The 72,089-nt window shown below is 38.7% G+C and overlaps 4 protein-coding genes and 1 pseudogene across 7 annotated transcripts in view; 3 read left to right on the plus strand and 2 right to left on the minus strand.

The window, feature by feature from the left end:
- Positions 1 to 5,626: 5,626 nt before the first annotated feature.
- On the plus strand, positions 5,627 to 47,666 carry LOC122613882 (zinc finger protein 845). Its single transcript, XM_043788297.1, has 4 exons — positions 5,627 to 5,811; positions 34,399 to 36,839; positions 43,492 to 43,689; positions 46,987 to 47,666. Exons 2-4 carry the CDS (start codon positions 34,405 to 34,407, stop codon positions 47,306 to 47,308), a joined length of 2,955 nt encoding a protein of 984 aa, XP_043644232.1. The 5' UTR covers positions 5,627 to 5,811; positions 34,399 to 34,404; the 3' UTR covers positions 47,309 to 47,666.
- Positions 17,447 to 19,503, plus strand: LOC122613883. Its single transcript, XM_043788298.1, has one exon. The coding sequence runs from the start codon at positions 17,551 to 17,553 to the stop codon at positions 19,444 to 19,446; it is 1,896 nt and encodes a 631-aa protein (XP_043644233.1). The 5' UTR covers positions 17,447 to 17,550; the 3' UTR covers positions 19,447 to 19,503.
- Positions 47,667 to 48,115: 449 nt separating the features above from the next.
- On the minus strand, positions 48,116 to 54,637 carry LOC122612709 (activator of 90 kDa heat shock protein ATPase homolog 1). The gene is made up of 4 exons (XM_043786490.1): positions 54,244 to 54,637; positions 53,531 to 54,167; positions 52,885 to 53,020; positions 48,116 to 48,549 (listed from the first exon to the last, which is right to left on the minus strand). Exons 1-4 carry the CDS (start codon positions 54,389 to 54,391, stop codon positions 48,406 to 48,408), a joined length of 1,065 nt encoding a protein of 354 aa, XP_043642425.1. The 5' UTR covers positions 54,392 to 54,637; the 3' UTR covers positions 48,116 to 48,405.
- Positions 54,638 to 55,368: 731 nt separating this feature from the next.
- The window catches only part of LOC122612582 (cytohesin-1), a 23,415-nt gene continuing 6,694 nt past the window's right edge, over positions 55,369 to 72,089 (plus strand). For 2 of the 4 annotated variants that reach the window (XR_006325638.1, XR_006325637.1), the window contains exons 1-2: positions 64,028 to 64,262; positions 70,824 to 71,932. Coding sequence is in view for 2 of the 4 variants with exons in the window: in XM_043786297.1 (XP_043642232.1) it covers positions 70,895 to 71,932 (1,038 nt within the window). In the remaining 2 variants the exon portion in view is untranslated. Of the gene's footprint in view, positions 55,631 to 56,101; positions 56,176 to 64,027; positions 64,263 to 70,823; positions 71,933 to 72,089 lie in introns of those variants that run through there. The other 2 variants (XM_043786298.1, XM_043786297.1) reach the window with 2 other exon arrangements.
- LOC122612585 lies at positions 60,952 to 62,072 on the minus strand (annotated as a pseudogene).

The raw sequence follows: 72,089 nt of genomic DNA on the forward strand, positions 1-72,089 counted from the left end.
TGTCTCAGGAGTCAGCATGCCTAGTCTCAACTTTCTAGCTTTCTGAAATTTTCCGTTCATACGGACGCACAACTGACATGGCCAGATCAACTCCGCTATTGATCCTGACCAAGAATATACATATATCAAAAATGTGATCAAAAATACCTTATAAAATGGCCTAAACGGTATGGACAAACTAAACGTGTATAGTTTAACAGAACTACACGAAAATAATCTTGTGCATGGATTAAAATTTAAGACAAATTTAAAATAAACAGACTGTAAAGTGTGGTTAAAAAGTAAAAGCTGACGCTACCATTTACGCATTCCGAAAATAAAGGCAACGAGCTTTTGGAAATCGTCCATAGTGACGTATGCGAACCTATTAATGTCCGTTCGATCGTTGGCTCAAAATATTTTGTGACGATGATAGACGACTTATCGCGTTTTGTGTATGTTTATTTCAGCAAACGTAAACCGGAAGTCATAAACATTTTTAATCGTTCAAGAAAATGGCTGAGTGCCAAACAGGAAAAATAATTTAAATTTTGCGAAGTGATAACGGAACTGAATATGTAAATAAAAGAATGTAAATTAAAGAAAATATAATTTTTCGGCAGTTGATTGTTCCACATACACCACAACAAAATCAAGAGAATGAACTTCACTTTAATTGAAATGGATCGCAGCATGATAGTAAATGCAGCATTGGATGAAAAGTTTTGGGTAGAAGCCGTGCATACTGCTGCTTACCTAGGGAACAGAAGACCAATTAAGGCATTGGTAAATATGACTCCATATGAAGCATGGGATGGAAGAAAACCTATCTTCAAACTTTCGGTTGTAGGGCAATTGCACTAAATAAAACCGAAAATAAGAAATTCCACTCAAGGGGAGAGCATTGATGATGGTTGGATACTCTGGCATATCCGAAGCTAATCGCCTATACGATAAAGTCGCCAATAATCTGATTGTGAGCAGACCCGTTCGTCTTATTGACCATATGGAAGAAGCTTCTCATGAAATTGAATTTGTTTCAAAGCAGATAACTAATTTTAGATTAAGGTGAAATTCAAGACGACAGCAACAAAAAAGAAGAAGACGTCAAAGATGACAACGATGCCGCAGCACGTACTGAGCAGCGTGACAGAGGAAGACCAAGATTGATCCAGCCTGGACCCAAAGGGAGACCAGCGATACAGTACAATTCAGTCAATATGTTAACAAATTAACAACGAGTACCTTAAACTGTTAAAGACGCTTTGGCCAGCGACAACCCTGATGAGTGGCGGGCGGCAATGCAAGAGGAGTCCAACGCGCTGATAAAGAATGAGACTTGGGAGATAGCAGACTTGCCCCCAGTACAAAAATCTATTGGATGCCGGTTTGCGATAAAAAGAGACTCAACTGGCGAAATCGAGCGTTACAGGTGGTAAAAGGTTGCGGGCAAACCTGCGGTGCAAACTACGAGGAGACATTTTTTCAAAAACATGATTAAAATAGTCTTAGCAAAGCGGCTGAGCTGGAACTGTATGTGCACAAGCTAGATGTGTCAACAGCATATCTATATGCAGACCTTACACTGAAGATATCTATATGAAGCAGCCAGAAAAATTTGAACCTTGCAATGATTGGATTTTGAAGCTCAAGAAATCCCTGTATGGACTCAGTATGGTCGAATATACAATTTTAAGCTAGACGAGATGCTACAACGAATAGGTTTTATAACGTGCGCAAGCGAACCGTGCTTGTATACACGGAATAAGGGCGCAATCACCAACATAATAGCCGTTTATGTTGACGACCTTGGTAGGTTAAGGGAGATAAAACAATTGGCTTCTAATAAATTTCAGATTTTCGATAAGGGGCCAATACCAGCAGTAACATATTTTGCAACTCTTGGAGCAGCACGGCATGCCCAATTGTCGTACCTCTTGAGTACCGTTGAATGCAGCTTTCAACTAGGGTTGTTGATAATATATCAAAATATCAATATATCGATATTTTTTCTGAAAATGATATATTTATATCGTGATATTTTTATTGAACAAATATCGATATTGCAATATTTTTTTTGTATATTTTTTTGATATTTTCCCTTCGTTCACTCTGATTTCCAAAGCGATACCGAGTAAAAGTGCACGTGTTAAAATGAACATGAAACTTTTCTTTGCACCTTAAAAACCGAATGACAGGCCCACATATAACACAAAGTGTCAGCCTTAAATCACTTAATTCTAAATACTGGTAGCTTTATAATATGAAATTTATATAAACACAACGTATTATTATCTGCATTATAAATAGAATATCCATGAATTCAAATAAGAAAAATAATGCTAATAAGAAACTTTTATATTTTTATCAAATAATATCAAATATATCGAAATTTTTTTATATATATTTTAAATATTATCATCATTATGTTTTGATAAAAAAAAATATGATCGATACGATTTTTTTTTTACGACATCCCTACTTTCAACCCATATGCGAAAGTCAATTCTTTTAGCTAGTGGACCAGATGGACTACCAATCTATTATACGGTCACTCTTTTTTAAAGCTATCTCAACGCGACCTGAAATATTGCACTCGGTGTGTAAGCTATCCCAACGAAACACCAACCCACATACTGAGCATTTAGCAACTGTAAAGCAGATACTACGATACTTAAAAACTACCCTGGATTTGAAGGTGAAATATCCGAATACTACACAAATGGTGGCTGGTTATTGGGGTGGAAACTCTATAGATCGCAAATCGTATAGTGGTCGTGTCTTCATCTTAAGAGGCAGCACTTTTGCATGGGAAAGCAAAAAGCAGACGTCAGTGGCACTGAGCAGAACCGAGGCTGAATATATGGCACTATCCCAGGCAGCAACAGAGGCAGAATATATACGATGTATAAATGAAATGAATTAGTATTTAAATAAGAAATCTATTACTATATATAAAAATAATTTAAGTGCTATGCATTTAGTTAAAAACTCTGTTTATCATGCAACATCAAAACATATATATTCGTTATCATTATGTACGAGATATTTATAGTGAGAATTGAATTGAACTTAAATATTGTCCAACTGAAGATATGGTTGCATAAAACATGAAAAATCTACACAATTGCTGGGTCTTCACACTTATGAAAATTAACTTAACTTAACTTTTTAAGGTTGTATTGTCTGTATTAAAAAGGAGTGTTAGAATATGCAATACATAAATACGAAACTACTTTAGTCAACCCTAATTAGTATGTACTAATAGTTTAATGACTTATTAGAGGATATAGATAGCTGTTGAAATAAAGCTTTTCCTTCTTCTATTCTTGGAGTCTAAACTGAAATGAAAATGGCGCACTTTGATCTATTTAATCTCAATAGTTTTATATTGATAGCTTTTAGTCTGAGAGACATCTTGCGTAGAAAGGGACGGACGAAAAAACAGACGGACATGGCTATATTGACTTGGCTGTTGATACTTACCAAAAATATATAGTATATATAAAAGTGTGGTCGTGATATTTCAACAATCTTTTTAATCAATTGGTCTTGTCTTGTAGTCTTCGGGTAATGAGTATGACCAGGATGTGAGACTGTTAACTGATTTCTTTAAATCGTTCCAAAGGAGACTTTTTGTTACCTCACATTTACTTTAAAAAAAATCGCGCCAATTTCTTTAATACAATTACTATTTGGCTGTTTATACCCGTTACTCGTAGAGTAAAAGGGTATACTAGATTCGTTGAAAACTATGTAACAGGCAGAAGGAAGCGTTTCCGACCATATAAAGTATATATATTCTTGATCAGGATCAGTAGCCGAGTCGATCTGGCCATGTCCGTCTGTCCGTCCGTCTGTCCGTATGAACGTCGAGATCTCAGGAACTACAAAAGCTAGAAAGTTGAGATTAAACATACGGACTCCAGAGACATAGACGCAGCGCAAGTTTGTTGATTCATGTTGCCACGCCCACTCTAACGCCCACAAACCGCATAAAACTGCCACGCCCACACTTTTGAAAAATGTTTTGATATTTTTTCATTTTTGTATTAGTCTTGTAAATTTCTATCGATTTTCCAAAAAACTTTTTGCCACGCCCACAAAACTGCCACGCCCACACTTTTGAAAAATGTTGTGATATTTTTTCTCATTTTTGTATTAGACTTGTAAATTTCTATCGATTTGCCAAAAAACTTTTTGCCACGCCCACTCTAACGCCCTCAAACCGAAAAAAACTGTCAGTGTTGCAGACTCGCCTTCGCACTTCCACTAGCTGAGTAACGCGTATCAGATAGTCGGGGAACTCGACTATAGCGTTCTCTCTTGTTTTTTAATATATTTTTCGTTGGTAAGTAAAATTTTGTATGCAAAATTAAAACTTCAAAGAATTATACAAAATAAATTACTTAAGCCCCGAAAAAAAATATGTCGGCTAAATCGGCCTCTAATATACGTTTACCGTTTAGTCTTATACATTCATTAATGAAACAGATCATGAAGTTGAATAAAAAAAACTTGTAAGTAAATAATACAAGAGAGAACGCTATAGTCGTGTTCCCCGACTACCTGATACCCGTTACTCATGTGGTGGAAGTGCAAAGGAGAAATTTCCACACTGACAGTTTTTGGCGGTTTGTGGGCGTTAGAGAGGGCGTGGCAACATGAGTCAACAAACTTGCGTTGCGTCTATCTCTCTGGAGTCTGCATGATTAATCTCAACATTCTAGCTTTTGTAATTCCTGAGATCTCGACGTTCATACGGACGGACAGACGGACATGGGCAGATCGACTCGGCTATTGATCCTAATCAAGAATATATATACTCTATATGGTCGGAAGCGCTTCCTTCTGCCTGTTACATACTTTTCAACGAATTTAGTATACTCTACTTTTACTCTACGAGTAACGGGTATAAACATTCAGCAGTACTTAAAAAATTTTGCAAATGTTTTCAATCAGTTGACTGAGATGGTCATAGTTTTGCTGAATACGACGGGACGGTACAAGAAATGGTTGCTCATTAGAACACCTATTTCGCGAAAAAGAGTTAGAGCTCTGAATTAAATAAGAAAAACGGTGAAAGGGTTTGAAAAATAAGCAACGGTCGCCCTGTAGTTTGAGCAATAACATTTTACTTAATCAAATCATATAGAGTGAAATAACCCCTTAAGATGTTCTCTATGTTCCACAATTGCAGTGTAATTTTATATCAGTTAGCAAAGCTGTAAATAGTGGCTATAAAGTGATATTTAAAAGCAACTGAGCGCTATTAAATAATAGAAACAAGAGAGAACGTTATAGTCGAGTTTCTCGACTATCAGATACCCGTTACCTGAGATCTCGACGTTCATACGAACGGACAGACGGACGGACAGACGGACATGGCCAGATCGACTCGGCTATTGATCCTGATCAAGAATATATTTACTTTATATGGTCGGAAACGCCTCCTTCTGCCTACTTACATACTTTTCAACGAATCTAGTATACCCTTTTACTCTACGAGTAACGGGTATAAAACCCAAGCAGCGTCTTAACTCAAACAAACTCTGGTCTGATACGAACTGAAAAACAACTCAACTATTCGAACTACTCAATTGTACAAGCGAGTTCGAATTTCGAATTTTCTGTGGGAGAAGCAACGCGTCGTGTGCGTCGTACGCTTGATGGTGAAAAGTGCGCTGTGAATTAAGTTTTATTATTTGATTGTACTGTTTGTTCTAACGAATTGAAATGAAAATACGTGTCAACCACAGTGTATAAGCTCGACCTTACCGGGAAAAGACTATTTGGATTAAACCCAACTTGCAATTTTAATCCGATCCCCAGGTTAGAAATATATAGCCCAAAATTACAAAAGAAATTGTATTTGTGTTTTGATTTAAACTAACAAACTTATTGAATTATTGTTTTATAAATTGATTTCGCAGCAATTGGCCATTAAATTGTAGGTAATTCAAAGTTTGCCTGCACGGCAAACAAAATCAGCTGATTTGGTTGTTTCCAAGGTCAGTGGCGTACAACTCAAGAGGGGTATCAAAACTTTTTCTTTTTGCCATAGCATTTGAAGGGTTCCTTAAGCAGTTTATTTTAATGGTATAGGAAATAAATATAAATAATAAATAAATATGTTGGTGGTTATTATCAGCAAAACTTCATCAAATATGTATGTATGTAATAATATTCTAATATCGAAGCCCCCATCCGAACGCCTCTGTCCACAGTCTATTTTCGAAAATTCGACAAACGAAAGAGCAAGAGCAGTTATTGTTTCATGAGTACGAGAGCGCAGACCGGTTTTCGCTCTCGCACGTTTGAGTGATTTCGAAAGCTGAATGAGTGAGACGTGACAGAATGGCTATGATGTTATACCTTCCTAAATTAATTCTATTGTATTTCTGAAAAGATTTTTTAAAAATTAAATCGGAAATGAAACCTTTAGGCTAAATCAACTATGCAACAAGGAATACAAAGGCACATAAATGGTACCCTTTATTTAAGATTTTCGTCTCCCTAAAATAAAAGGAAAATAAGATCAGAAAAAAAAATAATATGGCCCTAAAAATATTTAAAAAATATGTTCTAAAAAATTAATTTAAAATAATTTTAATACTTTTCGATTGCTAATTCAAATCATTTCCCATTTTAAGACGGTCTCTGTGAACTGTCATGTGCAGAGACACTGCCATATAGCTTTATTTACCCCAATGAATTCTAAATTGTACAATTTTTCACTGATTTATATTTGGGAGGAGCAGAAGTTGTATCGAGCTTCGGCGGAAGGCCGGTTTCCGACCGAAAGTGAATGCAACAGAGAACAAATGGCTATTCCCTGTCTTACTTACTCCCTGAGCTCCACTGGAATGTCAATCAATTCTTTGTCAGATTGGTCACGCTGACTGGTCATCGTTCCTCACAGACACGATAAGTGTTCTGGAAGCATCTAAAAGGTACATGAAAACTCACGGAACAGCAATGGCTGGTGCTTGTTTATTTAAAATGGTGGACCTTGACTCGAATAGGTTGGATTAGATGGCATGACTCGGACCGCGATCAACCGCGATCCATATTGCTAATTCTAGCTCGACAAATGTGCCTTTTACTGGGGGGTAGTTTTTGTTTTCTGCACCTCTTACAAGGCGAAGGTCTTTCACGCATCCTTCGTGGAAAAGAATAAACAATTTGCTTTTTTTTAAAGCTTGCTTTATTAAGCCGAGGAATTTTTGGTATCCCAAGAGGTTATCTTCTATGTATTTCTTTTCTATTTTCAAAATGTATCGTATGCCCAAGTCATTGGCAATATCAAGGGCGAAAAGCGGACAACTAAACGGAAGCGAATTACAAACAAAAATAATTTAGAATAGCAGGAGAGCTACAAATAAGAAAAATCATTCAAATTCCTACAAAATGGGTGATGTTTTTATACGGCTGGATGAGGGCGCCCGGCGGTAGAGAATTAAAAATATATTTAAACTGCCAGGGGTCTTGGGTTTATACTTACTGAGTGACTGACAAGTCTGTTGCCCCCGAGCCAAAGTAACTGCCCCTTGTAAAAAGAGGGCTGTTAAAAAAAGACAAGAGGAATTTTATGCATAATTCTGTCGCTTTTGTTTATTCTCCTAAACCCCCCCTCTTCCAACACCACCACCACCCAACTTTCCCAAACCGTAACAAAATCAGTTTGAGTTGTGTGATTGTGTACGTGGTCATAACGGTTAAGGTGGCCATGACTGAGTGCAGTCCAGTCCACCCCAATGGCCACCCCCTGTCAGAATTGATTGATTGAATTGCCACTTTATGAAATTTGTGAGCCTTCCGAGATGTGCGTGGAAATTCGTGTTCTCGTCTTTGCCTTTCCTCTGGGGGTGGCTCCGTCCGGAGGGCGTCTGGGTGAATTTTCTTTGGTTGTGTGGCTCTTCGAGGGTTGTTCCTTCTGATTTGTGTTTGTGTGCGCGCTGGCTAACAATTTGCAGCATAAAATACATAAAATTATGTGCAGCGCTGAGGCGGCCATTAAACTTGATAGATTTATGACAGACAGTAGCAAAGGCGCTGCACAAAAACAAAGCGTGAGTGTCTGAATGGGGTCTTCCATGTCATCCTCCGTAAAGAAATAAAGATTAAAATTGCAAAATTGTCCCAATGAGATTTGCGCTCCACCGGAGGGGATATTCTGTAAAATGTCAGCGATTAATAAAATTTGTGACTTTATACATTTTAATACTCTGATTTTTTACAATTAGCTTTAAGATACTAGCGTGCAGATACTAGTTATGCTACACCAATTCGAACGCTAACGAATTGACAATTGTGTTGAGAGCTAATTTTCTTCCGGACAACATTTGCCTAAGCCCCAAAACTTATTTAAGAAATACCTCAAAGTAACCTCTACTAACGAAATAAGGTAAAAGACAAAAGATAACTCTATATTTGGGTTCCTTAACTATCAGTTAGGGAGTCCGAGGGAGAAATTTATTAATTGGCTAACCACAAAAAAAAAGGACAACATACAAATGGCATAGATAGAAATCGACAACACATGAAAATCATGGCAAAACATAGAAAGATTTTACAGTGGGCGTGCCAGCCTTCTGAATCGAGCTTACGCAGCTTGCAATCTTAACTTTTAGCTTTAATAGTTACCGAAATCTCGACGTTCACACAGACGGGTTGGCTCGGCTAGTGATCCTGATCAATAATACATAATACATAATTCATACATAAGAAACGCTTTCGATGACTTCTTAAAAATCAATAAACTCGAATTTTCTTGGGCGAGTTCTGGAATAACCGTAATGAAAAACAAGAGAGAACGCTATAGTCGAGTTCCCCGACTATCTGATACCCGTTACTCAGCTATTCGAAGTGCGAAGGAGAGTCTTCAGCACATACAGTTTTTGGCGGTTTTGTGGGCGTTAGAGTGGGCGTGGCAAAAAGTTTTTTGGCAAATCGATAGAAATTTACAAGACTAATACAAAAATTAAAAAATATCACAACATTTTTCAAAAGTGTGGGCGTGGCAGCTTTGGGCGGTTTGTGGGCGTTAGAAAGGGCGTGGCAAAAAGTTTTTTTGCAAATCGTTAGAAATTTACAAGACTAATACAAAAATGAAAAAATATCGAAACATTTTTCAAAAGTGTGGACGTGGCAGTTTTGGGCGTTAGAGTGGGCGTGGCAACATGAATCGACAAACTTGCGCTGCGTCTATGTCCCTGGAGTCTGTATGCTTAATCTCAACTTTCTAGCTTTTCATACGTTCATACGGACGGACAGACGGACATGGCCAAATCGACTGTTTACTACTGATCCTGATCAAGAATATATATACTTTATATGGTCGGAAACGCTTCCTTCTGCCTGTTACATACTTTTCAACGAATCTAGTATACCCTTTTACTCTACGAGTAACGGGTATAAAGATTCAATTTAAATGCAAAATAAAATGGAATGAAAGGCTTATTAGAACAGATGGGCGTAATTAAGAACTGGCCCAAATTAATGAAGTAAGGTATTAACCACCTATTTTTTTTCCTTCCTAGAGCTGGAAATTACAAATTGATTGAATGGTAATTTCGGTGGAAAAGTTGGTTACTGCCTTTTGTGTTTAAGGTCTATGAGACTTCTCGAGTGCGTTTGTGTGAAACTGGCATACATTTCCATTATTTATGGGAGCTGCTGCTGTTTGTGATATTTTATTTCGCGCAAGGCAAGCGAAGGATTATTTGCGCCCAAAACAACAGCACAAAAAATTCCGAAACTTAACAAAGAAAAAGCGTCCAGAATGTTTGGAATTAATTGCCCAATCTCCTCCAATAACAAACAGAAAAAGAAGCTAAGAGAAAGGGAGAAAAAATGGTTTTAATTAATAAAATTGAATGTGTGCGAAAATTGAAAGGATTTTTCGGCCCCTTGATGTTGTTCTGCGGCATTCATCTTCGACGCTCATTTGCAGGCTTTCCTCATTGGTCTCATTTTGAATGCAAATGATTTATGCCAGAAAGTGTCCTGGCCGAAGAGTCGGGGCCAAAAACTGGATTAGAGAGTGCCAGCGTCGGCTCGTTTCGTTTCACACCCTCTAAACTTTTTCACCCATTGCAAAAGAGCGGACACAGCCGGCAAAGTTTTTGCCCCAAACTTTGGAGGTCGCCTACGATTCCTCAATTACCCGAGGGGTGTGTGCCGTTGGAGCCGAGTGGGCGAGGGGAGTTCTTAAATATTTACTCAACATCCCATTATCCCCATGCGGGCTGGGCTGGGATTAGGACAGGCAGCGGACTACGACCCGAGCTTGTATCAACATTTAAAACGATAAACTTACCACATACACAGACACCCGACAGAGAAAAATGCAAAAAGGACGAAGGACACGTCTTGTCTGTCACACCAAAATGTCACCGCGGGGTGAATTACTGAAAAACCAAGGGAGAAAAATGAACAAACAAAAATTCTTAGATAGCTGAAAAATTCAGTTGGACTAGTGAATGCCCTTAGGTATTTCTTAAATTTATATGTATATGTAATATGTATGAGATATATGATAAAATACTGTTTTAGCAGTGCCCTATACATTTGAGCAGTCATAATAATATCATATGACCTCTTCGAACTCTATTTGACTTTATTTTCAGTGCATTCAAGTTTTTATTTGCCGGAAAGAGTGCATAGAAAGATTCCCCTAAAACAAAGTCATTGCACTACGTCTATGTGTGAGCAAGACGACATCATAGTGAGGCACGCGCCTCACACATACAAGCGCAATACAAACAACAATGTGATAGACAGAACCAGCCAGAAAAAGACAGACGTAGCGGGTGAAAGGGACAGAACGTCGGGGGAAATGGGCCAAGCGTGTGAGTGATTTATGGCGCTGCAAGTGACGAGGACGAACCAGAATTCTTCAGGATAATGCCGACATAACGAGATTGTTTTATGTACACGTTTTCTCCTTGTTTGCGCCGTTGGTTCGTTGCCGTTGTTGGCTTTCGGATCCGGATGTTCTGGAAGGAGGAGTTTTTGTAGGTGGAGTGGTTTAACGTTGTGTGTACACATAATGACGCTTTTCGCTGAATATTCACGCTCTGTTGTTGGCGTTGCGCACTGCAAATAGGAACGAGATATATGTATGTACATAGATACACGCATATGTACATATGTATGAGTGTATCCAGCCTGTGGCGATGTGTATAAGATTATTTACCCTGACTGCATCTGTGGCCGTACTTTTGCCCAAAGGACCTTCAATCAAATCCGTAATTCTTACTCAGTACGTTAATGAGCTTCTCATTAATTTGTCACCCACAAAGGCTCACCTGATATTTTGTTTATATCTCCAAACCCGCAATCCAATCGTGCAACTGTTGTTTAAGCTGGGCGTACCTTTGCGCTATTGAATTCTTTCAATTGGGAGTAATTTAGTAGAGGATAAACTTACTTATCTCATTAAAGAGGTTAAACACTAGTGACGAACGCACACTTAACATACAAAAGTAATTATATAACTAGTCGAACTTGCACACTCTTCTGCTTTTAATATAATATGATTTTAATATATCCGTAGTGCAAAAGGGTATACTAGATTCTTTTAAAATTATGTAACATGCAGAAGGAAGCGTTTCCGACCATATAAAGAATATATGTACAGTTCTATTCCTATACCCGAGAGCAAGAAGGATCCATTTAAAGCTACTACCGAACTGAAAAAGGATCTCAACATATCCGCAACAGTGCAAACAGTTTACACATGTCTAAGGGAACATGGATTAAAAGGCTGTAGTCCAAGGAAAGCCCCTCTTTTAAATTTAAGACACATACCCAAGCGCATTAAGTTCGTCAAGGAACATTTAAATTGACCATTCGAAAAGTGGACGAACTTTTTATGGTCAGATGAGAGCAAAGTTGTTTTTTTTTTTTGGTGGCAATGGATCTTGATCGTATGTAAGGCGCCCTAGGAACACCAAATATAAGCCGAATTACACAGTAGAAGCAATTAAACACGAAGGATCCACTGTGATGGCATGGGCTTGTTTCTCGTACTATGTAGTTGGGGCTATACCATAATATACCATGGTTAAAAACCATCTAAAAAGTGAATTGTTTAACCTTTCTAAAAAGGTATTTCAGCTCCTTTTAAACCCTAAATTGTAGGTAGGAGACCTATTCAAAGTTTTACTGGGCAAGTGGTGCTATTTTTTTTCGCAGCTGTATATTCTTGATCAGGATCAATAGCCAAGTTGATCTAGATCTAGAAAGATTGAGCATGCAGACTTCAGAGACATAGACGCAGCCCAAGTTTGTTGACCCATGTTGCCACGCCAACAAACCGCCCTAAACTGCCACGTCCACACTTTTAAAATATGTTTTGATATTTTTAAATTTTTTTATTGGTCTTGTAAACTTCTATCGATTTGCAAAAAACATTTTGCAACAACCAATCTAACGCCTACAAACCGACCTAAGCTACCAAGCCCACACTTTTGAAAAATGTTTTGATATTTTTTAATTTTTTTAAATTTATATTGATTTGCCAAAAAAAACTTTTTGCCACGGCCATTCTAACGCCCGAGAGAAATTTACAAGACTAACAAAAATGTGAAAAAATATCAACATCAAAATGTGGGCGTGGCATTTTTGGGCGGTTTGTGGGCGTTAGAGTGGGCGTGGCAACATGAATCGAGAAACTTGCGCTGCGTCTATGTCTCTGGAGTCTGTATGCTTAGTCTCAACTTTCTAGCTTTTGTAGTTCCTGAGATCTCAGCGTTCATACTTTTTGCCACGCCCACATACCGCCCAAAGCTCCCACGGCCACACTTTTGAAAAATGGTTTGATATTTTTTCATATTTTTGCCTTGTAAATATCTCTCGATTTGCCAAAAATCTTGCCGATACCCTTGAAGAAATTATAAATTAAAAATAAACTGGTGTGTACTGAGAAAGAACCCTTTCAAATAAAAAACAAAAGTAAATGTGTTGACATTTTGTAATTTTATTAATTGTGTTTCAAATTTGTATCGATATATCAAACACATTTTGACCACGCCCACTCTTACACCCACAAACCGCCTAAAACTGCCACGCCAAATCTTTTCGAATATTTTTAAATATACCCGTTACTCGTCGAGTAACGCCCACAAACCACCAAAAACTGTCAGTGTTGAAATTTCTCCTTCGCACTTCCACTAGCTGAGTAACGGGTATCAGATTTTTAGATATCAGATATTTTTTGTGAAATAAAATGGTGCACTCACTAAATTCGATTAAAACCGGAAATTTAACGGAAAGCACAAAAGCGTCCGTCCTAATCAGAAGACCTATGAATGTGTATGTGTACGTAATAACAAAGTATAGATACATGACTTATTCCATTGTATATTAGTGTCCTTCTTGTCCTTCTATTTTTCATAATTCCTAATTTCCGTCTAAAAATAATTCTAATTTTAAACGTTAAGTAGAAATTATTTGCAAAACTTTTCGCTCTAACTGCTTGTTGTTGTAAATTTACAACTAAGCTGAGCAGGCGGGCCGTTGGAAAACCGAAGCAGCAAAGGAATCCCCTGACGACCATCACCTACCACCCCAACACCCTTAAGCCCCCTTCGACCACGTCGATACAAACAAATTCTCATTAATGGCCAGGGAAGCCTGCTGTAGATGAAAACTGAACTGAGGTCTGAGCTAACGCAAAATTATTGCACTGAAGCTCTTTAAATATGTTAAATCTCGAATAAAATGATTTAATAATTTAATTATTTAAGTTGCAATATAATATAAATTCAACTTGGCGAAATACATATATCTTACTGGGAAGCCATAACACCAATTTATATATCTATACTACTGCCCGCTCAAACTTATTTCTCTCAGTCTGCCCTCAGTGAATTTTTCGGTATGTAAATAAGTCGGGCTTGTGTTAGCAATAGAGAGTGGGGTTGGTGGTGAAGAAAATATGATTTTGACAGAAAACAACAAAACAAAATCCATAATTCAGGATAAAACATAATTCCACTCTGAAAGAGAAGGGGAAAGGAGACCTTGGGCGTGAGTGGGATGGTCATAGCCTACGCAAATGCACAAGAAAAGGGAAAAGTCTGCATGGAAAGCGTCGAAAAAACAACATTTTGAATTACGGTACAATGGCGAGAAAAGGCAAATGAGCATCAGCAGAAGGGGGTAGCGGGGTCGGGAGGCAAGGGCGGAGCAGTAACAGTTATTTATTAAATCCCTTTACGCGTTTTTATAACATTTCGAAAATATTTTAAATGTTTTGGCGACGTGGTCGGGGTTTTCCATTTTTATTGCAAGCTCCCCTCTCCAGGAAGCGATGTCTGCCTGCCATCGGTTGATTCATGTCGGTGCCCCAGTGTTTGTATCATTACATTTTTATGCAAGTAAGCAAGTTACTTCATAAGGATCAGCAGAAAACAACATTTATGATAAGGACGACAAACGAGTTAGAGCTTAATTTCAAAATTTTTTGTCATATCGATAAAAATTGGCACAAACAATAATAAAATTTAAAAAAATATATATACAATTTTCAAAACTGTTGCATATCCAGTATTCTCTATTTATCTAACCGTGGCTGGTTTGGGCGGTTTATGGGAGGGAGAGTCGTCGTGGCCAAAATGTTTACCAATGGAAAATTTTATAAAATCGGAAAATCTGCCTTTTAACCTTTTACATACTTTTCAACACCCGTTCAACCATCCTTTTAATCTAGGAGTATCGGGTATAAAAATTAAGTTGAGCCTGCTTCAGTGAATTATAGAACATATTGTATAATTTCGTTTTATCAATTTTTATCAAATTCTCTAGTAGGCAATCATTTTGGTTTTCGCGATACCTTTTGATTGGTGTATTAATCATTATGATCCTGATGCACTTCGGCACTATGTAGCTGCCGTCCATAGCGTTATACTTTTTATACCCGTTACTCGTAGAGTAAAAGGGTATACTAGATTCGTTAAAAAGTATGTAAGTAGGCAGAAGGAGGCGTTTCCGACCATATAAAGCATATATGTATGTACATATTTTCTAAATCAGGATCAATAGCCGAGTCGGACATACATATGTAAATATATATTTAAAATATAACGTAGCATATCTGGGTATAGGATTCAAAGAACAGGCTGGAGGTAATATATGTATATATATTTATTTTATATACATATACATACATATATATTAAAATATATATTTAAAATATATCGTAATATTAATTTTTACATATCTGGGTATAGGATTCAACAGTATTCAACTATAGCGTTTTTCCCAGATTTTAAAGCCTAATGAAACCTATTATGGGATCTCCGAGATGAAACGGGCAAAAGTTGGAGGAAAATGAAAATGACAGCACGAAAAATAATTCTAATCTGCTCATGAATATTCCGTTTACATTTTCATTTTCCAAAAAGGACCGACCAAAGCGTAAACCATCAACAAAGAGGACAACCCCAGGAGCGAAGTTGCAGAGACGGTGCTGATGCGAAAGCCAAAGAAATACGACGACGTCACTAATGGAGAAGCGGGCTCGGCTTGTAGGGTCGGAAAAACAGAAGCAGGGCGAAGCAGTCGGCTAAGTGTAAAATGGAAAAACACATATACATATATATCCCGGCAATCGTTTCATATTTTATTTTATTGGAGCTGGGACCACTACACTGCTTAATAAATCCTATTAAATTATACATTGCAGTCGACATAATTACATCTACCAATGAGCTACCTATATGAGCTCAATTTTATGGATTTTTTAAATCTGAAATACAAAATTATTCAAGCCGTTTGGTCTAGTTCGTCGGGCCACAAACTTGCATTGTCCTCCATGCAATCCTGTTTCTCCCAGTGTCCATCTCCATCTCCATGTCTTTTGTATTTTGTATTTCCTCCACCACAACTCCGGAATTTCGCTGATGGGCAGTCGTCGTTGAAGTGCCGCAGTTGCCAGCTTCATCGTCAGTCTCGCTTTGGTCGGCCCTGGTCGCCATCGAAATTATAAACTTGGCTGTTAAAGAAGGTTAAGTGATAAATTAACGCCACTGCCCCGGTCTCCGCCAGCAACGTTTTTTGCTTATAGCTAAGATTAGAGTGGACCGTAACTCAGAATCCGAATGGGAATGCCTTTTGCAGCAGCGGACTTTTAAGTTTATTGTTACATACTTAAATTGTTACATGTTAAAAAGGAACTAAAATGGAGCTCAGCTTGAATCGAATATTTACGAAAAGAAGCTGTGTCATAAATACTAGGGAAGGTATACGATTCTATTAATTGCTGTACTTATTGTCCGAGCGTACTTATTGACAAAAATTGACCTAACAACACAATGTTATTTTTCATATAATATGTACATATAACTAATGTACGCTTTTCGATATCAAATCAAGAACGAACCGCATCGAAAGTACGGTAAACTTGAATTTTTTGATTCAAGAACAACAATTTAAATTCAAGAACGATTAATTGGAGACCGAAAGTATGAATTTGAGAACGAACGTTCTGGCTCCAAGTTCTAACATTTGATGGGATTAAGTACGATAGAGTACTAATTTAAGAGCGATAAATGTACTACTTTAAGTATGGGAAATACTTAAATTAAATATTAAATATACTTGACCCAAACTCGTCAAATTTTAATATGTGCATTACAAATTTACGGTTTAAGTTGTACAAATTTAAAACTGAAGTATGAATATTTTTATTTTCAGAGCAAACACTTTTGTTTTAGGAACGAATCATATTTATTGTTTATTTACACGAATTTAATAATTTCGTTATTATATATAATATACATAAAAAATATACATAATAATATGCCCATTTCCTCTAATGCCGTTGTAAGCTATCTGATGTTTCCACATTTTCACTTTATTCTTCACTTACTTCACTTTGTACTTGTTACTCCAGGAACTTTTTGACACTAAATGAGCGCCGTGTTGAAATCGATTATCGACAACACAGAAATGTAATCGATATTAACAAGTGTAAGCTGTCGAATGGCTGGAGATTTTTTGATCGCATAAATTTTAGTTTAAACTTCTTATATTTTTGTGTATATTCTTTTAAAATTGGTCGCATAAAATGATCAAGGAATATATATAAATGGGAAAAGATCAACCTTTGTTTTCCATGAGTATCAATAATTTCGCTTTTAAATTGTGAAATTCGAGTACAACTAGTACAACTAGTACGTATTCTAAGTACTGTTGTCTTAAAAATTTTAAGTATGACAGATAACATTTTTAAGAACGTTCGTTCTCAAATTATTCGTTCTTCAGTTTTCTGAGTGTACTAGTATACCCTTTTAATCTACATGTAACGGGTATACGCCCCAATTGATATCGCCAAAAATAGAGAGATGTACTTTAAATATTGATGACGTTTCGCACAGACTAATCTAGGTCACGTAGGATTTTTCTTTTTGTTAGCTTCTAAAAATATTTCCTAAAATTTCAATTCACATGACAAAATTATGGCAATTCTGACGTAAATTGGCTTTTGTCATTATTTTTCTTTGTTTATCGATTTAAGATAGTATCCAATAGTTCGATGTCTGGTCGATAGAAATAAGCGAAATGTGCTCCTGCAGCATACGTTGCTGCTTCTTGTATAGTTTGATTATCTTCTCCTTTGTTTACTACTATAACGATGTGGTGGTCGACTACCTAGTCTTCGAGGAGCAGCATCTTGTGGAGAAATACTCTGTGGACACTAAGGGCTGTCGTATGCTGACTATGGCTCCCAATGAACGCGACGTAATGTTCCTGTGGCGCGGACTTCGTAGAGACTTTTGTGCCAGCAACCTGGACATGTCATCCTTCAGCAAATGCGAATACAACTACCTGAGAACGGATGTAAATATAGAGCTTGCTAAAGCAAGGTACGGCGTCGAGACTTTGGAGAGTTTCAAGTGCATTTATTATGCCATGGAGCGAAACACCGATTTCGACAATCGCTACTTGTATAGCAGAGAATTCGCGTTGCTCACGGATGGTAATAATACAATAGAGCCCCATGTGGATATCATAAGGGCTGAGTGCTTTATCAACGCTAAAAACATCTACAACGGAGTTCATTTTTACATTCATCCAACCGACAAATGGCTGCGTAACACCCAGGGTCTCCCTCCTCTGAAGTTAGCTTCCGACGTCGACAGTTTGTCTGTGTTGATCGTGGGCCTAGATTCCATTTCCCAAATGCATTTCCACAGAAGCATGACTCGCACAGCCAACTTTCTGCTATCTCTTCCGCACGTGGAACTTAAGGGGTTCAATCGGTTAGGTGATGACAGCTTCGATAGTCTGATGCCGTTGCTTAGCGGCCTAAGTGGGCAAGAAATGAAGGACATTTCGTCGAACCTCAGCAGCCTGGACAGCTGTCCTTTTATCTGGAAGGTTTTCCAAAGAGCCGGCTATCAAACGGGACTGGGCGAGGACAACATAGACAAGAGTCTGTTCGTGAAAGGGTTTCGGAAGCCGCCAACAGATTTTTACCTCCGGCCTGCCCTTCTTGAGATGTGGCTAAAAACGAGAACGGACGGATTATATGGTACCCACTGCAACGAAAAGGACAATTACGCAATGGTGCTTAGAGAGTTCCTATTTAAGATGCTTCCTCATTATAAAGAGCACAGGTTCTTTACGTTTCTTTGGTGGACCCAGGGCATTGATCACCTATTTAACTACGGCCGGAAGCTGGATCAACCGTTCCTGAAAATGTTTAAAGACTTGGCACAGAGTGGTATTCTTAAGAACACGGTGCTATTGGTGGTTTCTAATCATGGCTTAAATAAGGGCCGATTTTACAAAACCGTGCAGGGCAAAGTGGAAGAGAGTCAGCCCCTGGCCATGCTTTGCTATCCCAGGTGGCTGGAAGAACGATATCCGCAGGCCCTCGGCAACTTAAAGAGTAACAACCGTCGTTTGGTCAACGCCTTTGATTTACATGCCACTCTTCAGAGCTTCCCCAATCTGAAGTCCCTGGAGGATGAGACACTAAAGCAGCGCAGATCTGATTTATGGGCAATGGGCAATGACATTCCGCGAGGAATAAGCCTTTTCTTGCCTATTCCAGACCATAGAGACTGTTTCTTGGCCGCCATACCCACGGCTAACTGTCTGTGTCAGCAGCTTAGAAATGTCTCGACTTCAGATGGCTATGTTTTGAGGGCTGCACGCCTCATTATTCGAAACCTCAATAAGATGACCCGCACACATACTCCGCCTTGCAAGACTTTATACCTGGTACGGGTTTTGACTGCCGATAAGTGGAGACGCATCGCAGATGAGCATCAGTCGGAATTTAGGGTGCGAGTGTTAGCCACTCCTGGCGAGGGTCAGTTTGAAGGAAAAGTTAGGTATTCGGGATATACGCTAGCTGTAGACGGCCTTATAACACGCGTTAATGACCACAGAAATGGCTCTCAGTGCATTAGAAACTACTTGATTGACATGTATTGCTTTTGTCCTTAAGCCTAAACTTAAAACATTAAATATATCGAATGTTTAAGCTTTATTGATTCTAGGCGTTAAAGTCTGCGTGGTTAAAGTTCAATATAAATTTGCCGTTGCAGCAGTGGACGTGCACGTTAAATTCAAAATCACTTGGTCTTAGGGGTTAAAAAATCTCCCATCCGTCTGCTTCCCATTGGCTTATCCAACTGCTCCAGCTTGTGTCAAACTTACACGCAAACGCAACAATCACGGCTCTGTGGCAAAAGGTCGCAATTTCTAAAACTACAATTTGAAGAGGATCTGCGAGAAATAGAGACACTAAAACATTTAAACGTATACTTAACTTTTAAATGTCATGCGTTTCTATGTAATTTCGGCTCCAGTGTCTTAACCAAATCTTTATCTGCAGCTATGATGAATACAGGACACCAAAACGGTGCGCATATCAGATGCCTTTGTCGATGCCTTGTTAACCTGGCAACTCGATGGTATTGTGAGGGACGGGCATTACATTTTTCACCCATGAGTTAAATTTATCAGTCTTCAAAATGGGCTGGTGAAGAGGTGCGACATCTGCTGTGAAGTCACCGAAGTACGAAATGAATGCCACACCTCACATTATCAAACAGGTTGCGGTTTTTGCGTTAATGCGTGTACCGGGGGAATGGTGGGTGGCTGCCAAAGCTGAGGGAACTATATTGTGATTTTTGAATTTTCTGTTTTAGATCCAGCAAGATCCAGAAAGACGGCCGATAATGTCGGGCAGATGTTAAAGAACTATCTATCATTTATAGAAATTGTCACCTTTAGAATTGTCAGTTTTCGATGTCAATCAAGATAGAGAGATATTTAATAACGAAAATAAAAGTTTAAGTACGAATAATTCAAAACCAAAATTTTGATTTGAGAACGAACATTGTTAGTTCGAGCAGTAGAATGTGATGTAGACGAGGACGTAAAGTAATTATTTTAAAAACGAGAAATATACGCAAAAATTAATTTTTTAAAAACTATATTTGTATCATCGCGTGATCAGATTTTAAAATTGTATTATATTTATAAATTTTAATACAGATGTCGGAATGAAAATAATTAATTTTTGATTATGTCTACTTCGTGCATCGATTTAAAAAGGGACTTTATTTCTTGACTTTGGCAACTCTAAAAACGGAGAATTTTACAATACTATTTGAGAACGGCCATTACTACTTCCAAAATAAGATAACCTAATATGAAATTTAACATGCAAATTGTATTCGGAAAAACCTTGTCAATTTGTTAAAAATTCTTTCAACATAGATATAAGTTCTCTATTATTTAAATAATAACCGGAGAGTCAACTGGTTTGTGTGTAGAGTTTTGAATCACTCCCGTCGAATTCATAGTACCACTGCCGAACAGCTGACTGGAATTAGAAACAAGAGATAACGCTATAGTCGAATTCATCGACTATCTGATACCCGTTACTCAGCTGGTGGAAGTGCGCAGGAGAGTTTTTGGCGGTTTGTGGGCGTTAAAGTGGGCGTGGGAAAATTTTTTTTGGCAAATCGATAGAACTTTACAAGACAATTACTAAAATGAAAAAATATCAAAACAGTTTTCAAAAGTGTGGGCGTGGCAGTTTTAAGTGGTTTGTGGGCTGAATCTCAACTTTCTAGCTTTTATAGTTCCTGAGATCTCGACGTTCATACGGACGGACAGACGGACGGACAGACGGACATGATAAAGAATATATATCTATATATATAAAAATTGAGAACAAGTTTGGTGAATGATTATAACTCCAGAACGCATGAGCCGACTTCAACGGTTTTGCATTCGTTGGAAAGGTATCGGGCTCCGTTAGGACAAGAGCAAAAAAAATTCTGGAAGAAGTCAAAAGAAAAGCGGGAAAACCGTTTTTTACATGCAGCGCCATTTCTAAAACATAGGATGTCATTCTTCTCTGCTCATTTCGTTTTATTTAATTCATGAGACAAACTTTATTTGGTTCATAAATAAATTGTAACAGCAGGCATTTGTTTTTGAGGTGGTAAGTTGAACTGTGTTAATTATGTGTATCGTGCTTTTGAGGTTAAACTCACCACTTCCACCTTCTTCGACTTCCTCATCCTCCTTCTTCTTCATCAATTAGAAGATACACGAGCCGAACGCAATAAAGCAAGAAGACTAAGCATCAACAATCACGCAGGTTTTCAGAAAAAGGAGGAGGAGGAAGACGAAGAAGAAAAAGGTAGAGGAAGAAGAAAGAGGATGAAGAAGAAAAAAAGGATGAAGAAGAAGAAGGAAGGGGAGGAAGGCGAAGAAGGAAGAAGAAGGAGGAGGATTAAGAAGACGGAGGAGGAAGAAGAAGGATTAAGAAGATGGAGGAGAAAGAAGGAAGGAAAAAGAAGAAGGCAGAAGGAATACGGAGCATGAAGAAGTCAGAAGAAGAAGGAAGAGGAAGTAGAAGGAAGAGGTGGAAGAAGAAGGAGGAAGACGAAGAGGGATAAAACGGTGAATTTAACCTCAAATGCACGATCCACATCATTTACACAGTCCAACTTACCACTTTATTGAATCTAAAATTTCATTGATTTAAGCTGCAGCGCCATTTCTGAAATATAGGATGTCATTTTTCTCTGCTCAGTTAGTTCTAGATTGATATTCTCTTTTATTCAATTTTGTGCTTTTGGAAATCAAATTGGATATTTTATTTGGAAAAATTGACATTGAACAATTGTTCAATTGCACAATGATCAATCTGCAGAACGCTTTTCGAAGCAATTATTAGAAATCGGAAGTGGCAAATTTCTAAATACAAATGGCTTGATCACATGGCCAAACAATTTTTGTACAATTCTACAATCTAAAGGCGAATTAATAGAAAGCGTTTTTCCAAATATAATTCGAATCACAGAAATCACGATTGGTTGACAGAACGAGCAATATTGTCACCAAAAAATGTACACGTCAATGAAATCAATTTTTACATTCAAGAAAAATTGTCAGGCGCACTGACATCATATAAATCTTTTGATAGCGCAATGAAAGAAGATGATGCAGTGAATTATCCAGTTGAATTTTTAAATTCCCTAGAACCGCCTGGTATGCCACCGCATTTTTTGAACTTAAAAATCGGCTCATCAATTATTTTACTACGGAATTTAAATGCACCAAAATTGTGCCATGTCCATTAATAAGGCACAAGGACAAACGCTTAAAGTATGCGGGTTGAATTTGGAAGAGCTGTGTTTTTTTCATGGGCAGCTATACGTAGCCTGTTCAAGAGTTCATTCCAAACTCTTTATTTGTATTCGCTCCAAATGGAAAAACAAAAAATATAGTTTATCCAAATGTTTTGGATTGAAAATAACAATTTTCAAATAAAATAAATGACTTTCATATAACAAATTCTAGGAAGTTTTCATTGAATTTTAAGACTGCATGCGGCGAAGCGCATAGGGCCCGCTAGTACTTTATATAATCGGAAACGCTTCCTTCTGCCTGTTACATACTTTTCAACGAATCTGGTATACCCTCTTACTCCATGAGTAACGGGTATAAATATTTAGAAACATGAATTTATTGCTATTCGCTTGGCTTTATACATTACATTTTTATCGAGGAAAAGTGGTTCGACAACTAGGAAAGTTTGTATTTTATTTTTCCGGGCGTAAGAATCTCTTTCATACTTCTCGTGCAACGCATCTGTAAGCAATCAGTGAAAAGCTTTTGTAAACATTACCTGAAATGCTTCTGTAAGCATTACCTGAAAGGCTTCTGGATGTTTTTCGAAACAAGTATTCCAAAATACTTATACTACAATTCAATACAAGTCCCGGTTCTATAAATATTTTATTTTTTATTTTACTTGAATACAAAAGGTCGATAAATTTTCCGTAAGTAACCTTGTTAATTTATCCTGGTAGAGGAGAGGCAAACAAAGCCGACTGTTTCAATATTATATAATATATATATATTATATAATCTACCATTTTCGGTAGAATAAAATCCGAATTTTAATATGGACAAAACACTGTTATAGCAAAGACATTATAATAATAATTCTAATGTCTTTGGTTATAGATTAAGCTGGAACATTTTATAATCAAAAACAACAAATAATTTGACTCAAATTGTTCCCCTCTTGCACCATTTAAAATTCGAGACTCCTGTCGTCTTCTATAACGGATATTGCGCAATATTTTTGACAAATTCCAGAACGGCTCTGTTGCTCTGAAATTTGGCGACGTTTTTCTTTCGAAAATGTAGGATGTAGAAGGCCAACGTCAGGCCGAAGAACATGGCAACCCTTAAGTGAAAGAAAACAAGTAGCTAAAATCAATGTTATATATAATTATAAACTACCGCTTTTTTAACCAACTTGGCAAAAAAATGTAAAATGTTTAAATTTTTTTAATTATAAGCGGATTGCGATCATGTAACATATTCAAGAGACAGTATTAAAATGAGAATTTGAATTCCTTAAAGTGTCAACGCATTTAAATCGATTGAAAATGTTTTTTTATGGCTTTGGTTTGGTTCTAACTCCCTTCCTTTATGTCTTGGGGGATAACCTCATTAACATATTACTAGCCCATATGGGTGAACTTTTTCAAAGCTCATTCAATTTGCCGATACAGAGAACTTCCCAACATCTGTTCCTTACAGGAACCATGAATGCTAGGCACTGGTTTTAATCTTATGATTTATACAAAATTAAGCTCGCCATATAGTCGCATTAATTACGCCTCATAATGAGTGATTTATGAGAGAGCTCAGCCTTGTGGCGGCGTCTAGCATCAACGAGCATTATTCCCATCCCAGACCGCCACGTCCATCCTCAAATCACAACCTACCGTCGTGATAAGAAATGTTCTGCCAACGCCTGCGGCCAGAGAGTCACATTAGCAAAAATGCCCGTAATTATGCTTTTTATGATGGCACTCATACTCCGCTCCACCCAGGTCAGTACCTTATCAGCCAAGTCGTGTTTGTGGTGCTGAATCTCTATATATTTTACGCATTCTTAATTCCTCTTTTATGTGCAGCCGGCATCAATGACCCAAATATTCACTTGCGATGGATACCTTAGTTACATCTGCAAATAGCTAAAGTAAAACAGAGATATGCATTTATAATATGTGATCTGGATTGTTAAGTTTGCTAAATTCGTAAAAAGGAGTTATCATAGGAGTTATAACATAATTATCCTTGCAGTAATTATTTATTTGAAAAAATAAAAAGCGATAATAAACCGATAACTTTGGTGGCACAAATAATTAAATTTTCCGCCGGCGACGAAAAGAATTCGTGTGCGCTTGATGGTTTTAAATTTCGACTAACTAATATTTCCACATGATCAATGTGGTGCAGATGCCGGTCGTAGCTCTGTACAAATTAAGAGCGTTTCGTCATCAGCAAGGGAAACTTGGCATCGTATGATATAGAAGCGTTAGCTCGAAACAACGAGAAGTTGCACCATTTCGACAGTTTGCACAGCAGCGGTCAATCCGACTGCCGTCTTCCTTGATGATGACGCAAGACTTCATCGTCCAGCTCGAAATGTGCATTCTTCGGCCAGTTTTCCTCTTTGTCCATCAGAAATAATGTTTCAGTGAACAAGACTTGAACCAAATGAACCAATTTCGTCGACGTCACAACCTATAGAAACGATCTTTTGGGTTCTTATTTGTGGGAACAGGCCGCCATGTAGCTTCTCCTGCCCATTCTTGAATCTCCGCTACCCTGTTCGAAACGAATCACGACAACGCAGATAGATGATATCGAATCCAGTGAAGAGTAACTTCAGAATCCGACGTTTTGGTCTAAATTTGAGTTTGAGGTCAAGAATGATAATATAAAGGGTTATCCAATAGGGACGCTCGAGCTTTGAAATCTCATGAAAGTGACTGTATGGTGCGGATTTTGGGCCGGAGGCGTGATTGGTCCATATTTTTTAGAAAACGATAATGATGGCCGTCACCGTCAATGGTGAGCGATACCGGTCGATGATAACCCACTTCTTTTGACCTAAAATCGACAATTTAGATCTGGACAACATGTGGCTTAAACAAGACGGCCCTAAGTGCCACACAGCACACGCTACGATGGATGTTCTGCACAAGCAATTTCCGGAAATCTCGCTCAGAGGCGACGGGAACAGGCCACAGAGGTCGTCCAATTTGACCCCGCTGGAGTTTTTCTTGTGGGGTTTTCATAAGTCGCATGTCTATGCCAACAAGTCGCAAGCCACCGATGCCCTCAAAGTCTACATGCGCCACGCCATCGATCAAATACAGCCCGAATTGAGCGACAGAGTCATTCAAATAATTTTATTTCATTTCAAAGATCAAGCGCCCCCAATGAAAAACATGGGTCGGCAAAGGCATGTAACTGTACCGGTAACATCGGGTCGGTATGCACGAACCGAGGAATCGATATCTTATCCAGTTGAAAAAGAGGGCTTTTTAGTATATTCCAAACTGTTTCTAAATGCATCGGAATCGACTCATCACGATCTTATTAAGCCAAAGTTCCTGCAATAGGATCTTTAATGACACTGGGTCTTAATAAGCCGAGGGTCTTCGCTAGGCAACCACGATATCCCTAACGCCTTAGTTGAATCCGAGATAGGTATCGACTTAACTATGCTCTCAGATGCAGTAAAATCAGGTGAGTTTGAACACCACTTTGTCAATAGCTACAAGTTGAGGCTTGCATTTGGAGGAGGAACACGAGATATGATTATGTGCTATGAGCTATGATTATGTGGTTTGCTTGACAAAAATTTGTCTTGCTTTGGCGATTCTTTGGCAGATAAATGCTAATATCGGTGATTTAATATTTCTTCGAAATCGGACCACAGCGGCAAAGTATCATAATCGATCTGTTCCTCCCATTTTTGTTTGGTCACTGGGTGCACTCTATTCAATACCAAATAAATAAACATTGCATTCGACATTTTTGTATCGTCTCCTATCGATAACAGAGAACCATAAATCGACGAAACAGTATCGCTAAGGTTTGCAAGGAGGATGCGGACTGATGCGATATTTTCGGGAGACTAAACAATGTTGAAATATTATTCACAAATATTGAACATTCGTTATCGTAAACCCTTTTTAAACTGGCCAGTACCTTTTTGTAATTGCTCTTGGTGACTTGTTATACTTCAATTGTTCCTCAAGCTTCACCAGAGAGTCAAGAAATTAGATAACTGGAATGCTGGCGACTTTATGAACCAACATTTCAAAGAGTGATGAATTTGTTGAACTGCGAATTAATCTCCATTAAATTTTGGCAATTTTTGGAAGTCGCGCACGAGTTGGGGCTACAGCAGCTGATCCCGAAGCTTTGCTGATGATTGCAGTCTTCAAGGCAGATACCAGAGACATTATTTTTGCCTTGCTCACTATAGAAAGTTCTTCCAATTCGTCGCAAAATGTATTGCCTCAATCTATGTGTTCTATCTGTTCTTTTAAATGATTTGCCTTATTAGTTGAAGCATTTAAGTTTTCGAGTCTACATATTAATTCTTCCTCTAAAATCGGAATAACTTCCTGGTCTAGCCGTTCGTTTAATCGTTTAAAACAATGTAATTTTTATACCCGTTAGATTTGTTGAAAAGTTGTTACAAGCTGAAGAAAGCGTTTCCGACCATATAAAGCATATACATATAATATATTCTTGATCATGATCAATAGCCGTGTCGATCTGGCCATGTCCGTCCGTCTGTCCGTCCGTATGAACGTCGAGATCTCAGGAACTACAAAAGCTAGAAAGTTGAGATTAAGCATACAGACTCCAGGGACATAGACGCAGCGCAAGTTTGTCGATTCATGTTGCAACGCCCACTCTAACGCCCACAAACCGCCTAAAACTGCCACGTCCACACTTTTGAAAAAGGTTTTGATATTTTTTCATTTTTGTGTTAGTCTTTTAAATTTCTATCGATTTGGCAAAAGACTTTTTGCCACGCCCACTCTAACGCCCACAAACCGCCCAAAACTGCCACGCCCACACTTTTGAAAAATGTTTTGATATTTTTTCATTTTTGTATTAGACTTGTAAATTTCTATCGATTTGCCAAAAAACTTTTTGCCACGCCCACTCTAACGCCTACAAGCCGCCAAAAACAGTCAGTGTTAAAGACTATCCTTTGCACTTCCACTAGCTGAGTAACGGGTATCAGACAGTCGAGGAATTCGACTATAGCGTTCTTTCTTGTTTGATATTGTTTTATTAGTATTGTAACTGTCTCTCGAAACGCCAACAAACTGTCAGTGTTGAAATTTCTCCTTCGCACTTCCACTAGCTGAGTAACGGGTATCAGATAGTCGGGGAACTCGACTATAGTGTTTTCTTTTGTTTTGTTTTATTTCCCGATTTTTCCTATGGCAGCTATGTATTAAAGTGGTCCGATCCTGTTTCGTTTAAACACTACCTGCAATAGAAGGAAAGCGTGTGGGAATGTTTTATGCAGATAGCTTTGAAACTGATTGAATAGTTTGCGTAAGAACGAACGTAGATGTTGATACTATTAAAGTATATACATATACATTATATGGTCACAAATGTATCCTACAGTGCGATGCAATCTTCTGACTGACCCTCAGCCGGGGTATAAAAATAGTGGTATTCCTTATTCTCTAAATCATATTTATGGGGTACTAAGAGCTGTCAGGGTCGTAAAAACGGTTACGATCCCCACCCACTCCTCCAAAACGCCATAGAGTCGTAAATTCGGTAAACGCCTAAGTGATTTTCTTACTAAAAGCCAGCGGGTCACTTGGGCTTTAATTGACTTGACTATTTCTAATGTTCCTTCAAAGATGGCCGTCGAAACATAAAATTTAATTTTATGTACACTGTACCATGTCGGCTAAACACAACATTTAATGAAAAATAAAACACGTTTTGGTCATGCTTTCATTGTTGTTTGATCTGCTTGGTTTGTCGCCACCCGAGTAATCATCATCATCGAAGATTTTTGACAACTGACAATAAGACGACATAGCATATTTTGTTTTAACGCGCGAGTCCTACTGCCACACCTCCCACCCAACCGACCGAGGAGCGCTACCGTGTATCGTACGGCTCGAATCGCGAGAATATAGACGCGAATTAGAAACGAATACAGAAACGAGGAAATGTATAAATATTAGTAATTTTATTAGTAAGATCTAACTATGTGTTAAAAAAGATGGAAATGATTGCTTTAAGAGCGGCAGAGACTCAAGATCAGAGATAATAGGATAAAGTCTATAATAGTCAGAACATCATTCTCTGTAGGGGTCATGCAACTCAAAGTTAAATCTACAATGATTTAGGATTAGGGGTACGTTTCTAGTGTATCTGCTTAAAACAGAGAATCAGAAAACCGACTAACCAAGTCAACTTCACGAACAAGCTTACAAATGAAGACTATTTCATGCATGCTCAACTGTTCGATATTAGTAGTTGAACTCAAAACAAGAGAGAACGCTATAGTCGAGTTCCCCGACTATCTGATACCCGTTACTCAGCTTTTCGAAGTGCGAAGGAGAGTCTTCAGCACATACAGTTTTTGGCGGTTTTGTGGGCGTTAGAGTGAGCGTGGCAAAAAGTTTTTTGGCAAATCGTTAGAAATTTACAAGACTAATACAAAAATGAAAAAATATCGAAACATTTTTCAAAAGTGTGGACGTGGTAGTTTTGGGCGGTTTGTGGGCGTTAGAGTGGGCGTGGCAACATGAATCGACAAACTTGCGTTGCGTCTATGTCCCTGGAGTCTGTATGCTTAATCTCAACTTTCTAGCTTTTGTAGTTCCTAAGATCTCGACGTTCATACGGACGGACAGACGGACATGGCCAAATCGACTCGGCTACTGATCCTGATCAAGAAACGCTTCCTTCTGCCTGTTACATACTTTTCAACGAATCTAGTATACCCTTTTACTCTACGAGTAACGGGTATAAATATCACTCTCGGCCGGTTATGTTACTGAAAAATGATTATCCAAAATGATTTAAGCAATTTCAATTTAAATAGGAACCCACGCTTTAAAGACAAAGAGAACGGAAGCGCTGCATTACGACAGCGGGAAAGTCGATGACCCAACGGGAGCCACTTAACAAGGATTCCACCTACGGAACAGTCATGGTGTCATGAAGATCGCCACAGCCGAAACCAAGGCCTAAGGAATCGAGCGTTTAAAGCGAACTGTATAGTCGTATGCAAAGAGTGAGCCGTCTGCTGTAATTGAAAGATATATATTTATTAGAATTGGTCGCTAATCGCTAATGCGATCTTGTGATCATGTCATGAACCTAAGTTCACAGCGATTACAAATAAGCCATGTGTCCATTAAATAAATATAACCTTCACAAGTTCACCGCCTTGCCAGTGAAATATAATGCATTTTCTGAGTGTCTTCCAAGCATTCAGATGATGAGCCACTTCGACAGATTAAGGAAAAGAATAATAACAAATTCCATATTATATTTACGGCCTATAATCGGTTGGATTCACAGGCAGATAAAGAAGGGGCAAAACCAATCCGAACTCTAAATCTTATGTACACCGCTAATTGCGCATAGATTACCAGATGCATGCGCGATATAACAGGAGAAGCCGCCCCATTGCCAGACTAAGTATCCAAGGAACATGGTCAGCAAGGGAGCGGGGATGAGTGTTGGCCAGCTCAATGAGAAATTGCGATAGAGACAACTCTATTTGGCCAATTCGCAGAGGTGCGCTCGAAAGACTAGGAATCGCCGAGACCATTGCATATTTATTTTAACTGACCCATTTGGTAATACTCATAATTTAAATTCATACGAAAGCCGCTTTGGCTGTTCAGCAGCATAAGCTGCATAAATTCTTGCTGTTACTTTTTTAGTGTGGTGCCATTTGAGTTTATTTGCGAAGGGTGTTCTGTCATAAGTTGCCGCCAAATTGTTGTGTTGTACCTGCTGCGAGTCGCAGGAAATCAGATTTAAAGATCCCACTCGGCCAGCCTGTAACTCAGAAACCATTTAAAGCGTAAGGTACTTTACGAATTCGTCGTGGGCCGAGATGAGAGTTGCTGGTGCGCACATATCGAACGAGCCCCATCAAATACGTCCGTTTAAATGTACGATCATTTTTGCCTTAAATGCAAACTAGTCTGATCCCTCGCTAGATTATTGTTAACGATTTGCAGTTCATTTCGGTCGTACGTTCGGTTCGATTTCGTGGTTTGCTTGGTCTTGACATTATATTGTATTGTCATGGCTAGAGGATAGGTTTCGATGCGGTCTATCAGGATAATTCGAGTTCTACCCAGGGACAATTATCGGGTATGGTTTATATTCTATAATATACAAATAAACATTTAGCAATTTTGGGTTCAACTTGGGTTCCCTATTCATATAATATAATAAAAAAGGCAAAGATACTCCTACGACCGAAACAAGGAACTAATTACCGTCTTTATCGGGTTAATGCAATCGATTAGCATATTCTCGTTTACGATGTGCCATAATTTACGATACCGCATTTAGTATTATTGGAATCTCAGCTGCCAGGCAATTTTAATTTCCAATTGAAATTCCCCCTCGCTGTTTTACAGTGACCGGCTAAAAGATGCGACAATACCGGCAAATGCCACTCATGAGGACTCGGGATCTGGACCCAGGTATCGTGAATTTGGGTTGGTCAGGAGGTACCTGTTGAGTGCATAGCGATTCGCTGGACGGTCATCAGGCTTATGTGGCATATAATTTTTTTTTTTTGGTCCGCTCATGAAAGAGTGGTCGTAAAATTTTTTGATGACGTTTGTCAAGTTGCCAGGTTGCCCGCATGGCAATGAATTTGTTCAGTTTGTACCATTAAATCGATATATTTATGACACTCCACTTAAGCTCCATCAAGTGAAGTATTTTTGACTTGCTTTCGTTTTTGGTTTATTTTTAGACTTCAGGTGAGTGACGCCAAAGAGAATAACTTGGACTAAGGACCGTACATTTTTATTTGAAAGCAGTTATATTTTACATTTGAGTTGAACATATGGATCAAACGATTTGTTACTATACAGAAATTAACCAAAGTTTTAAGCGATGGCTCTTAGTATGCGTCCTAATACATCACAATTTGCATGCCAATACTCATACTTTAAATTAAATACTTTGTTATCCTTTGTTAAAAGGAACATCCCTATCAAGTCCATCAGCCCACTTGGACCAACTTGTCCACTTACGTGCAGACTGTTTGGATCTGACAGCAAATTTTGTTGTACAGTATTTCTATATTTTTCCTGTTCCAACTGACGACGACGGCTCTACATTCAAACAGCCATTTGCTCCCCCTATTTCGCGCTTGTGGTACCAAATTGGGTGATAACTCCTTTTTAATGGTTGCGCTTTGCCTGACTGGATTGTTGCTGTTTTTCTACGTTCTTTTCTATTTTTATTTTTATTTGTTCCGCTTAAACTGATTCTTTGAATCAAGCAACCACGAGGATTCCACGCGGCTCCCATTGGCATCCTCGCGTTCGGTTTTCATCCTCAACTGTGTTGTGCAGTGTTTGCCTCGAACAACAACAGCATTAGTGTAACAACAGCAACAATGTTGTCATGTTATTTGTTGTTTCGCTATTGCCCCATTGCTTTTATTGTTGTTGATGACGGAGAGGTTGGTGATGTTTCTGGTGCAGATTCCCTTGGATCTGGTTCGGTTTGGGTTTAGGATAGGGCTGGCGTTTGAATTGGCATAGTCCGTGTTGTACGTAGTCACAAATGCAAATAATAGGAAAATGTTGCTATTCAGCAACACTGAAACAGCATTTATGATTTAATTCCTAAATATATCCATGGCGACTTCCCCCATTATCAGTTTCGCTAAGAGGATCCAATAAACTCTCCGCTAAAAGTTATCAATTTAAACACAATTTGGGCAACATTAACAATATTTTTGGGCGCCTTATGTTCTGCTGCTAGCATGTTAATTGTTACGTAAATGTTCGTTTATCACTCACAGAACCATCATGTAGGGTGGTGGATGTGGCCAATATGGCCCTTTCTTGTTGGACGAATGAGGGCGACAATCGCGGATGTTTGGCATGGCCCATTCCCCATATAAGCCAGATCGCATGTCCCGCATTCACACATGGATCCATATCGTCCGGGAGTAGAAACGGTAATGGAACGAGGTTCTGCGTCGGAATTGTTATGTTTTTCGTATTTAACCTCAGACATGGGCCTCGTTTGGATAAATTCCCGCCAACTGCTGCCAGCGATTGGTGTCGCTGCAACTGTGCGCTAAAATTATTAACAACCGAGACGACAACACAGCAGCAGCACAGCGGTAACATCGGAGTTTCTGGCGTCAACGTCGACTTCGACGCATCGTTCATCACGCTCACATGTGGCGGAAATGACACTTTTACATTTAGCATCTCTAAAGGACCGGAAAGGGACAGCAGGGCACGAAGAGAGAGACAGCTACAGTAGCAGCAGCAACAAAGCCCTTACACGGATGCAGCACAGACGCCATAAACTTCGTTTCTGACAAGCCGCAACACACAGGACAAGCGGACAACTGTCGAATACGTAACGTGGAGCTCGAAGAACAGGACGTGAGTTACGGACACAGCTATGTCAACGCTGCGGTGGCCATGGCTGTTGTTGCGACGCAAGGTCTGAATCTCAAGCCAATGAATGGACTGAAACTACTGCAAGTTTTGAAAAGGAGTTGGCTAGAAAGCTTAGTAGACGGACTGGATAATTGCAAATCCGTTAAAAAACAAGAGAGAACGCTATAGTCGTGTTCCCCGACTATCTGATACCCGTTACTCAGCTAGTGGAAGTGCGAAGGAGAGTCTTCAGCACATACAGTTTTTGGCGGTTTTGTGGGAGTTAGAGTGGGCGTGGCAAAAAGTTTTTTGGCAAATCGATAAAAATTTACAAAACTAATATAAAAATGAAAAAATATCAAAACATTTTTCATAAGTGTGGGCGTGGCAGCTTTGGGCGGTTTGTGGGCGTTAGAGAGGGCGTGGCAAAGAGTTTTTTTGCAAATCGTTAGAAATTTATAAGACTAATATAAAAATGAAAAAATATCGAAACATTTTTCAAAAGTGTGGACGTGGCAGTTTTGGGCGGTTTGTGGGCGTTAGAGTGGGCGTGGCAACATGCATCGACAAACTTGCGCTGCGTCTATGCCCCTGGAGTCTTTATGCTTAATCTCAACTTTCTAGCTTTTGTAGTTCCTGAGATCTCGACGTTCATACGGACAGACGGACAGACGGACGGACAGACGGACGGACAGACGGACATGGCCAGATCGACTCGGCTACTGATCCTGATCAAGAATATATATACTTTATATGGTCGGAAACGCTTCCTTCTGCCTGTTACATACTTTTCAACGAATCTAGTATACCCTTTTACTCTACGAGTAACGGGTATAATAATTATATACTCGGCATAGCCGAGCTTAAGAAACTCATTATATTCTAAGTTCTTTTTTAATATTTTAATCTATAAGGCGTACTCGAAAATGCAGCAACAGAAAAGCATAAAATAAGCTTACGCGTTAGGTGTTCGAACTTTTTAAAGTGGAATCCTATGAAAATAATATCCAAAACAAATGAAAACGCTATAGTCGAGTTCCACGGCTATCAGGTACCCGTTACTCAGCTTGTGGAAGTGCGAACGGACATATTGATAAAAATAGGAAAAAATAACGAATTAAACAAAAAAAATAAATTAAAAATGTTATAAAAGTGTGGGCGAAATGGCATCAACAAACTTTTATAGTTCCTGAGATCTCGACGTTCGTATGGACGGACACATGGACATGGCCAGATCGACTCCGCAATTAATTCTGATAAAGAATACACATATACTTTATTTGGTCGTAAACGCTTCTTTTGCCTGTTACATACTTTTCAACGCGAATAAAATTTCTACCAGTGTTTTATTATTACAAAGATTTTTAATCACGTTTTTCTTGTTTTTCCTTAGATAATTATGAACGCCGACCACTTAAAGGACACACATCTGTGCATTAGGTGCAACGCCACTATACTTGGACTCTCAAAATACATTGAGCATCGAAAACGCAACTGTCTCGTAACAGAAAAGCCAAATGTTTCGCCAAAAGCAGATGGACGAACAAGAATCTCTGAAGTGTCACCGTCTATTATCAGTAGCAGTATCACACATATGATGGATCACACATATGATGGCTTCCAGTTTACGGAACCGGACGCTCCAAGTAGTTACCTCCGCAAAACTACCGCCAGTCATGGAGGAAAGACCTCAAAGTCCTTGACGGAAGTTTATGATCTTCCGTACGAACTTGGAGCCGATCTTTTCTTTTCGTCCCTACAACTGCAGAGCGTGGCCACGGGTGGGAAGATAGTATCGATGGCCCGTCAAGAGCGAAGCAAAGATGAGACGTGGGTCGCGCCAACTGGCGATCCCCTACTGAAAGCAGTTAGGGAGCACGATGAAACGGCGTTTAAGCCACTTCACTTTGATCATGAGTCACCAGAAGCGAGTGAAGAGGAGAATGATGAGGATGAACACGAGGAATTTGATGCGGAAGAAGATCAGGAAGAGTACGATGTAAGGCGTCAGTCACCGCCCATTGTGCCCGCCAGTCACACAGGTGGTAAATGGAAGCCGGAACAGCGGCCGCAGCTACGACATCCGCATATAGAACGCCTCTCGCCAAGTTGGGATGAGCCTTCCGAAGAAAACTACATTCACCCTCCAGCGGACCATACTAAAGGCAAATGGGTTCCGGGTAGCAAACAGCTGGAGTACCGCGAAAATATAGATCTTACTAAGCTGGACCAACCGGGGGCTAGTTATTGGTGCAACATCTGCTGCAGGCGACTGAAGAGTCGCTTATATTATGACCAACATTTGAAGAGTGGCTACCACATTAAAAGAGCTGAAGCAGAGTGCGAATTAGAGCAAGCTACTCTAGGCAGGGAACTTACCCTAAGCAAAGACTTCTCAATAAAAGGCAATGAGGGCAAAAAAGAACAAAAGCCACCAAAACGACAGAGAAGAGCAAATCTTCTGCGATGCGATCTATGCCGGCATACGATGGCAAGACATTTGATGGGCAAGCATTTAATCTCCCATTTTCATTTTAGAAGACTCCAGGAGCAGAGTCGAATTACAAGGCAAAAGTGCTTGCAGGAAATACTTAAACATATGGGAAGCATAGTGAGGCAATCTCCTTTTCAGTGCTTGCCTTGCCGATTCTATGCTAACACTGAAGATACCTTTCTTCATCATTGGCAATCCCACGAGCACTTGGAGCTGACAAAGAGACTGGGGGGAACTTTTTGGTGTGCCTTTTGTCAGTTTAACTCCAACACCAATAATTCCATGTTGCTTCATTTGCTGGATTCCTCTCATAAGGAGGTGATTTTAGCCCTCAACAGATCGGTTCCCATATATATAGCCCAAAGAAGACGGCTCCAGTGCTCTAGGTGTGGATTGGAGTTTTTGTACAACATTCAACTTCGTCGACATTTTATCTCTGAGCATCCGGGACTAGCTCTTACAGGGACTGCAGCCGACGAATACCAGAGTAGGTTTCGATGCAATTTGTGTGGATCCTCACAGACATCTCGTTTAGCTCTTCAACGCCATAAAAAGCATAGGCACCTCCTGGCAAGGTATTTTTGTGCAATCTGCCGATTAGAATTTGACTCCTCTTTGGATGCGCGACGTCATAGAAGCTTGATGGAACATAAGCAAAAAGCAAGAGCCCAAATGACTATTTTACCACACGAAAAGGAAATAGAACATATGCTAAAAGAAGTTCTAGAGGAAGCAGCTCCAAGTCTACTCGCCAAGAAGAGTGAGGATATTAAGTGCGCGATTTGCAGTAAAACGTTTGAATCGTCTCAAAGCCTATCCCAACATCAAGCAGAAATTCATTCATCAGATAATCATTTGTGTTTGAGTTGTGGAACAAACTTTAAATCTGCTCAGGCACTAGGAAGACACACACGCAGATGTCAACCCCTGGCCAGCACCTCATCCCCCCCTGATCCATTCCTAGCCCAAAAGAAAGCAATCTACTCCTGCGATCAATGTCGGTTCCAATCTCAATATGAGTCCGATCTAGTTTATCACCGAATTTTTCACACAAGATCCGAAACAATAGGAAAAAACGAGCTTCTTCAGTGCCCCTTGTGCCCGAAGAATTTCAAAAAGCATTCCCTTAGGCCTCACCTAAGGAACCATACAAATGAAAAAATTTTCGAATGCACGGAGTGCCTTCAGAAATTTGCCAGAAGACACAACCTCAAGAACCACGTTATCACGAGGCATGGCAAAGTAGGTGATCAAGACAAGACTCAATTTTCTAAAAAAGATGTTGAACAATCAAAACCCAAATATCAGTGTGGAACATGTGGAAAAATACTGGCCAAAAAGTGAGTAGTAAGCAACTAAGCAGCTTAATTTTAAGGTCCTACAACTCCTCGCCAATTTGTTGGTTTATTTCTGCAATTTGGATACCAAACAAAGACCGCTAATTAGAAATTCGTAAGAGCCCCAGGCTTGTGACAGGCTGCTAAGGCATTGCTGGTCATACGGAATTGTCACACATTGTAGTATTTTCAAAACCCACCCAAATAGTTTTCATTCAAAAAAGACTTAAATAAACTATATGAAAGCCGAGAAAAGTGCCGTTAGGAAATGAAAACCAAGCAAGAGTTTTGGTTGCGTTGCATTAATTAAAAATTCCTTGCTGCAGTATGTGAGAATAAGTATCCGAAATAATACAGCAAAATATAACTCATTAAGTGCTGGGCATTCCGGCCAAAAAGCGCGGGGACACCCCCAAGCGTGGACACCAGCCACATGGTATGCGCTTACAAATCAAGCTTGCGGCTATTTCACCAAAAACTGCAATGTACCCACTCCAAGAAATAAATATTTTTAAGGGTAAGCAACTATGGAAGCGGAAAGAACAACATTAGTGGTCTGTTGTAATTCTGAACTCATCCCCTTAGGGCGCAAAACAACATGAAAAAAATGACGTTACCATGTCCAATTTAAATACCTAAATTTGGATTTGTTAGTTTATTAAATTACGTAATAAGAATGACGGTGTTTGAATTTCTTATCGCGTACCTGATAGTTACAAAAATGACTACAGTGTTTTCTCTGGTTTTTTATATGACCATATTTACGTTTTCCTTATACACACACATTTACAGTGCTATTTATGTTAGGACATGTTTTCCATTGAATCTTTCTCCATGATTTCATTCTGTCCACCAGAGATTTTTATTCTTAGGTACCACAACATCAAAAAATATTTTGATATCCTTTTAGTTTTTTTTCTTCTTTTAGTCCCTCTCTTAATGGAATCTTAAAAAGAAACCTATTACCACTGACAGATCTTAATCGCATCGTCGAACTCCGCTGCTCTTCATAACTACTCATAACTTTCGAAGTTGTTCACTTCGCTTCTGCCATCTAATTCCTTAAGCAAACATTAAGTTGAAGTGCAATCGGAACCAAGATGAAAACAGGAGACCAACCTTCCGCTGGGGTTGAGAATTTTCTACTTTTCAAGCGATTATTTGAAAAATTTATTAAAATGCTCATTTGAAGTTATTGTTTTGCTCGCTTGATGTAGATACTTTGCTTTTACGACTTACGAGACCAAGTGGCCAGCAAAGCTGCCGGATGATGTCGTGGAGTGGAGACTCTGAGCTCTGCAACTTTCAGTATGCCTCAGTACCGAATGTGAAGGGAGGCCACGGGGACAGGAAGGACGACGACATCGTCAGTCATGTCAACAGCGGAGTGCTACACACGCTTCCGGAATTTCAGACTCCAGCTAACTCAACTTTTACGTTGGTCTTTAAGCTGGCAACTCTTGGAGATAAAAGTACTAGGGATTGAAAACTGTAATTCTGAATAGAGTGGCAATTAAAACGTCGGTTTCCAATTTTCTAAGTTACATCTTGCTTTTACTAATCAATTCAATTTCATTAAAACACATTTCAATTTTTAATATTAACGTTAATCACAAAATTCACATTTTAATGTAATAAAATGACATTTGGCAAATTAATAAATATTCCAAAACCAATTGGATTTTATATTTTCTAATTGCCCAAAAATTTCCAAGTTTAACTATCTCCAAGTTACACTATTATTAAAATATGCACCTGTGTTGTGCAAGGAAAAGCAAGCAATACAATTCCTCCTCGTGTCACGTTTCCATCGCTGGATGATATCCTTTGCGAATTCTTTCTGCAGTGCCGAGTTGGGATGGTGCTCCAGGAGGAGGCGGCTGAAGTTTGAGGCGTTCGCTGACGACGTCGTCCCCATCGCCGCGTCGGGCAATTCACTTTTATTGAAATAGCGTGCAATGTTATGTTGGCTGCCTCTGCTAGTCGAACTCGGATTCGGATTTGGAGTCGGTTTCGGATCTTCCCTCTTCATCGCCGTCTTGCTCTGCCCGCTTTTCCTCTTTCTCAGTATGCGCATTTCTTTTTTTCAGTTGGTCCGTCCTCCTTTTTTCATTCGATTTATTTTTGTATTTTACGTCATTCCTATGGTGCATCATTCGTTTGCCGGCAGTTGATTCTGTTGATGGCACAAAGTGCAGTGGAATTCATTTTAATGGTCCCCATCTTTCTCCAGTGATCCCGACCGCTACCACCCACGTCCCGTGCTCTCCCCAAGTTCCATCACTGGATAGTCAATTTTACAAACTTGATTTTCCATTCCCAATGACGCCAGCCCGCTCCATTGGAGGATTTAGGGATTCTGCTGCCACATTGCATTCATTCATTTTTATGAATCTGCGAAATTGAGTCGGACATTCTTCGGTCTGCGGTCGGCTAGCACTGGAACGTGTTGTTCGAGTCCTCGGTCTGATGTCTCAGTCACAATCACCCACCTCACTGTGGATTCCAGTTTGTTGTTGATGGGCATTGGCATATTCTAACGCTGTCATTTTTTTTAGCATTTCATTTTTGTTCTAACTGATTGTTGATGCTCGTCTAACGAGTCATGAGGGAGTTTAACAATTCACCTCGAGGGCTAAGTCCAACCTTAGAATCAACCATATATTTACGTTACATAATGTTCACAAATAAGCTTTATAATCCTATTATAAAATGTAATACATGAGAAAACTCTATAGTCGAGTTCCCCGACTATTAGATACCCCTTTCCCGATTTTCTTAAGTGTGGGCTTGACAGATTTGGGCGGCTTGTGGGCGTTAGGTTGGGCATGGCAAACATTTTTTTGTCAAATCGATAGAAATTTACAAGACAATACAAATATAAAAAAAATATCAAAACATTTTTCAAATGTGTCAGTTTTGTGCGGTTTAGGCGGTTGGGCGTTAGAGTGGCGTGGCATGGATCAATAAGCTTGCGCTGCGTTTGTGTCTCTAGAATCTGTATGCTTAGTCTCAACCTACTAGCTGTGATCTCAATGTGTATACGGACTGGGACAGATCGATTCGTCTATCGATCCTGATCAATAATATATTCATATACTTTACATGGTCTTACTCTACGACGGGTACAATTAGTGGTTATATAGTCCAAGTATAAATACAGCCACAAATCCATAACAATTGCCCGTGCCACAATGCTTTTAAATGATCATTTATAACTTCAAGGCATAAAAACAACATCATAATAAAGCCAAAACAAGACAAGAAAATACACACACGTATCGGTATAAGGGGCTTAAATGCGGCTGGTAGTGTGATGCTAGACAAGTGCAAGGGTGACATTTAAGGCTAATTTCCAGCAACGATTTTTATTTCGCTCAAGTTTGCCAGATAAGCGCTAAAGAGTCGTCTAAATGAGGGAATAGAAAGGAAGGCACTTCCCTAATTACACATGGTATAGAAATGTTGCCACGCCCTAACGAGTGTGCAAGGGGCAATGGTGGTGCACTGTGGCAACTAATTCCACATGCAGCACGGGCCGAGGCATCAAATCCGGCTAATATCGCGCCAGCGAGAAACCACTCTGAGCGTGAGAGACCGGGAAAAGAGGACAGACAAGGACTTACGTACCAATTACACGAGAAAGCTCAGAAAGGGTATGTACCGGTGGGAGTCTTGGGTGAACGTCTACCAGTGATGCTTGAACCATTTTACGAAAATTTCACATATATAACATGACTCCAAAGATTTTAGATTGTCGATTTGTATGGAGAAACATTCAAGACCAACCTTCAAATACGTTTGAAATCAAATAAGTTTATATATGCTATAAACCACGTGGAACTGGCTGGGTGCGAATCATTCATGTAGGCAAGGCTTTTTGTGTTTCCTTCACCCTGGAAGATTTTCATAAAAAGCTCATAAAAAGCAAAATATCCAAATGATATTAAGATATTGTGTTACATAAAAATAATCCTTTAAAATGCAAGACCGGTAGTTAAACCCGTTACTCGTAGAGTAACAGGGTATACTAGATTCGGTGAAATGTATGAAACAGGAAGAAGGAAGCATTTCCGACCATATAAAGTATATATATTCTTTATCACGCCACGCCCACTCTAACTCCCAAGAACCGCTCAAAGCTGTCATGCCCACACTTTTGAAAAATGTTTTGATATTTTTTTGTTAGTCTTGTAAATTTCTCTCGATTTTCCAAGAATCTTTTTGTCACGCCCACTCTAACGCCCACAAACTGCCAAAGTCTCTCAGTGTTAAAATTTCTCCTTCGCACTTCCACTAGCGTTCTCTCTGTTTTTTTTTAATAATTTTGGCCACAAGTTAAATTCTGAAAACGGAACTTTCGGTTTTACAACCATTGCATTTTCTAAATCCTTTGGTATTTCTTTTTCCGCGAAAATGCCATATCGGCACAACTAGTGTGTTCCCACTTCCTGGTGACTGACACCGAAAGCCTTATGCATGGGGCTTGACTAACGCCCTTCGGCCAAAAAGTTTTCACCCAAAAGACAAGACAAGAAAGACGCTGTCATAAATATTTATGCGAGTTTGGGGAACAACAATGCGAGCGCGCCCGGGCAAACATTCAGCTGCTCCAAACTACACATGCGATTGTCTTAGACAGCCGAAGACAGGAGTCCTTCTTGGGGCAGAGGCTCCACCGCACTACACCTGCCTCCCTTGAACATTCTGCATCTTCGTGCAACCGACAATGAGCAGCAGGAAACATTTCGCACCTGCCGCACCCGTAACATGTTGGCTCAGCGATTTCGTTGGAGACAAGAGGAGCAGCATCTACTGAGGGCATGAGCATCTCTGAAATGGATGGCGTGCTAAAGTTGACACAACACCCGGACAGAGCCAACGGTTTGTCCTAGATTGCAGATGCTGCGCTCCGACTCCACCACGGCGGGGGTGTTGATGACAGCTCCACCCCGTCCCATGTCTGAATAACAGAGTTGAAAAGGGCAAAGTTTTCATCGCAAGGCGTTTTCGTCAACTAATCAGCAACGAAGCTGCTTCCAGGAAACGCAGGATATGGCGTCCTATCTCAGGGAGTTTCGCCTCTGAACAGTTTTTGAAAATTAATCCTGGCTATGGGGCTGACTCGAGAATATATGCGCATTATATGCGCATTTATTGTGTAAATTATTTTTCGTTATTGATTGAGTTATGTTTTGTTTGGATGAAAGAGGGAAATATTTGGATACTTAGATTATATACATATGTACATATATACAGATTTGTTGTTTTTCGGTCCGCTGATCGCCTGATATGTGGTCTTAGCTATAATTGAATTGTTTCAAGAACAATGAGCTAATTCAAATGCTGCAATCCAGTTGAGAACGTAATGTTGCGCAGTCTCGACCCGAGAACATTTCTTCCGCTTTTCTCTGGGCGGACACACGTATTAATGAGACAGACGGTTATATCTACTAGGAAAACTCAAGAACTTCCCAAGAAGTCTGGAAAATGCATTTGAGGAAATAAAAGTTAATGTCGGAGGTGAAAATACAAATGGAAGCTGGAAAACGAACCCGGTAAAAGATAATTTTGTTCGTTCAGCTTAATGTTGGAGCTACTCTCTCCCCCAATTCCGTGTTTCTGCTCCCATTATCCCTGCAGCAGTAGCAACAGAAACAAGCACAAGTTACGGCAAACTGTGCAGGCAAAATGGCATCCTTTTGTCAAGTCTGACACAACCTTCAAGGAGTTGCGGCCTCCCACCGTCTGACATGCCCGGCACCTTCTCAGCCGAGCTCGAGTCGTTGTCATTGTCGTTGCTATTCAAACTCCATACAAAGTGACATTTCACATATCAACGACGCCCCTGTCTGTCCCTCCCTCTCTAACTCGCGATGGCATCATTACAAATGCATGACAATGTTGTCCCTTCCCATTCAAGAGAATGTCCACACCCCACAGCCCTTTATACAGTCCACTCCAAAGCCGTAGCTCGGTTTTTGTCTCGAAACGAAAACTTAGATTAAAGGTTGAAACTTTCTTAATGTCGCGCCTTATTAAGAAAAATCTTTTTCCTCCTGGAATACGAAATGAACTAAGCAACTTACAACGATGAATGCCGAAAAAAGACAACACATTTGAAAAAATGCATTTCAAAATGGTAATAATAGCTAAAATTGTCGATTTTAATGAACGTCAATACAATAAGTAAAATTTACCACTAAACCTGTGGCACAGCCACTTTAAACCCAACAATTCTGCCCCGGCCTATTTCAATCCTGTTGTTGCTCCAGTACTAAGCGCTCTTTGGGCACCAGGACTACCCTCAGCTGTTTCGATTAATTAGGCGTAATTGATGTGCAGAAACTTTTGCCTACGAAAATTTGCATTTTTGTTTTGCGGATCCTTTTGACTTAACTGCGGCTGGACAATCGTGAACGTGGAATAAAACTCGTCTGGGTGAGTTTTTTGGTTTGGATACGAACGTGCCTTGTGTCTTTGCCGTCCATAAAACGTGACTTTGGTGCGAATTACTTTGCCTTGATTTAATGTAATTAAAAAATTTCCGGTTTCTACAAAACATCAGGAATAGGGCTTAAAAATCTGACAGACTACTGCTCATGGCCTGAATTAAGGTGATTTGGTCCTTAATCTTCATTTAAAACTTTTACAGGTATTCCCTTAAACTTCATGAGATCAGCCACTCGAAGACAGTTCAGCGCCTCTATCGCTGTCATTTTACGGACTGCTCGTATGCAGGGCGGAACCCGGAAAGCTTAAAAACTCACTTGGTCTCCCACTCTCAGGAAAGACACAAATGTGCGCGGAACAACTGCAGCTATGTGGGAAAGAGCGAGCTGCACCTAAAAAGGTAAGTGATTAATTGAAAAAATCAATCCATTCTGCATACATATAACGTATTAAAATTGTGGCACATCTTTCAAGAATTTAATTTTAGTTAAGAATTAACAAAGTAAAAGTATATTTATACCCGTTACTCGTAGAGTAAAAGGATAGACTAGATTCGTTGAAAATTATTTAACAGGTAGAAGGAAACGTGTCCGACCATAACAAGTATACATATATATTCTTGATCAGGATCAATAGCCGAAAACGCCAAAAGCGGTATGTGTTGAAATTGCTCCTTCGCACTTCCACTAGCTGAGTAAGGGGTATAAGATAGTCGGGGATCTCCACTATAACGTTCTCTCTTGTTTTTCATTTAATTTCTTGTTTCAAGCAAACATGATATTCTACGTGATTGACAATTTTTATTTCCACTAAATGTTTCACAAACTCACTATACAAGAGCGAGGTCTCCCAGGTGCGGGAAAACTAAGTATATACTTATCTTCGAAATACGGAACTGAATGTACATGGAAAGAATACGATCCGAAAATCAAGGTTAATACAGTTGCCGGTATCAAAGTAAGCGACCGAAATTTTTCGCACAAATTTTCGTTTCTTAAACGAAAAGGAGTCTGAAAATAGAAAAAGCAACAAGCGCAAGAATGCCATCCATAATTCATTGAAGGAGAACAGTCGCCAAAGTCGCAGCTGCTTCCTTTCCTACATAATCGTGACTTATCGATCGCCTTTAATGTGCATATTAAATTCTTATATATTTCTACTGCTTCACCGATTGACTGCGGTCCCGACGATCAGGTTAAGGCCAAATGGCTGGCAATATAGTAGTGCTACTGTTGGCAAGCCACTGTTCAGTTGGCCTCCCCAGGGATAACCGTTAAAGATCTAAAGGAACGAATCGAAAAGTTCTGCAGATTTCAGGTTGTAAGGGGCTTTTGGACTAAGACGAAGGTGAGGCGGATGGCCGTCGTCGGTTTTTTGATCGTTTTGATGGGGAAAATGACTCCTTTTGTATGCCACTGCCGCACTTTGATCGAGGCTAATAATTAAATTCATATTTGCAATTTATGTCAGTAGAATACAATATCTACAATTTTATGGACAGCTTTTTAAATTGTAAAACCCAACATTTTTTCTTTGTTCATTAACATTTTTTCAATTTTTCTCCCAAATTGTATACCTGTTACTCTTAGAGTAAATAAGTATAAAAGACTTATTGAAAAGTATGTAACAGGCAGAAGGAAGCGTTTCCGACCATATAAAGTATATATATTCTGGATCTCCTGATCAGTGGCGGAGTCGATCTGGCCATGACCGTCTGCCCGTCCGTATGCATAGACGCAGCGCAAATTTGTTGAACCATGTTGACGCACCCACTCTAACGTTCACTCTAACGTTTTGAAAAATGTTTTGCTATTTTTTCAGTTTTTTATGTCTTGTAAATTTCTATCGAAATTTATGTTATTATTAGTCTTGTAAATTTCTATCGATTCTATCGACTTTAACGCGCACAAACCGCCCAAAATTCGTCTAAACCTCTGAAAAATGTTTTGATATTTATACCCGTTACTCGTAGAGTAAAAGGGTATACTAGATTCGTTGAAAAGTATGTAACAGGCAGAAGGAAGCGTTTCCGACCATATAAAGTATATTTATTCTTGATCAGGGCAAATAGCCGAGTCGATCTGGCCATGTCCGTCTGTCCGTCCGTATGAACGTCGAGATCTCAGGAACTACAAAAGGTAGAAAGTTGAGACTAAGCTTACAGACTCCAGAGACATAGACGCTGCGTCTATGTCCCTGGAGTCTGTATTCTTAATCTCAACTTTCTAGCTTTTGTAGTTCCTGAAATCTCGACGTTCATACGGACGGACAGACGGACATGGCCAAATCGACTCGGCTACTGATCCTGATCAAAAATATATATACTTTATATGGTCGGAAACGCTTCCTTGTACTTGTCACATACTCTTCTACGAATCGAGTACACCCTTTTACCGGAGTAACGGGTACGACAAGAGACGAAAATGCTTTCTTTTACCTGTTAAATACTTTTCAACGAATCTAGTATATCCATTTACTTTTATAAAAAGTTGTCCTGCGCCGAGAATCGAGCCTTGCATAAATCTTGCCCAAGAATCTGGACTCTGAGACAGAAGACTGTTGTGATGTGCTTAACTCACATCCGAGATCTTCAATTAGTTATCAAAAGGCAGCGGTGGCAATACAGGAATTTCAAAGCGCAACCAACCAGGCAATCGGTCGGCAGTCCCGGTCTGGATTTGCAAGCCGTTTCGCGGCATTGTCGACATTCATCAGAGGTATAGGGAGCATGAGCGCGGAGGGGTGGACGCCTCCTACAACTGGTGGAACGATCTTCAAACTCCATTACTCGCCGCTAATTAAGCCTACCGAGTCGCGCATAAGTCGCTTGGTCTTGGGCTTCAGACTTCAGTTTATGCAGTCGAAGCTTGAGATTTCACACAGATTTCGATTCCAGCAGCCTGAGCCCACAAAAAACATTGGCAATTAATTGTGGGTCGGTGTGCCTGTAGCTGATAAGTGGAGTGGACACATCCAACACATACATTTGCAAGGAGCCTCCTTTATTTGGCTTCTGGGGAAACAAGTCGAGTGAGTGCGGGTACCTCTCTTTTCCTTGTGGAGCTTATTGGTACATCACTAACGGGATAATCATCAAGGGAAAATAATAATATTATTATTTAAGGTATTGCAAAAAATATGAATTAAACGTTTAACATATGTTATTGCAAAAAATATGAATTAAACGTTTAACATATGTTATATTATTAGCTTATGTTATGTTTTGCAAGATGGACGAGATAAACTGATTGACATTGAATTATGAATGACGTTTTTAAGATCCAACGTTTTTAGCTATTTAAGTGATATTAGACGTTGTTTCTTCTTTTTTTTTAAAGCTCTTATTTGACAATATACATACCGAATGACCTCTCAGATGTAGCCCTTTCGCTAGTCGTCCTGACCAGACCGCTCGATTGGCCAATAAAGGTTTCCCCTCCTAACCAAAAAACTGATTACCATCTAAGACAACCGGATTGGCTGAGCATTCTTTTTCTTTTTCTTCTTCTTGAGTCGAAAGGCAATTGGCAATGGCCAACGTGCTCGTATTTTGATTTCGAGCGAGTGATTCGAATGCGAAATAGCAATTAGTTCTGAGTGCGGTGGCGGGACAAGCCGCCACTGGAATTTACTGTCTAATCAAGCGTTAAGATTTTAAATATGGCTTCGCTCAAGTTATCCTTCTGTTTTTCCACAGGCACATAAAGTCGGCTCATTCTGCGGAGAAGAGTAGTGAGTGGTTTTCATGCGATCAATGCGATTTCAGAGCCCGATTCAAGAGTCACCTCCGTCGGCATTCGTTGCGCCACTCGGGCCAGAAGCCCCACCAATGCCCCCACTGTGACTTCCAGTGCAGCACAATAGATAACCTACGTAAGCACATCATCAAAACGGGAAAGCATCCTGGAATGTTCATTTATCAGTGCGTTAAATGTTCCGATGAGGCAGCCAGCGAAATATTCAAGACCAACAGCTTCAAAGAATACCAATACCACTTGGAGACGCACAAAGCTGGTTGAGAAAACATTTTTTCAAAATATTATTTTATTTGCAAATTTGAATAATAAAACATTCTATCACCGTTCTGATCAACTAAACTTACCTTAGAAACCTAATTTTAGGTTCATAACGTATATTCCATACGTAGTATCGATGCGTGGATTGATGTCTATACTAAAATATTTGTTTATAAAACAGAAATGTTAAAGAAAAACGAGAGAATGCTGGAAACGAGTCCCCCGACTTTCTGATACCCGTTACTCAGCTAGTGGAAGTGCAAAGGAAAATTTCAGCACTGACAGTTTTTGGCGGTTTTGTGGACGTGGCAAAAAGATTTTTGGCAAATCAAATTAATTTTACTAGAGTAACAAAAATGTGAAAAATATATAATATATTAATATCAAAACATTTTTCAAAAGTGTGGGCGTGGCAGTTTTGGTCGGTTTGTGAGCGTTAGCTGGCATGACAATTACATATCTAAAACAGACTTGGACTGCGTGATTGTCACTAGTTTATGCACGCTTATTCTTGACATTTAAGCTTTTATAGTTTGGGAGATCTTGCCGTTCATACGGACAGATATGAACAAATCGACTCAACTAGTGAACCTGATAAAAAATATGTAAGTCTGCGTCATTGGTTGGAAAACACTTTCATTATATCCCCGAACTATTCTGAGCCGATTTCCTTTCCTTTAATAATCAGTGCCACCTAGCCCATGCGTACGGAATGGTATGAAAATCTATAATATAATATAAATAGATCTTTTTCAATTTCAAGCTTTTAACGTTATTTTTATCCTTAAAAATGTAACAAATTTATTAGTATTACAATCTGAAATTATAAACAATTTGTTTTAAATTTTCGTTTATTGTTTCTCAATGTGTGAAATCAATGTCGAATGCCTGAATTGTATTGATTTTATGTAAGTAATGTGGTTCTTCAATCGAGCCGCTGTGGATTTGAAATAGCCTTTTAGGATAAACAGAAATTACAGCTATGATTGGAAATAAAATTCCTACAGTACTCTAGGATGAATACAAATAAAAATCCATTGATGATCCGCCATCCACCAAGACCTCAATCATTCAGTGCAATCCGCAATAACAGCGACCTCTTATAAGGAATCAGATATTGAGGTACCGAAGCCAAAGGTCTGTTTGATGCTATGCCAGTAATATCGGTACCAGTTTGTTTTCATCGCATCATATTCGGACGCGGGAATCCCGGTCTGCTTAAGCGACATCATTGTGCTGGATGACTGCAAATAGAAAGCGTGATATGTGGAGTATTTTCGAGGACAATAATTATTTTGTGGTAGCACTTAAAAAATTAGTCAATGAAGCTAAATCAAAGTTAAAAATAACTGCATTTTAACTCAAAATAGTAGGCATTCTTGGGAATCTTGGCTAGTAAAATTTTTAAAACATAACATTTAAGCTTTTGAGTGCATATTTCGTGTAAGAACATTTAATGTGCAGTTTTAGAGCAACTAAAATATATAATAGCGGTTTGAGCTTTTTCTTGCGTTACAATATAGGGGTTGTAGTTTGTAAGCGAGACTTGATTGACTTATTAAAGATATCTAACTTGAAAAGACGATGTTCCCTAATTCGGTTTAAGATATCATCACGTGGTTATATTGGAATTACCATTGTAGCGAACTATTTTTCACAAAGGTTATGGGCCTAGAACCCTGTTAACTTGAAATAGATTAATAGTGTTACGTCGCACGGTACCCTTGATTTGCGGTAGTGTTTTAACATTTAAGAAAGAATAGGACAGTCAGTGAAAAATTGTCGGGGGACAGTTGTCGTAGTTACGAGAGTTGGTCACTCTAAATTAAAAGTCTATTAGTTATATCCCAGCTATGGAAGTATGTCATAGGAAAAGTGGAGCCGACAATGACAGCCACAGAACAGTTGTCATGGCCAAGAACTTGTACAAACGCACGTAAATAATAAGTTAAGGAATAAGTTACAAGAAATATATTTTGTACATGGACCCGCCAGAAAGGTCAGCTTGTTTAAGCAATTGATTAAATTTCAGATCAAGAGCAACGATAGGATTTCCCCAGAAGTTACCAGAAGTTTGTTAGATTGCGCAGAATTTAAACGATATCGATTTTGGTGCTGTGTAGTTTGCCGGACGACATGGATAATTTTTTTGAAAATATTGGAAGAGGAATCCCGAAGAGACGATAAAGGCATAGGAAAATATACAGGAAAAACAAGTGTTTTCGGCAAAAGGAACCAAAAAGTTTCAGAAATCAGATAACGATCGAAGACGCAATATAAAGTGTTTTGCATGCGGAAAACATGGTCACGTAAGAGCGCAATGCAAAATTGAGGAACGTGAGACAAACAATGCGATGTGTGTGTATTATGGACAGCATGGAATCGAAGACAACAATTGGATTTTGGACAGCGGAACTTCTTCTCACGTGTGCATAGAGATTATAACAATGGCATCGGCTAATAAAATTAAAGCACAAGGAGTAGGTGATTTAAAACTAAAATCCCAGTTTTGCAGTGAAATCTTGCTAAGAGAAGTTTTTATCTGTAGGTATAATACATTTAGTAAAATTTACAAAAAAAATTGCTTTTGTTATTAAAAAGAACAAACTAAAATTGTTTAACGCAATATTGGATGGAGGAATACTTATGGAAATATTTTAGGATGCAAATGGGAGTTTACAACAAAACGGCATGCTGATTGCAGTATGAAAAGCAGAAATTCAGACTTATCGCACAAGGATATGGGATATGAATATTGACTACACAAATACATATGCGCCTGTAGTTACGCCGTGGCGGTGTATTTAAATGGAAGTCAGCAAGAAGATGTATACATGAGACAGCCGAAGAATTTATCTATAACCTAAAGCAAGCAGGTTATTAGTGGAATATGAAAATATCTGAAATTTTGGCAAATATAGGATTTCAGCAGTGCTCGACAGATAATGCTCGAAATTCGGATGACGATATAAATATAATTGCCATATATGTCGATGACATGTTGGTGGCATGCTCAAATCACAGTATGGCGGCGATTGTAAAGAAACTGAACGAGCAAATAGAAGCAGTTGACCGAGAATTGGAAACCGAAATAGTTTGATAGAGGCCGAATACATTTCCATGTGCCAGGGCTCCGAAAAGAGATTGCTTGCCAACGTAGACCATTCGGAAATGGGTTTTCTGGATTTCGTCAAGGAAGCAACCACATTGAGATCGGACAGCGAAGCTGCAATTGCTATTGCCACCAATCCTATGGTTCATAGACGAAGTAAACACATCGACATTCGATTCCATTTCGTCCAAGAACAAATGTTTTTACTAAACCCTTAGCAAAGGAGAAACACTTACAAAACTGTAATTCAATTCATTTGAATTTTTAAAGTTATACGTTCGAGTTGAGCCGGAGTTTGTAAGAACATTTCATGTGCAGTTTTAGAGCAACTAAAATGAATAACAGCTGATTGAGATTTTTTTTCGTTACCCCATGTTGTAGTTTGTAAGCGAGACTTGATTCACTTTATTTAAGATATCTAACTTGACAAGACGTTGTTCCCTTATTCGGTCTAAGTTATCATAACGTAGTTATATTGGAATTACCATTTTAGCGAACTTTTTCTCACATTATGGATTAATATTTGGATTTTTTCTGAGATATTTGCAAAAAACAATACAGTGCTCATAATTCACTAATACGTAAATTTCTGTGATATTTACAGCTGCGAAAAAAAAAATAGCACCACTGGCCCAGTGGGTTAGGGTTTAAAAGGAGCTGAAATACCTTTTTAGAAAGGTTAAACAATTCACTTTTTAGAAAATAAAAAAAAATCACAATTGTTCTATGAATTCTTAACTTATTTAAGGAACTTTATGAAAAGTGACAAAATTAGGCGAAAATAATAATAGCACCACTTCATAAAAAATGCTTTAAACATAAAATATAAACTTAACAGTAAAAAATTCCTTAATAACAAGTGATTGTATATTAAAACTACGCCCATCCCATTAATTTAATATTTGGTAGTGTATCCTTTATTAGCAATAACAGCTGCGGAACGTTTTGGCATGGAGTCAACCAGGACCTGGCACCGTTTTAGGGATATTTTGCACCAGGACTCCTTAATTATACCCAAAGTTATTCGTTGTTAGTTGGCTTTAAAGCTACAACTGCTTTTCTCATATCTGACCAAGAATTTTTGATGGGATTACGGCCTGGGGACTGTTCAGGCCAATCCAAAACAGGAACAGATTTATTTTGGAACGAATCCTTGGCTTTCCTGCGGGTCTACTTGGGATCATAGTCTTTTAATTGTATTCGGCAAAGGGTAGCATCATCGTCACCAAAATATCCACAAACACATGTTGATCCCAGATGGTTTTTGACTATGGTATATTATGGTATAGCCCCGACTACATAGTACGAGAAACAAGCCCATACCATTATACTGGATCCTCCGTGTTTAATTGCTTCTACTGTGTAATTTGGCTTATATTCGGTGTTCTTAGGTCGTCTTACATACGATTAAGATCCATTACCACCAAAAAAACCACCTTGCTTCCATCTGACCATAAGAAGTTCCTCCATTTTTCGCAAGACCAATTTAAATGTTCCTTGACGAACTTAATGCGCTTGGGTATGTGTCTCCCATTTAAAAGAGGGACCTTCCTGGGACTACAGACTTATAATCCATGTTCCCTGAGACATGTGTGAACTTTTTGCACTGTTGCGGATATGTTGAAATCCTTTTTCAGTTCGGTAGCAGCTTTAAATGGATCCTTCTTGCCCTCGGGCACTAGCCTTTTGAAGAGATGGGTGCCCAATGATTGTTTTCTCCCACGTTTTTCGGGATTCTTGTTGTAGGTGATTGCATTTCGTATCATTTTGTTTTAGAATTGAAGGATTAGACCAATATTTCTGTGTGATTTTCCTTCAGAAATTGGATTTTTGACCATGCCACGCTTATCTGAAGAGCAATGCTTTCCTCGTCCCATTTTAATAATTTTTTTTAAGGTATGTTTCAAAAATAATGTTGGATATAGTAATAGAAATGTCAAGTTTTATAACCATGTGCTTTTCACCAAAACAAACCGCCGACAAGTATTGAAAATTTGAAAAAATCGATAGTGGTGCTATTTTTGTTTTCGCCTCATTTTAGACCTTGCCGCCCAAAAAAAATTATTAAAAATCAAGGTATGGACAATTCAAATTTTTTTTTTCATTTTTGGATAGGAAAAATAAATATCATTATGCGAAAAATCAGTATTTGGTACTATCGGTACCTCAACCTTAATTTATTTGATCGAGAACAAAATACGTTATGGTGGTGCTATTATTTTTTTCGCAACTGTTAATAAAACAAATCCTAAAATTAATGGCAAAAATATTTCAAGTGAAATAGGTACAGATAAATATGTTGCATGTTCGTTCGTCTGTCTGTCCGTATGAACACTGTGATTTCGGAAACCACTACAGCTAGAAAGTTGGGTTAAAGCATGCACATTCAAGTGACGACGTTCAGAAAATTTCAAACTTTACTACTGCTAAATTAATAAATCAAGTTTCCGTTGTTCTAGTAACTTACAGTTTCTTCCAGCTCTATTATAACGTTTGAGTAGTGACCAGATGACCAGTTTTTCAGACGCCAGCTCTGCTTAATTTTTTTTTCCGGGACGAGCTCTTCGAATTTTCCTAGCACATTGCCTCCGTAAAGAATGAACCTGCAATATAAGTCCAAAGAATAATTACCATAAAAAAAAGAATACAACGGTAATTATACCCCTTACTCGGAAGGGTTAGTTTCATTGAAAAGAATTTAACAGGCAGAACGAAGCGTTTCCGATCATAAAAATGTATATATATTCTGTCCGTCCGTATGAAGTCGAGATCTCAGGAACTATAAAAGCTAGAGGTTTTAGAATAAGCAGAGACCTAGACGCAGCGCAAGTTTGTTTCCAATGTTTAATTTTTTGCCACACCTACACTCATTTAATGGTTTTTTTCCCCTATTTCTATCAATATGCCAGAAAAATGTGAAAATTTCTCGTTCGCACTTCCACTAGGTGAGTAACGGGTATCTGATAGTTGGGGTTCTAGACTGTGGCATTCTCTTTTTTTTTTAATGGCATTGTGCGATAATATAGATCTATTGCAAAAAGTATGGTTATTACACAAACGCTCATAAAATTATTGTGAAATTAAAGACGGTTTAGGGACATGAAGAAACTCACTCGCCACCGCGCACGGCATCGACTTTGGCAGGTGCCCTCGTAAAAGCGGTGACCATCTCCGGCTTTGTGAGAGCGTTGTAAAGGTCGTTAGCGCTGCAGTGGAATTCCTCGGTCATCGAGAGAGTGCGAACGTCCAGCTTACAGCCGATGCCAGAGATGTTGAGTCTAGGAGCCGCCACCGAGGGGTTTGAGGCTATATTTTGAACTGCATCACGTGTATGGTTGGCATCCTTAAAATTCGCCACAGAATTTCCCGCTCCGGCCTCGTCGCCCTTCTTTGGTAGGATCAGGTTCTTCGAGTACTCCTCCTTTAACTCGCGGATGTATGAAGCCAGCTGCTGCCGCACGCGATCTCGTCCCACGTTGTACATGAACTGTTTTAGGGTCTCCGACTCGTCGTTGGACTCGTCGATTGTTACCGTGATCTCCACGTCCGCCAGTTCGTTCTCCTCGGAGAGATTGGGAATGGTCAACTTGCCCTTGTGGCTCAACTTGCTGTTCTTGAGGAGTTTTCCGGACCATTTGAGGACCAACTCCCACTCGTAGAAAAATATGAGCTTGCCCTTGCGATTGTTTACGGTGGCCTCCCCAGAGCACTTGTCCACGGAGTCCACGGCGCACTCAATGTCGCTGTGCCCTGCTTTTTGAGAAGTTTACTTTTAGGTTAGAATATACATCTGCCATACTACGACTACAATTTGTTATATACTCGCCTATTTTGAAACCCTGAAAAAGCTGATGTAGGCGGTCCTTGGACCATGGCGTTGCGTTCTTTTCCGTCCAGTGCCAGTTGTTCACGTTGGTGGCGTCGGGCCGCTCCTCCACAATCCAGCGCGGATCTCCTTCTCCCCACTTGGCCATCGGTTTCTTATGGTCAACTGTCTTCAATTGTATGGAAAGCTGGAAGATGTGGGTGGAATTTTAATCCGGCAATCTTTGTTTTAACTAATTCCGACAATTCCAATGGCCAGCGAGTGGAATTTTCTAGAATTCTGCGGTTCAAAATAGGGATGTAAAAAATTATCGATGCTAGTGCACACATATGTTGGCAGCGTTGCCACCAAGATCAAAATTTGTGTGCCGTCAAAAAACGGAATGATGTCTAAATAAATTTGTATTTCTTGACGATATTTTAAATGAAGTAATGACCAATAACGTATTCGTTCAGTAACGTTTATTAGAATTTTAAATAGTCATCACGCATTGGTGATATATGTATAGTGATAGAGTTTGCCAATAAAATGCATTCCCAAAACTTTGAATACAATTTGTTTTAAGCTATCATATTTTCTTAACTTACAAAACTTGTACCAATCAAATTTTAAAGAGTGTTTTACCCTATTCCCACAAAGCACACCGTTATAAATATTACCCATGGAGTTAAATCTGTACTTATTATTGATTCGTATTAAAGTGTGTGGAAAGACGCGTTTATGATCCTTTAAGAAATATTTCCTTACCTGCCCAGATGATTATGTCAGTCCTGTTTTTTATACTTACGATTCAGATATTACTGGGTTCACGTGCAGCAATCAAAAAAAAAAATTGGGTGCAAACAAAACTATTTTACAGGTTTAAAGCTGTCTTGAAATAAAAAAGAAAATGACCAGTACTAATCTTTTAAAAAATATTTAACGTCTCTTTACAAGCAAATGAATAACCCTTGTTATGTGATTACACTGCTTTATAAGCTGTCAAGTCAGGGTAAGGTAAAACATGAAAGATGCAGTGGAATCGGGATTTTATAAAAGTTGCCTCACGGAGCTCTCGTAACACCCAGCTTAAGTCAGTATGCACTTGATATTTTTCATCAGTATTTTGTATTTTTTCTCACACATCCCTAGTGGAGAGCTCAAAGAAAATGGCGATAGAATTTTTTTGGTGTTGATTTGTTTATTATCAGCTCGTCTTAGATTGTTCAATGAAATGCCTTACAAATTAGTCAACTGCTGGTGAAAAATGTACAACTAGAGTGTATGTCGTGCGCGCGAGAGTGTGTGTAGTAGCTTAGTAGCTCCGCGATGATTAGCGCAATGGACAATTTCGACAACAGATCGTACGGAGCCATTTCAAAGGGGCGCAGTGAATTCTCAATGCCAGGTAAACAGCATATATTTTCGCCTCCCCAGAGAATATTGCGCAGCATATACAGAATACGGTTTTTTATATTGATGCTAATTTTTTTTAATTCACAAATAAGGATACCTACAACTGAAAAATAGGAGAAGCAACAAGCCATATTCGTACGTGTGTGCTAGGTGCAGTTTTAGTGTATGCGTTTTCATTTTATGAGCTTCAGAAGAATTCAGTCCGAAGAGCTTTGGTAACGCGAATAAGACAATTTGCACAATTAGCAATCCATTGTGGTTTTATTTATAAAGGGAAATAAGCGACAAACAAAAATTGTTTTTTTATTGGCTTTACCTTGTGACGTAGCCCACCAGATGCTTTCATCTCTTTAAGGTGTGTTTCTGGAATGCTGTTCTAGTGTTTTCGTGTTTTCACTGTTGTTGCAGCGTTACAATTTACAAAATAGCTGAATTATTATTGATTTGCCTCTGGTTCTTGCAGAACTTACACAGGAGCAGCAAAAACTGCTGATTGAGCTGCGCCGCAAGAAGCAGGAACTTTTGCTCGAAATACAGGTAAGTAACCAATAAAAAATAGACTGTGACTCGAAAAACAACAGATATAAGTTCAAAGTAAGTACAGTATAAGTGTATAGTGGAACTTCAACTACACATAATATACATATGTTTCTGTATGTACATACATGGTACAATTTGGAAAACATCGATTTAAAAGGTTATATTTGTTATACACTTGTAGCCGCATTCCTTTTTCATAATTTTTATACCTGGTTGTTCAAAAATCATGAGAGCGGATCCCTGTCAAGCGCTGCCAGGACGCGCAGGACAGGACGTCCTCGCAGATGCCAGGACGTAATAAAAAATAATCGGTACACGACTAAGTACTAACCTAAGCAAACAAATTAAAATTGATTTTGGAGTTCCACAATGTTTTTTTCAACTAATTCCACTGTTTTCATTCCGCACTGCTATTTTTATGAACAGCTGTAAACAGCACTTTTGTGTTTAAATTAATTATATAAAAAAAATGTACAACATTTTTAATAAAAAATTGATTGGTTTTTGTTAAAAATAATCACAAAGTTGAAACAAAATTTAGTTTGTGAACATTCATTTACTTTTTGATATATAAAATTAAGTTTAAAGTTGCAGCTCATGAGCACTGCTATTTTTATGAACACAGCTGTATGTACAAAATATGGGCTGATTCCACCAAATTACCGTTACTACTATTTGGTTTTCTTGAACTCCTAAATATCGCGCCTTATTATTACTACCTAGATATCCATTTGACATTTTGTCCCATACCTTTCACTCTTCTGTTCCCCGACTACCTGAAATAAATATAGTTTTTACCGCAGCTCAAAAATTACCGAGGATCTGCCTTCCAATTTATTTGTTCTGCACCGACTTGGTTTTATTTTTCGGCATTTAACCGAGTTTAGCATTTTGGTTAAGTTTTTTTCGTGTTGCGCAGTTTAATTTTGATTGCGTCGGTTTTTACAGCCATTTGGGTGTATTGTATCCCCTACAACGTAGGACATAATATTTATAAATATAAGAAAAATACGAATAATAATAATATCCATTACTCGTAGAGTAAAAGGGCATACTGGACAATACATAATATAATAAATATATAATATGTAAATAATATAATAATATATACAAATCTTAATCTTAATATGGTCAAAAACGCTGCATTTTACCTATTTAAATTCTTTTTTATTTACACATAATTAATTTTACTAACGAATTATTAATAAACAAGAGATAACGCTATAGTCAAGTTCCCCGACTATCAGATACCTGTTACTCAGCTAGTGGAAGTGCGAACGAGAAATTTAATCATGGCCGTTTTGGGCTGTTTGTGGTCGTTAGAGGGGGGCTTAACCAAAAAAATTGTTTGGCAAATCGATAGAAATTTACAAGACTAAAAACATTCAAAATATAAATACATTTTTTAAAGCCGAGGGCGGAGAAGTCTTGGGCGTTAGAGTGGGCTTGACAAGAAATGGTTTGGCATATCGATAGAGAAAACAAGAGAGGACGCTATAGTCGAGTTCTCCGACTATCTGATACCCGTTACTTAGCTAGTGGAAGTGCGAAGGAGAGTCTTCATTACTGACAGTTTTTGGCGGTTTGTGGGCTTTAGAGTGGGCGTGGCAAAAAGTTTTTTGACAAATCGATACAAATTTACAAGACTAATACAAAAATGGAAAAATATCATAACATTTTTTAAAGGTGTGGGCGTGGCAGATTTGTGCGGTTTGTCGGCGTTAGAGTGGGCGTGGCAAAAAGTTTTTTGGCAAATCGATAGAAATTTACAAGATTAATACAAAAATGAAAAAATATCAAAACATTTTTTAAAAGTGTGGGCGTGGCAGTTTTGGGTGGTTTGTGGGCGTTAGAGTGGGCGTGGCAACATGAATCGATAAACTTGCGCTGCGTCTATGTCTCTGGAGTCTGTAAGCTTAGTCTCAACTACCTTTTGTAGTTCCTGAGATCTCGACGTTCATACGGACAGACGGACATGGCCAGATCGACTCGGCTATTGACCCTGATCAAGAATATATATACTTTATATGGTCGAAAACGCTTCCTTCTGCCTGTTACATACTTTTCAACGAATCTAGTAATATATCAAAACATTTGTCAAAAGCGAGGGCGGTTTGTAAGCGTCAGAGTGGGCGTGGCAACATTACGAAACAAACTTACCCTGCGTCTATATCTCTAGAATCTGCATGCCAGCCTTATAACTTTTATAGTTCCTGAGATCTCGACGTTCATACGGACGGACAGAAGGACATAGCCAGATCGACTGCGAGAGAGATCCTAATCAAGAATATATGTATGTATGTATATACTCTACAAAATCGGAAACGCTTTCCTTCTACCTGTTACATACTTTTCAACGTATGTATCTAGTATAATCATTTACTCCACGAGTATTCGGTATATTTGGTTGTTTTTTGCTTTTAGAATTATTAGTACTCGCATATTTATAATTTAGGGCTTAAAACAAATTAATTGCAATGATCTATTTGGTATTTACAATACTTGAAATGTGTCGTTTGTGTGTGAAGAAATTTCGTAATAATAAAAAAGCAAATGTCATCTTATTGTTTTTAATATTATATTATATTTTTTATAAATAACTCGAACGCATCCATCTTAGGGACTTAAAAAGCTAGAGAGTTGAGATTAAGCAGAGACATAGAGGCAGCGCAAGTTTGTTTCCAAATTTTGCCACGCCCTCTCTAACGCCAACAAACCTCCCAAAACTGCCACGACCACACTTTTGAAAAATGTTTAGATATTTTTTAACTTTTTTTATTAGTCTTGTAAATTTGTATCGATTTGCCAAAAAAAACTGTTTGCCACGCCCACAAACCACCCAAAACTGGCACACCAAAGACAATAGAATAACACATTACGGCCACACGTAGGTTATGAACTATGCAGCCTCTTTTTTGGTGGCGGCAATAATTGCTCTCTCTCCGTTTCAATAAAAAAATAAAAATAGAATTTACTTGCTTGTGTGAGTAAAAGCAATAAGCAGGAAAGTGTGTATGTGAGCGTACTTATGCTAGAAGACGATTTTCGAGCCGATAACAATTTTGATCTAAGAAACGACTTTAATTAAAGTTTTGGTCAATTTCGTTGTAACATGAACCAAAAAAAATATTACTTAAAAATTGATGCAGTGACTATTATATTTTTAAAGAAGTTTTTTTAAAATGCGCTAGATAAAATCGCCGCTTGAATTAGCTTCCGTTTACATATGTAAATTTATATGTTTATTATTAATATTATGTAATATATTTAATAATTGGTAACCAGGGAATACCACGGAGAGGCCATTACAATTGTGTTTATATGACCTTCGAGTTGACTTTAAATATCAGGTTCCCCAACTAGGCTTGGCTGCTAATATATATATATATACAAATATTCTAGTATAAAGTAATTTATGAAATTTATTATAATTTGTTATGTACATATTTCTATGCTGTATAGAGTTCTATGCAATGCATTATTAGAGTGTTTTACATGGTCAAAAATAATATAGATTTAATGTCTTTAACCTTGTAAGGTAAAGGGCAATTTTCTCAAATTTACAATGCATGAGCATACGTGTGCACACACAGTGGTCGACTGTCGCAGTATCCGTACAAGAGAGCTGTTGGCTCTCTCTAGCTTTTGAGCGAAAATTCGAGAGAGCCTGGAGCCAGCTTTAGAGCCAGCACAAAAAAAATCGTATGGCGTTACGTATCTTGTTATTCTAATGTCATTGGTTACATTCACACATTTGAAATTTTTGTTTTCATTTTCTACCGATATTCCAGAAAATGTTAAAATTTCGCGTTCGCACTTTCCCTAACTGAGTAACGGGTATCTGAACTGGACTATCGCATCCTCTCTTGTTTGATTCGAATGCGCGTGCATTTCTCTGCTTTCCCTTAGTTCCGACCACCTGATAAGACTACGTAAAATGGTGTGCTAGATTCGTTGAAAAGTATGTAACAGACAGAAGGAAGAGTTTCCGATCATATAATGGAATATATTCTTGATCAGGCCATGTCCGTCTGTCTGTTCCACAAACCGCCCAAAACTGCCACGTCCGCACTTTAATAATGTTTTGATATTTTTTAATTATACCCGTTACTCGTAGAGTAAAAGGGTATATTAGATTCGTTGAAAAGTATGTAACAGGCAGAAGGAAGCGTTTCCGACCATATAAAGTATATATATTCTTGATCAGGATCAGTAGCCGAGTCGATCTGGCCATGTCCGTCTGTCCGTCCGTCTGTCCGTATGAACGTCGAGATCTCAGGAACTACAAAGCAGCGCAAGTTTATCGATTCATGTTGCCACGCCCACTCTAACGCCCACAAACCGCATAAAACTGCCACGCCCACACTTTTGAAACATTTTTTGATATTTTTTCATTTTTGTATTAGTCTTGTAAATTTCTATCGATTTGCCAAAAAATTTTTTGCTACGCCCACTCTAACGCCCACAAACCGCCCAAAACTGCCACGCCCACACTTTTGAAAAATGTTTTGATATTTTTTCATTTTTGTATTAGTCTTGTAAATTTCTATCGATTTGCCAAAAAACGTTTTGCCACGCCCACTCTAACGCCCTCAAACCGAAAAAAACTGTCAGTGTTGAAGACTCGCCTTCGCACTTCCACTAGCTGAGTAACGGGTATCAGATAGTCGGGGAACTCGACTATAGCGTTCTCTCTTGTTTTTATATTGAAAATATCTATCGATTTGCCAAAAAAATTTTTGCCATTGAATTGTGCGATAATATGCTCTATTGCAAAAAGTATGGTTATTACACATACGATCATGAAATTATTGTGAAATTAAAGACGGTTTAGGGACATGAAGAAACTCACTCGCCATCGCGCACGGCATCGACTTTGGCAGGTGCCCTCGTAAAAGCGGTGACCATCTCCGGCTTTGTGAGAGCGTTGTAAAGGTCGTTAGCGCTGCAGTGGAATTCCTCTGTCATCGAGAGAGTGCGAACGTCCAGCTTACAGCCGACGCCAGAGATGTTGAGTCTAGGAGCCGCCACCGAGGGGTTTGAGGCTATATTTTGAACTGCATCACGTGTATGGTTGGCATCCTTAAAATTCGCCACAGAATTTCCCGCTCCGGCCTCGTCGCCCTTCTTTGGTAGGATCAGGTTCTTGAGTACTCCTCCTTTAACTCGCGGATGCATGAAGCCAGCTGCTGCCGCACGCGATCTCGTTCCACGTTGTACATGAACTGTTTTAGGGTCTCCGACTCGTCGTTGGACTCGTCGATTGTTACCGTGATCTCCACGTCCGCCAGTTCGTTCTCCTCGGAGAGATTGGGAATGGTCAACTTGCCCTTGTGGCTCAACTTGCTGTTCTTGAGGAGTTTTCCGGACCATTTGAGGACCAACTCCCACTCGTAGAAAAATATGAGCTTGCCCTTGCGATTGTTTACGGTGGCCTCCCCAGAGCACTTGTCCACGGAGTCCACGGCGCACTCAATGTCGCTGTGCCTTCCTGCTTTTTGAGAAGTTTACTTTTAGGTTAGAATATACATCTGTCATACTACGACTACAATTTGTTATATACTCGCCTATTTTGAAATCCTGAAAAAGCTGATGTAGGCGGTCCTTGGACCATGGCGTTGCGTTCTTTTCCGTCCAGTGCCAGTTGTTCACGTTGGTGGCGTCGGGTAGCTCCTCCACAATCCAGCGCGGATCTCCTTCTCCCCACTTGGCCATCGGTTTCTTATGGTCAACTGTCTGCAATTGTATGAAAAGCTGGAAGATGTGGGTGGAATTTTAATCCGGCAGTCTTTGTTTTAACTAATTCCGACACTTCCAATGGCCAGCGAGTGGAATTTTATAGAATTTTGCGGTTTAATATAGGGATTTCAAAAATTATCGATGCTAGTGCTTGATTCTTGTATAAGTTATTTTAATGTTATATTTTTCCCAAAACTTTGTATACCATTTGTTTTAAGCTATCATACTTTCTTAACTTACAAAACTTTCACCAATCAAATTTTGAAAAGGGTTTTACTCAATTCCCACAAAGCACACTGTAATGAATATTACCCATGGAGTTAAATTTGTACTTATTTTTGATTCGTATTAAAGTGTGTGGAAAGACGCGTTTCTGATCCTTTAAAGAATATTTCTTTACCTGCCCAGATGATCATGTCTGTCCTATTTTTTATACTTACGATTCAGATATTACTGGGTTCCCGGGCAGCAATTTAATAAAAAAAATTGGGTGCAAAGAAAACTATTTTACAGGTTTTCAAGCTGTCTTGAAAAAAAAAGAAAATGGCCGGTAATAATCTTGTAAAAGGCTGTAGTCCAAGAAAAGTCCCTCTTTTAAATGGGAGACACATACCCAAGCGCATTAAGATCGCCAAGAAACATTTAAATTGGCCACGCGAAGTGGCCAGATGAGACCAAGGTTGTTATTTTTGGTGGCAATGGATTTTGATCGTATGTAAGGCGCCCTAAGAACACCGAATATAAACCAAATTAGACAGTAGAAAAAATTAATCAAGGAGGATCCAGTATAATGGTATGGGCTTGTTTTTCGTACTATGTAGTGGGGCAATACATTGGATAAAAACTATCATGGATCAACATGTGTTTTGTGAATATATCGGTGACGGTGATGCTACCCTTTGCCGAATACTATCAACAAGACTATGACCCCAAGTACACCAGTAGGAAAGCCAAGGATTAGTTCCAAAATAAATCTGTTCCTGTTTTGGAGTGCCCTGCACAGTCCCCAGGCCGTAATCCCACCAAAACTCCTTGGTCGCATATGAGAAAAGCAGTTGTAGCTCCAAAGCCAACTAACAACGAATTACTTTGGGCTATAAGTAAGGAGTCCTGAAAACGGGAGTTTAAAACGGTCCCAGGACCTAGTTGATTTCATGCCAAAACGTTGCTCTCCTGTTATTGGTAATAATAATTACCAATATTAAATTAGTGGGGTGGGGGTAGGTTTAATACGCAAACATTTGTTATTAGTGAATTTGTTACTATCAGTTAAAAATTAAATATTTAAGCATTTTTCATGAAGTTGTGCTATTTTATTTTTCGCCTAATTTTGTCGTTCTTAATAAAGTTCCTTATTTAAGATAAGAATAAATAGAACAATTGTAGTTATATTTCATTTCATAATAAGTGAATTGTTTACCATTTTTAAAAAGGTATTTCAGCTCCTTTTAAACCCTAAATTGGAAGTAGGAGATTTATTCAAAGTTTTACTGGGCAAGTGGTGCTATTTTATTTTTCGCAGCTTTATATAGCTAGCGGGAAGCAGTGCAAGGAACAACCAGTGCAGATTACTTACACAATCTTCGATGTCAGTGGCGATATGACTTAAATTGGTTAAATTACAATTTTCACCTTATTCTTACCTTAAATAATTATTATATAGATTTATAAAGAAGTGTTTTAATTTTCCTACAAAGCGACTGCAAAAAAGACCTTCGTCCAGCCTTTAAAGGTAGTTCCCCCCATAAGTTTATGAAATGTGCTGTTGTATGTGAAAAATATTCTTTAGGCAAAGAGTACGCCCATCGTGCTCTTTTATGCTCTTAGAGCAACTTGTTGTGAGCGTCTGCCAGTGAACTGCCACTCGGGTCCACCTCGGAGCATGCGATACTTTCGCAGTCTGAGTCTGGGAGCCCTCGCAAAATGATGAGCTGACGGATACGGAATTGTCGGAGTGCGCGTTTTTTTTAAACTTTTTGTTCGCATTCTTTTCACTTCTTGAGCGCCAGCAATTTCATGAATCACACATACAAAAAGTGGAATGAAAAATATATTTTAGCACGCAGCTTCTGTTGTTTGTAGTGTTGAAATTCCAAGTGCGTTGCTACAAAATAATCGAATATTAATATTTAATAATAACCTTTGATTTATTTTCGCTGGCCATGTGTACTAAATATATTGATTGACATGGAAAAGATAAGGGCTAGCAGATATAAATGTCATCTTATCTTATCTTATTGGTTGTGCTGATAGTGAAAGGAATACGTATTTTCACCAAGAACACGCTTGGCAGTACAGATCGCAATAAATTGCAGTCTGCTGTTTGAATCATCGGAATATTCCATGTAAATATGCATTAAAAAGTTTCTGCTTTTTATCTTGTGCAAGCAATTTACAAGTACAAAACAATGTGCGTCACTTATTACTCATGATATTAAATATAAATTGATATGTTCAAGTGTCCGCTACACAACCAGACACTGTTCATGTGTTGACAATCCGTACAATCCGTGATGTCGCTACTATGTATTTTATCTGTACATACTGCTCGTTTTGTTCGCTGCTTTGATGCAAACCGGTTTCTACCTAATCCGCGTCTGGTCTGATTTTTAGTGTTGTCAAAATGTTTTGTCTTTCGATTATAATTATAATAAAATTATTATATTTTTTAAAAGTGTCAAGGTGACAGTTACGGACGGTACGAACGAGGAACTTAAACATTTTCTGGTAAAAATTGGGATAAAAACATATTTAAATAAAACAAGGGAGAACGCTATAGTCGAGTTCCCCGACTATCTGATATCCGTTACTCAGCTAGTGGAAGTGCGAAGAAGACTCTTCAACACTAACAGTTTTTGGAGGTTTGTGGGCGTTACTCGACGAGTAACGGGTATATTTAAAAATATTCGAAAAGATTTGGCGTGGCAGTTTTAGGCGGTTTGTGGGTGTAAGAGTGGGCGTGGTCAAAATGTGTTTGATATATCGATACAAATTTGAAACACAATTAATAAAATTACAAAATGTCAACACATTTACTTTTGTTTTTTATTTGAAAGGGTTCTTTCTCAGTACACACCAGTTTATTTTTAATTTATAATTTCTTCAAGGGTATCTATGTTTCTGCTTGCAAAATCAACCTTATTTTCTTGTTTTTTTTTTTTTTTTTTGTATAGCAATGAAGCCAATTAAGCTGCCAAAAACATTTAGACCGACCGGTCAGAAAAAGTGAATTGTGACATTAAAAGTCCCCTGGTGTGGCATACATTTTTACTCTCTTTGCCGATGGTGCCAAGAATGAAAATGGCGCGCGCTGTCAGCTTGTGTCTATTTTGGGCCATTGTACAGTACACAGCCTGTATTATTCCGGCACTTTTTTGTACTTCAAATTTTAATAGTCGGAAGTGTAAATAGGTCGGCCAGTAAACTTTAAGTTACACCGTTTAAAGGAAAAACCAAAAATCAATACTTGCTACTGGAATTAAACTGGTTGACACTGGATTTATGCTACCGTGTAACAGCAGTCTAGATATGACTCACTTTCAGGGAAAAATTTGCGAACACATTGGTTTGCTTAACCGCCAATCTTATCTTAGTATGCGCAGGGAACTGGAACAGGAAGTACGGGTTTGAAAGCCTTTCTTGGTATATACTCTTATATAAAAAAGGAACATTTTAAAACTTGCTGTAAATGCTATATTTTAATGAAACTCTCTAGAATGGAAAGTGAAATATTTTCTCGCTGTGTATTTTATGTAATAACTATGCCACTATAACAAAATAAAAGTTGCAGCCGTCCAAATCGATAAATGGAATACACCCATTGTAATAATCCATCGGGTTGGGTAGCGGCGACATTATAGTAAAGGGGCCGACACGGCAGCAAGAGGCGACGCGGATGCGTCAATTAAGATATTGGGTCATCCGACTGCAGTGCAAGAATTTGTCGCTGTGCAGTCACTCGAGGCATTACGTTCTGTAGTTTCTATGAGCTTTATTTTTGTCCTCTCCAATAATCATTTTGTTTTGTGCGTCTGTTCGTTTTTTGCTGAAACTTTTTCAATACAATTTTATACCGCACCGACAAGGCACCCCTGCATCATTTGCATGAGCTCTGAAAGCCAGAGTAGCCGGGCATCAATTGTCAACCAACATAAGCAATCCGACTGCATTGTGTTGGATTGCCCCTGGGTCGCTTATATGTGCAAAAATAATGTAATTTAACTTTTAAAATGTATATCAAATTTATTCGCTCGTATTGGAGCGACACGTTGTCCAAAGTATCATAATTTCGTGGCATGGGAGTGTAAAAATAAATATTTTACGGATTTGTGTTGGACTGGACTCTCATTGTTTTCTATTGTTTTGCTAAAACTGGCATCAAAACAAAGCTCAATTTACATCATGATGTGAATGTGATGGCAAAAATATTTGGAATCTGTTTTCACAGAAACTGCTATCTGGTTCAATTAAAACTAAAGTGCCAAAACAACAATTTTCTAGCCAAAGTCTTGAAGAGTGTATGACTAAATGTACCTAATATATAGTCCAAATAAGAACACTAATGTCTTATCAGAGCGGGGTTTAAACTCATTATTAGCGCAGTTTGAATATATTAGTGTAATTTCCAATGAATGCAGTGAAATTAAAGTTCATATAAAATGTCCATATCTTGCAATTCACAGAATCTAGAAAGGTTTAATTAGTTTCCGAACTTTGCCACGCCCACAAACTGCCCAGAATTGCCACGCCTTCCTAAAATTTTTTTAAGAGTTTTGTAAACTTCGATCGATTTGTCAAAAAACTTTGCCACGCCCACATTAACGTCGACTCAAAAGAGACACTTTTGAATTTTTTTTCGGAAAAATAGAAATTTGACATTTTAAAACTGGAATCGGTTTCCCATGTTTTCGCACCTATTATTTTTTTGCCCACGTCCTTCTCACTCATAACTAATTAATTTTGTTATCTCACCTCTTAATACTAAATATATTAATTTAACATTTGGGTTTAAAAACGGTTTTTATTGTTTGCACAACCCTTACAAATAAATAATTTCGTTGCTCATCACTAAAAACGAACTATTTTTTTTGGGCGTTAGAGTGGGCGTGGCAAAAAGTTTTTTGGCATATCGAGAGAAATTTATAAGACTAACAAAAATGTGAAAAAATATTTTTCAAAAGTGTGGGCGGTGCCGTTTTGGGTGGTTTGTGTGCGTTCAATAGACATGGGCGTGGCATAGACCTGCGTCTGTGTCTCAACTTTCTAGCTTTTATACGGTCATACGGTCGGACAGACGGACATGGCCAGATCGACTCGGCTATTTATCCTGATTGAGAATATATATACTTTATCGGAAACGCTTCCTTCTGCCTGTTACATACTTTTCAACAAATCTAGTATACCCATCTACTCTACGAGTAACGAGTATATATAGTATGGTAACAAAAGAATAGATCGTCTCGGCTTCTGATCTAGATCAAGAATATATATATATATACTTACTTCCTGGTACATTTTTTTTGTATACCCTTTTATTCTACAACACCAATATGCTGTTCATGCACATCCTTCCAGGTCGTAATAATCCCAGACACTTCATGGGTTTTCCAAAAAAAATATGTTAGCGAAGTGAATAAAAATAGATATCCGTGGCTACAAAACGAACTCTGAACAAGCGGTCAAATTTGAATCTGCTGCCTGGGCAGTCGAGACCAAAACGAATGAGCTTAAGTTATAAACACGCCGCGAGATATGCGCAGAAGGTCCCTGAGAATACGGTGTCGACACATATTCTCCAGGACCTGCACTGCACACGTGTTTTGACCTAAGAAAGACAATGAACTTTCGGGTTCATGTTTTTACTCTCTCCTAGCAATCATCAAATTATAAAGAAGTCGAGGAAAAATAAAAGTAAGGAATAAGCGTGTCTATTCCATCAAGCAGTAGTCAGAAAGCATTGTGTAAAAAAATATAAGGGAACAAAAGACAACAGGTCAGACAAAAGAACCAAGTATGAATTACACCGAAAGTGGCAGAAATTCCCACGACAAAGAGAAAGAGGTATTAAGCTTGTAATAATAGAGGGAAAGAGAAAACCGGTTTGGATGCATTTTTTTACGCGTTCAAATCACGTCGGCCACCAGAACTTGCAGACATCTCATGTCTTGATAGCTAGAGAAAGACAAGCGGGAGCGGATGGCTCGGGACCGGACGGACTATAATTACGTGGTCCTTGCCGTGACTAGGTATCTCTCTTAAATACATATATGTATTTAAAGGGTTTTTCTAACAAGACGCGTACACTTTTTTTATTTTCTCTTTTATTATACCTAAGTGACTTCATATATATTTTTGTTTTATTAGAAATCGAACAAAGCTATAGGGAGTGGTTGTGATATAGAAGTAGTGCTACTTTTAACTCAAAAAATGTATAGTATTTTGTAAAGATTTATATAAACATTTACAAAAATTTGTCGAAAAAAGATAGCTTATGATAATTGACAAAGGAGTTTTCTTGAAACCTTATCTTAAAATCGTCATATAATTTAGGAGACGAAAATTTTTACTTTTTGATAACCTGCTTTCCATGAAATACCGGATTATTCAACAGGTCGTTAAACATAATATGTTCAGTTTAAATTAAAAAGCAGCAGGTTCTGGGCCCTGAAGGAAAATTTCGTTACAGAGAAAAGAGATGCCGAATTTCTGCAAGTTTTTTTTTTTTCAAAACAATGCTACGACTACAATTCCAGGGCTGTCACGTCCACACTTTTGGAATATGTTTTGAATTTTTAAATTTATTTTCATAACTTTTTCCAATTGTAATGACCATAAATTTCAAATGCTACATTCCTCAAAAATGCGAAATAATTTAGCTAAATAATAAACATTTAAAATAATGCGTGCACTTTTATACCTCCCCCAATTGTCAAATTTGTTTTGTAAATAATCTAATCTATAATCTGCGTGAAGTATATAAGTCAAAATAGGTCGGATAGGACCACATATAGATAGCTGTCATATGAACAATCGAAAAAAATGTAGCTTCGTTGATTAAAAGTTTTTCAATTTTGTATAAACTAGTTTTTCAAAAGTATATAATTTCGGTTTTAATTTGATATATGTACATCGGAAAACTAAATCATATAGCTGACAGAAAAAACGAAAAACTAATTGAAAATAATAGAAAAACAATAGAGAACGCTATAGTCGAGTTCCCCGACTATCTGATACCCGTTACTCAGCTAGTGGAAGTGGGAAAGAGAGTCTTCAACACTGACAGTTTTTGGTGGTTTGTGGGCGTGACTAAAAGTTTTTTTTGGCAAATCGATAGAAATTTACAAGACTAATACAAAAATGAAAAAATATCAAAACATTTTTCAAAAGTGTGGGCGTGGCAGTTTTGGGCGGTTTGTGGGCGTTAGAGTGGGCGTGGCAAAAAGTTGTTTGGCAAATCGATAGAAATGTACAAGACTAATACAAAAATGAAAAAATATTAAAACCTTTTTCAAAAGTGTGGGCGTGGCAGTTTTTGACGGTCTGTGGGCGTTAGAGTGGGCGTGGCAAAAAGTTTTTTGGCAAATTGATAGAAATTTACAAGACTATTACAAAAATGAAAAAATATCAAAACCTTTTTCAAAAGTGTGGGCGTGGCAGTTTTTCGCGGTTTGTGGGCGTTAGAGTGGGCGTGGCAACATGAATCGACAAACTTGCGCTGCGTCTATGTCCCTGGAGTCTGTATTCTTAATCTCAACTTTCTACCTTTTGTAGTTCCTGAGATCTCGACGTTCATACGGACAGACGGACAGACAGACGGACAGACGACATGCAGATCGACTGACTGATCAAGAATATATACTATATGGTCGAACGCTTCCTCCTGTTACATACTTTCAAATCTAGTATACCTTTACTCTACGAGTAACGGTATAACAATAGAAGCTATAGTCGAGGACTATCTGATAGTTACTAGTAGTGGGAAAGAGAGTCTTCAACACTGACAGTTTTTGGTGGTTTGTGGGCGTGACTAAAAGTTTTTTTTGGCAAATCGATAGAAATTTACAAGACTAATACAAACATGGCAACATGGGTGAACAAACATGCGCTGCGTCTATGTCTCTGGAGTCTGCATGTTTAATCTCAACATTCTGCTTATATAGCTCTTGAGATCGAGGCATTAATACGAACAGACGGACATGACAAGTTTAACTCGGTTTTATATATACTGTATATGATTGGAAACGCTTCCATCTCCCTGTTACATACTTTTCAACGAATTAAGTATACCCTTTTACTCCACGAGTAACTGGTATCAAGGTACCTTTGGGTACCACCACTTGCCGACCTGTTTCCATTTCTGATCGCAATAATTAAATGACCGACTTTGTAGATTGTGCCGCTGAAGTGGGCCAAAAAAGTTTTATTTATCTAGTGCTCACCAAAAAATAATGCAGTGAAAATGTCTTGAGTAATTTAAGTAGTTTTGGTTCTTTGCTGGTGATTGCAATCCTTTAAATGCTATTGTATTTTAAAGGATATGCTAGCTCACTAGTCGACGGCTGCATATTAAATTATGGCAGATAACGTCGAATGCAACCATAAATACGAGTATCCGTGACCCATCTATTGGAAGTACGATAGAGAAGGAGATATGCAAGTAAACCAGTGGTGTGGCAAAAAGAACCTGAATGCTTTAGGTTGCAGTACGGAGACACATTTCTTTAGTAAACTTTTAGTATTCTTTTGATAGGTTAATCCTATACAAATTTTGCACAATCTAGTATACCCTTTTAATCAACGAGTAACGGATATGAAAACCAAAAACACACAATTGTACTTGTAAATTAACTACCTTAAAAGGTTGCACCAAAAGGATCTTCTTAAACTTAAATCTATAAAATTTTCAGTGAGGCACTATGGAGAGGCATGCTTAAGTGCCGCATTTGTTTCTGAGAAAGTGAGCAATTGTGCAAGAAGGATGGCCTCCCTCCACCAAAAGCGTCCCAGCATAAGTAATTGGTTCTCCTCGCTTCGTCGGCAGCCCAAAAACAAGAAGTGCTCCTCCGAATTGGGAGGAAGTGAAAATGGCAAAAAGCAGGCGTTGCAAAGGAGCTGCTTTGACCTATCCGCGACGCCGGTGGGTTGCGATAGTGGTTTAAGGGTGGAATTCTTCACATCGGAATCCCCTGAAAGTCGGCGAAGCAACAGCACTTTTTACATCAACACCGCAAATGTATCGTCTGCTAGTTTTAAAGATAATCGTAAACTTCTAGTGGAAAGGGGCAGTCGTAGTGATAGTAGCCCTAGCAGAATTTGCTTTTGCAATTTGATCACGAAAAGCGGGGACAGAATAGAAACATATCCTATAACCACGCCTAAGTCGGACATTAAGACCGCGCTGAAACCACCACCCAAGCCCCGTTCCCCTTCCATTGCTCCCTACACTAGTGTAGCCACATATAACATCACGAAATTAGCGGCGGATAGCCCACCTCCCGCTAGCCCCACATTAAGCACTCAAACCGTAAATTGCAGCGATGTTACCTCGAAGGTCACCGAGGTGCAGCACCTGCCCTGCGATGAACCTAACACGGAACTCATTAGCAAGCGAACGGAGTACAAGCACACAACCATCACAACGACAACAAGAACCTTAATTGTGTCGCGACCCATCGAACTGCTATTAAATGAAAATGGTGAAATAATAGCAAGGCGATCCCCTGTCGTTAACCCTCCCGAGTTGTTTCTGAAAAATGATCCGAAACACAGTTCACCCCTTACACCCGATACCTGCGATTTGCGCTTTATTGACGACAGATCCAACTTGCAAAGTGAGTCCGAGCGGAACTCTGTTATATACGAAACCAGCAAATATAATTCAAAGAATAAAAACAACAGCCGCAAGCGGGACAGTCTGCAATCGAATCTGTGCGACAGTTGCCACATGCTTCTTGAGCAAAATTGCATCAATACTGAACGGAGTCAGAACATAGTCATCCTCAGGCGCCCATCAAAGGTATGAATAGTGGGCACAAAAGGGATCTTAATAAACTTGATGTTATATTCCAGTGGTAGAAGAATGCGTAAAAAAACATTCTATGATAACTTGTATGGAATAGTTTACCCGAGTTCTCCGACTATCTGATACCCGTTACTCAGCTAGTGGAAGTCCG

Source organism: Drosophila teissieri, chromosome 2R, assembly GCF_016746235.2.
Source record: "Drosophila teissieri strain GT53w chromosome 2R, Prin_Dtei_1.1, whole genome shotgun sequence".
In the NCBI taxonomy this organism is placed as follows: domain Eukaryota; kingdom Metazoa; phylum Arthropoda; class Insecta; order Diptera; family Drosophilidae; genus Drosophila; species Drosophila teissieri.

Coding starts and splice junctions, on each gene's coding strand:
- LOC122613883 (XM_043788298.1), top strand. CDS start 17,551: ATGTGCTCCTGCAGCATACGTTGCTGCTTCTTGTATAGTTTGATTATC.
- LOC122613882 (XM_043788297.1), top strand. CDS start 34,405: ATGAACGCCGACCACTTAAAGGACACACATCTGTGCATTAGGTGCAAC. Junction 36,840..43,491: donor GGAAAAATACTGGCCAAAAA/GTGAGTAGTAAG, acceptor AAACTTTTACAG/GTATTCCCTTAAACTTCATG. Junction 43,690..46,986: donor AGCGAGCTGCACCTAAAAAG/GTAAGTGATTAA, acceptor GTTTTTCCACAG/GCACATAAAGTCGGCTCATT.
- LOC122612709 (XM_043786490.1), bottom strand. CDS start 54,391: ATGGCCAAGTGGGGAGAAGGAGATCCGCGCTGGATTGTGGAGGAGCGG. Junction 54,168..54,243: donor TTTTCAGGGTTTCAAAATAG/GCGAGTATATAA, acceptor CTCAAAAAGCAG/GGCACAGCGACATTGAGTGC. Junction 48,550..52,884: donor TAATAGAGCTGGAAGAAACT/GTAAGTTACTAG, acceptor TTCTATTTGCAG/TCATCCAGCACAATGATGTC.